Here is a 72,089-nt window from a genome sequence, read left to right as displayed (position 1 = left end):
TACTCTGCATTCCTACACTCCAGTGTCAAGGTCAGTCCCACCCCCTCATTCATGGGTTGATGATCAGGCCCTAGGCAAGCTTAGTCAAGGTTTGCCCCAGATGGGCTTGGGTTCACGCTTGCAGCACCCCACTCCTGGACCGTATTCCCCAGTTGCCCCATTTTCGGAGCCAGGGACTATCTACGGGAATTACCAGTCCCCAAAGCCCAGCCAGGGCTATGATCTGCTTACAGGGTCCCCAGTCCCGCATGCCTACCCATCCCATGTTCAAGACCCTTGTGTTGGGGGTAATGCCGCCCACACCCAGCCTTTGATATCTCCCATGCCTGGCGGTTACGCTAGCATACCTATGCCCTACCCTACCATGATGACTCCTTATCAACAGCAGGGGCCCTTCACCTACCCTGGGGGATGAGAGGGGTAGCGTAGTGCACATTCAACCCCAGTTAGGTGAACCAGAACGACAGGACTAGCTCCAGCGTCTCGCACCACGTACCAGGTCCCCCAGTACTCTTGTAGAGTGGAGCAGTCGATGGGCTTCAGTAGAAACGCACCCCAGTACAAGGATTTGCGGTACGATGGAAATTCTAGCTGGAAGTCCTTCCTGCACAAGTTCATTCGCCAGGCCCGCAGCCAACAGTGGACTGAGATGGAACAACAAGATCAGTTCTGCTTCTCCAGTGACTACTACACCCTGTTGATGGAAACAGACCGCGATCTCTCTTTGGCTGACATCATTGGGCGGTTTGAGAAACGTTTTGGGTCATCTGCACCAGGTTTCACGCATCAATTGAACTTTCAGTCAGCATCACAGGATGTGGGCGAGTCATTGCGACATTGGGCTGACAGGGTGCTTACCCTGGCCACCCGTCTGTGCTGTCTGTACATGTACATGTATATGCCATCCCACGGTTGTGCTATGGTGCTGAGGACAGTGACGCAGGACTGGACGCCTAGCCCAAGACAGTTGAGGAAGCAGTCGACCGAATGCAGTACTATCAGCATTCACGGCAGATGAAGTCATCCAAGCCCATGAGGGATGTGAGGCAGGTAGCTCAAGTTGAAGCTCCCAATCCTAAGGCCAAGTAAAATTAATTAGTAGATTATCATTCCCGCCCGCCCCTCGAAAATCGCCCCGCCCCGATTTTTTTCATTTTTCAAAATTACGATTTCCGGATATTTTTATGTCCGGTCCGGTATCGTAAACGTACTTTGTTTCACTTTGCCTTTTAGAAACCCAAATACACATGTAATTATGATTTATAAAGCCTTTTCTCAATGAGAGAAGGCATTTTCGAGGTCAAGAATACCATGGCGAAAAATAAAATCCTCCCACCCGCCCCATTTTTTGTGAAGTTTGAATGATAATCTACTAATTAATTTTACTTGGCCTAACAGGAGCTCAAGGAAATGCGCCAGCGCCTTGAGGAGTTGGAGAAGGAAATCCGAGGGCGGACCCTCTCTCGGAGACCTTTATCGCCATTATCGAACGGCAACCGAAAGCCAGCAGTCTGCTTCAAATGTGGGGCCATGGGACATTTTAAGCGGGAATGACGGGGGAAAACTGAGGCGAACCAGGGCCAGGGGACCGAGGTCAAGCCAAGGTACGGTCAAGACGCACAACCGTATTCATCAGAACCAAGGGGGCGGGGAGCCAAGACCCACCAGCCACAGTTTAGTGCAGGGCCTATACAGGGGGAGGTCAGGAAGTTGACACCGGAGTGCTCCCCAGTTAGGCCAGGGCCGTGCGATGCTCGCACGGGGACAAGTCGGTTTGCAGGAGGACACAGGCAGGCGCCCTCCTGCATGCGCCGCTCCAGGAAGGACACACTCCTAGTGCGGTTCAAGGAGGAGGAGGAGGAGGAAGAAGAATCCGAGGACTGGGTCATAGGGTGGGAGGACAAATTCGAGCCCTCTCCCAGGGATATGTTGTCGGGATTCAGGCTCCCTGAGGATATCGTGGTGCCGGAACTGCCCGGGTTCGGGGCAGGGAGATGGGGGAGGATTCGGAGAACTTGCCGGATCTGGAGCCCTTGCCCATTCGGAGGAGCAGGTAGGCGCAGACCCCGCGTCCAAGCCTAGCGAGTACCCGGAGCCAGTTAGGGCGCAGGTTCAGCCCAAGGAGGAATGTGGGCTGGGGGTGGTCAGTGGCCAAGCGGAGAACGGGACTGTGGATATGCCATTCCGGCATGCTGGAGAATCCCACGAAGACTCGCCTGTGCCAATAGGGCAGATACGCCCAACCACCGGATTCTTGGTCCAAATGGTAGTCCAGGCAGTGGTAGACACTGGGGCGGAGGTGAGTGTGTTGTCCACCCGGGTCTACGAGGAGCTGGACCCCAAGCCTCACATCAAGCAGCATGTGACCTTGGTCCAGGCAGGGGGAAATGCCAGGATGAGGGGCTTCATCATTGGCCTTGTGGCAGTTCGCCTTTGAGACACGGAACATAATGTCGACCTGTATGTGCCCCCCCCCCCCCCCCGCCCCCCCCTGCAGGACCAAATGCTGCTAGGTATGGAGTTTCTCCATCAGCAGAAGGCTCATTTAGACCTGGAGCATGGCATCATGACCTTGGGAGAGGAGAAGGTCCCTATGACGTTCCGACGCCCAGGAAGGGGACAGCAGGCCCAGGTTTCAGTAACGAAGTATATCCGGGTCCCAGCTGCTTCAGTCGTCCTATATCCTTGTCGTTTGGATAAGGAGTTGGAAGACTACGTAGTTAGCCCTCAGATCAAGCAGACCTCGGGCGTATTATCGGTGCCGCACGCTTATGCTAGGGAGAGAACGTTGGTGACCAGCATTGCCAATGCCTCAGATGAGGAAGTGTCTATTTCCGGAGGCAGTGCGATCGGATCAGCCTTGGAGGCCGAACCATGGGTGCTGGCAGCTGACTTGGTCGTTGAGAATGTGAACAGTGTGGACCCCCACACTGAGGCAGGGACTAAGCTCAGCTCATATACAGCAAAAGTTAATGTTGCCCCCTTAGCTTGCCCTGGAACTTGGGTCAACTTCCAAGGAGACCATATTGGATGGTGGGGGAGATTTCCCCCTTGAGCCGACCAACATTGCTGAGGAAATTAATGTGGTTGAAACTTCAGCTGTTGGCCTTACTCATTGTGTGCCATGTGAAGGTGTTCAGGATGGTTACAACGGCCCTGTTAGCGAGGCGTCATGGAACTATGTCTCCTGAGAACTTCTCGGGTTCCCAGGATGGACTCAACATCAAGGGGCCGACTTTGACTTCGAGACGGATCTTGTGGGACATGACTCATTCAGGACCCAAGTCCGACAGTTCAGAGGCATCAGGTTGCCTTGGTCCCCACCTGTATTTAGAGCTGGTAGGAGAATCTATAGAACCTTTTCAGTGATGGATGTGCGACCCAGGGCTTGCCCTGGCCCACACCGGTTGGGATTAGATTAGTCCCAGTCAGTTTTCTCCGGGGCATTTACCCGGACCTTTCCTGCTGGAACCCTTTCCGGCGTCCTCGGATAGTTCATCCGAGGGGGCGTGTCACGCCCACCTTGACCATTGGTTGGACCCGTTTCTCCGTCCTTCAGAGGAAACGGGGGGGGGGGGGGGGGGGTAGTATCTGGGGAGTCTTCCCCAGTACGACTTGTTTATCCCCGGATTGCAGAGGATCAACATCCGGAAGCACGAGGAGATTTCTCGCGGTTATGGTATATGCCAGACATACAACAAGACCTACCCGAAGCTAGAGATCGACAGCAGACAGAGGAGTTAAGTCCGCGGGACCCATGTTTTATGTAGATATACAGTAATAAATACTATAGATACTTTACTACTATCCCCCATTGCTTTAAATACTTTAGGCCTTTGTATTGAATCTTATGTGATTGATTTTTTATTGTTGAACTGGAGAATGTTTCACTCATAAGGAGACGTCATTGGACTTTTGCGAGAAGGGCTGACCTTCACAATCAACGGCTGACTTGGACATTTAAACCTGTGTATTGTATGGAAGCACGACATCGTTAAATAGATGTAATATCGACTTGTTAGCATTATACAGGGAATTCTACTTCCTCGCTCTTGAGCTAGCTTGTTTTCTTTCTTTCTTTTTTTGGGGGGGGGGGGGGGGTGATTTTTCTTGATCAAGGAAAAGCAAAGGCGAGCGTGTTCAAACCACTGCACGTTACAAAATCGTGGCAAGGTAGTGACTGATGTTTGGTGGGAGACCTGCTTCAGATAGAGTATCTCTGGGACTTTGTGTCCATGTACGGACGGGGTTTCGTCCGGGGACGATGGCGGTTGTCGTCGTGAAGGACGGATGCCTTTGCCGAAGAGGTGCCAAAAAATCAGAGAAGATCAATGCTAAGCTTCGGAACGAAGCTTTCCTGAGCGTAGGAAGTGTAGCGAACAGTTTGTAAGGAATTTCTACTGCTTGGCTAGAGAGCCACATGTAGTGTTTCTAGTGATATGGTAGTATTTCTCTAAGCAACGGTGAGCGTATTCAGATCACTGTACGTTTACAATATTATCATAGTACGCCTGTTAGGTTTTAAACCACCTAACTTCATTTACCTGAACTTCATTTTCTGACAATTATCAAAAAATAAAAACCATTTCATTTTTGCATGCATACATACATTGCAGGTGTAAAATCCTAACTCGCACAGAAAAATACGCCAGTTTCGAGATACGAACTCTTCTGTGTAGGAGGTGCATTTAGTGGAACTTTGAATGACGAAGTGGGACAGAGTGGACCTATAGTCAACGAGGTAGACGATGAAATGTATTAAAGGCGGCTTATCTTTTGATATGTAAATGTGGGAAATACAAAATACTATCGAAAGAAATGTTTTACTAAAGTGGAAACATAAAAACAATGTCGTATTTGCAAGAAATATCTTAGTTATGGTACTTGTGACCAACGAAATAACGTGATATGATAAGAATTCTATGTATTTAATTACTCCCTAAATACTTATAACTTACTTAGTTTGTGTATCAGTCGAATTCGGGTGATCAAACAGCATATGAGAAACTTACAGAGTACATTCACTTACGCAGTGATGAATATTGGTCCCACTCCCGCGTGTAAACAAATTGTTTCGCGCCTCACTATGTACATGTACGAGAGTTCTCCAAAGGGAAATAACTCTGGTGTATCTCGAAACCGGCGTATTGATTCATGTTCAAACTTTACAAAAAGTCATCGAAACATGATAAATCGAATGTACATGTAAGTTTATTATGCAAGAGCTTTGCGTTTTCTTTTATCATGAAAATATATGAAGTTGTTAAACAGGATTATTTAATCAAACACACGCAGATACAACGCAGTGCATGCTAAGCGTACCGACAATTCGGAAATATATGTACATCGATCTGTAGCTCTCTTAGAAAATATTTCGTCATACCAGAGAGCTACAGATCCACCCCTTATAAGAACCTTCGATTTACGGCGCAGGTCGCTGTATTCTTGCATCATAATATCAAAAAATTCCTAGCATATTTCCCCAGTATATTTTTGTTCAAACATTTATCAAATCCCCATGTGAACCGAAAACTTGCAACTTCAAATAATTTCGTTTTTAAAGATAGCCATGTTATGCTTTAACTTTGATCAATTTTTGCTCCATCCTTAAGGCTCTGGGGGTGCAGGATTGATTGAATATTGTTTAACGTCCCTCTCGAGAATATTTCACTCATACGGAGACGTCACCACTGCCGGTGAAGGGCTGCAAAATTTAGGCCTATACTCGGCGCTTATGACCTTTCAGCAGGAGGGATCTTTATCGTGCCACACCTGCTGTGACACGGGACATCGGTTTTTGCGGTCTCATCCTAAGGACCGACCTATTTAGTCGCCTTCTACGACAAGCAAGGGGGTACTGGACCTATTCTAACCTGGATCCCCACGGGAGCGGAGGTGCAGTTGGAATATATGGCGATTTTAGGTCACATAGACTTTACTGTTCCAGAAAACGTACGAGTATGGAAATGAACCGGTGTTGTAGCATAGACTTTCCCTTCGGAAAAACGGGCTCGGGATAGATCTTACCCCATAGGGGGAAAAGCGCCCCAGCATTTAATTTCCCCCTATGTACAAAGTCAGTATAGAATTTTCCCCCTCCTGTTTCCGGGTTTCATCGACTGGAATCTTTTTCTTCTCATGTAGAAGCTTTTGAATAAATATAGAATGAAGCAAACCCAATTGAAGATGATAATAATCAATGAAATTTGTTAAAATTTGGAAAAAGCATACTGTCATTTAGGGGGAAATTCTATACTGGGGCTGTTTTTCCTAGGGGGAAAATTGGGCCCGGATTAATTCTTCCTAGGGGAAAATTCTATCCCGGGCCCGTTTTTCCGGGGGGAAAGTCTATGCTACAACACCGGGACAACTCGGTACTCTTTGGACAACTAACATTTATGTACAATGCATCGGTTCTTCACTTATTCATGTATGTACAGATATGTCACGAAAAGGTTTCCGTATATTATGCTTGTGTCAAAGTCAGCCGTTGACTGAAAAAATCAGCCCTTCTCGCAAAAGTCCATTACTGCCGGTGAAGGACTGCAAATTTTAGACCTATGCTCGGCGCTTACGGCCTTTGAGCAGGGAGGGGTCTTTATCGTGCCACACCTGCCGTGACACGGGACCTAGGTTTTTGCGATCTCATCCGAAAGACCTCTCGGACGACAAGCAAGGGGAAGTGAGGACCTATTCTAACCCGGATCCCATATATTTTTACGCTATATACTTAAATATAATTCATTTTTACTCTAAAAGCACTTTGGACCTAAACTCTATTATGGAAAACAACTATCTGTACACTTCGCACCCTATGAGATCACAACGAAAAAGTACGTCACGACGTACATCTTACAATTCATGTCTACATGTTGTCGTTATATTGACTGCCGTTATCAAGTGATAAGCCGTATACGTGAATTTTTTTCTTGTCAGATAGTATATTATTTCAATTTCGTATCAAATCACTCTACATTTTTATATTTGTGCGAAGATCATAATTCACATTGTGACCTTGAAATCGCCCCTCTATTTTCTCCCGATCCCGATCATCACTACGTTATGTAAGGAAATCTAATTTACATTATGATTGCGAGCAGAGTGTAAAGGGGGTGACGATATACGGTGTATGGTGGTGTATAAAGTGTATATATATTTATATTCCTGTAACCAAAGGAAGAGTTAGGACACACTTCTGACACCTAAAGAAACCCCCCTTTCCGCATTTGATTATGTCTGGAATACTCTTGAAAATGAAAAAAGAGTATCCTGCATTAGATGCATTTTAAACTTCCCTTTATCGGAGCACTTGGTCTCTCTATAGATCTGGTTTTTACTATATCAACTATCTTTTTTCTTTTTTAAAAGCATTATAACATTTGTCGAAATGCGCATCTGGTGCATCAAAATTGGTACCGTATAAGTTTTACATTATGACCCCTGGGTCGAGGCCTCTGGTGGTGGACTGTTAGTCCCCGAGGGTCTCTACAGCTCAGTAGCTAAGTACTTCGTTACTAGCTTGAAAATACGGATGTATATTTAATTGCTGTTATAAAATTTAGAAATTCATTTCAAAATTAAGGATCATCTCCCTCATGCATAGCTCTTATCCTTGGACGAATTTGGCTCCACTTTCTTGGCACGCTGTTTTTGGCTATATTTAGCTCTAAAACTTCATAGTTATTTCGGATTTCAAACATTTCGGTTGAGCATCACTGAAGAGACATTATTTGTCGAAATGCGCATCTGGTGCATCAAAATTGGTACCCTATAAGTTTTACATGGAAACAAGTCATACAGTTTGAACGCAGTCACACAAGTTCACTCTTCTTTTTTAGAGGTTCCAGGGTTTTGATGGCTCGTTGACCTCATTGCAAAAGTCATTACTTCGATTTCTAGTGGCTGTCAGTCACTTATACAGGGGCCTAACTGTCCACATTTGTAACAGGGTACATGGGGAAATCTAGCGATCAGTGCTCCATTTCACTGGAGATATACAAGAGATTGTTATTTTTCGATGCTGCGAGTTTGGTTGGATCTAGTTCCTCCACCTTTTCCCCCCAAGGATAGCCATGTGCTTGGCGACCTTCTATTCAATTCAATGATTCTGTTGCCAATACTGAGGTGATATAGATAATGAAAAACTTTTTTTCTTTGGGTCTTGAGGGTATTCCCAGCTCTCTCCTCAGGCTAGTTCGGGGAATAAATAGATTTCTGACAGGGGAATGCATGGTCTGAACCATTTTCACTGGTGAGTATCTAATGTCAGCTATGCAGACCTCTCATACGTTGGATAGTCAAATGCTGTCTGACGTATTTCATACCAATTGTTAGGCCGTTCTTGGCACACTGATTTTGACTATGGATAACTCCGTTTACCTGATCAGGATATAGGGCTCTAGACGGATGTGACTGGTCACCAGGGGATGCTTACTCCTCCTAGGCACCTGATCGCACCTCTGGTGTGTCAGGATCTGTGTTTGCCCAACTATCTATTTTGTATTGCTTATGGGGGTTATGAGATTGATCATTGTTCGTTAAATTCGCCTTTCATGTATTAGGCTGTAATAACCCATAAGGATACTCTTGTGGAGACTGTCGCTTGTTAAACACGCTTTTTATACTTTTTACGACGCCTCTTTTTTCTTTTCTTTCCTTTACCCCCTTGGACGGCTCCGGCTATGGCACTAACAACCATAGGGAGGAGAATGGAAAATATTCCATGTCCTTTCTGACGCCTGACTCCGTGATGATACTTCATCGTAACACGACTTTTCTCTTCAATACACTTTTCGGAAATGAAGTTTCACTAGTGTTCTACCATTTAAAAAGGGCATGGGGGTCCCCAGAGAGGTCATGATGTGAATGTCGATGGTATCGAAATGTTTTTTACTCAGTTTCAAATATTCGGCCCTGATGGGTTCCCATTTGGCTTGTTGTCCGTCCACCAGGTGAAACGTACTAGGAACCACCCTTAATAATTTCAATTCGTTGGACCCCACCACTTGAGGGTTCACGACATCGCAATACACGTACATGGATTTCAGATTTTCGTAGACATCCGTGGTATTGTTCCCCAAGTAAGTCACGTTGATCCATTTGGTTAGGGTTTCGTTCGGAAGGATGAGTTTCTGACTATCCATACCGAGCTTGTAAGCTAAGGATGTGGGGAAGCGAACGCACAAGGGGATTTTTATTTTTAGTGTTTTCCCTTTAAACTGATACATGATTCGCTCGTATTTTTCGAAATTAACTAATTTCATGAAACTCTCTTCTTTGGGGGTTACCCATCGTTTGCCATATCTTTTTCATACTTCCTGCCAGTCCTTCGTTGATTTCGTCGATTAAAGCCGCGGAATGAACGTAAGCTCCGGGTCTAAAGTGAATTCGGACGATAGCCATCTTGCTATCGATGATTTGAGTCCAGGGGGTATTGGGCCATTCGACCAGTACGGGACACTGCCTCAAAGAAGCAGCTTGACTTTTTCCAGTCGCAATCGTCCCCATTTGAAAATATCCGGATTTTTGACGTGTTTAAGGTACTCTTCTGGGACGAGGATATCGAAATAAGCCTCTTCCACTGTGATGTTTTTCAAGGCATTGTGAAACATCATTTCGGTTAAACCGACTTCCCAATCCCCGTCCGTCAAATCCAGGGATTGGGGTAATAAGATTTTAAATTGTGCGGCCGTATTGTTCGAAAAGGATTCCTTAGACCCATGACCAAGTTCTTCAGATTCAGTAAATATATGTTGATTGCAACGTTTGAGACTTCTTGCAATAAGGTCCTATAATTTTGAACCCAGGTGCATTAGATGCTGCATGTGGAAGCTTTTTAAATGTTAAAATCGTTTAAATAGACCCCTTGGCATTTTGGATGCATGTGTAGTCCAGTCTCGGTGTAAAGGTGGTCACCACGCTTTTGGGCCGCTTTATGAATTCCTTTGCTTCCCTAGGAATTGATTACCAACAAAATCATGGAAAGAAAATCAGATGAAAAATATCAATGTATGATGTATGCAACTAAAGGCGTACTATGCTTTTTTCTTGAACAGTTATATCCTTTCTAAAAAGTTATATTTGAGAAACGAAAAGGCAGGTAGATATATTGTAGATACAGAGATACATTTGACTGCCTTCTGGCATAGCAACGCATTATCTGTATACATTTATGGCATATATAGAACATAGAACAAATACAATTTGTCACTACACTAGGTCGAATGCTGTCAGATATAAAACTTATACGGTACCAATTTTGATGCACCAGATGCGCATTTCGATAAATAATGTCTCTTCAGTGATGCTCATCCGAAATGTTTGAAATCCGAAATAACAATGAAGTTTTAGAGCTATTATAGGGAAAAACAGTGTGCCAAAAAAAGTGGAGTCAAATTCGTCCAAGGATAAGAGCTATGCGTGAGGGAGATGATCCTTAATTAATGTTTTATACCAATGGTTAGGTTGTTCTTTGCATACTAATTTTGAAGGATTTTTCCGTGTACTTGATCAAGATACAGGGTCCACGACGAGTATGACCCGTTCAACAGAGGATTCGTATTCCCCCTATGCACCTGGTGTGTCCAGGGATCCGTGTTTGCCCTGCTCTCAATTGTGTATTCCATCTAAGATTTTGGAGACTGACCACTTCTCGTTATCCTCACTTCTATTTACGCATGATGTTCCAGGCACTTATTTTTATAAGATTGGGGTTTTGTTTTATATCCATCATTCATCTGCGGCAATGAATACACATGTGTTGCAAACTTTTCAGTACCACCTATTCGTGTAATCATAATTGCCAAATATGGTCAAAGGTTTCTTTGGCTGTTCCATTCAAAGTAAGGAATGGGTCATGCAACCATATATTTCAGTATTTAAATCTAGTTTATATTTTTAAAATTAATAAGAATAAATATAAATGTGGGTTATGAATTTTTCTGCAATGCAATTGAGAACCAATTTCGGATACGTCGATTGTCTCTAGGAAAATAAGATGAAATTGAGAAAGCATTGTGTTCCAAGGAACGTGTCGCCGATGGGTACTGGGATGGATGAATGGAATCGTGATGTGTAGTCCCGTGGGGATCCGGGTTAGAATAGGTCCTCAGTACCCCTTGCTTGTCGTAAGAGGCGACTAAATGGGGCGGTCTTTCGGATGAGACCGCTAAAACCGAGGTCCCGTGTCACAGCAGGTGTGGCACGATAATGATCCCTCCCTCCTCTACGGCCATAAGTACCGAGCATAGGCCTAAATTTTGCAGCCCTTCACCGGCAATGTTGACGTTTCCATATGAGTGAAATAGTCTCGAGTGGGACGTTAAGCAATATTCAATCAATCAATCGAATGACTCTCCAACAAAGAATACATGCTATCGATATTTTCAGTCTTTATTTGTACATCTTGCAATTACAAAATTCAACAGATCATAAAGTTGCCACTGGTTGTTTCGGGAAAGAGATCGTCAAATACAGTACAACTACACCACTGGTGTATCGTACAAAGAAAAATAGTTTACAAAACAGCTCTGGTCCTGTCGATCAGATTTACACATTGTGTAAAGTAACAACAGTCAACATTGGCATAGATTCAGATTTCTTTATCATATCACTGTACATAAACTTAAATAGTTAAAAACGGTATATACATCTTTTAAAAAATATGCATATATAAAATGTAAGTACATAAATATAAAATTAAATCTCATGTGTCATTATATTGCGTATCTGGTATAAATTATCAGTATTCAACCTGCATAAATATACACCATGTTGATGATGAATAAAAACAAAAATTAAAAATAAATTATCTGAAATTGATAAATTTCATAAATAACTCATCATCTGATGGAGTATAAATCACAACAAAAATCTTTTAAAATGAATTGCAGGTTTTGGTTTGATCTACAATTCTTGATCACCATTGTCTATTAAGCTGCCACATGTATTTTCCAAAGCACTAAATTCAGTATCCAAATCTAATGTACTAAGGCTGTACAGGTGTGGGTTTTGTTCTAAAAGTTGATCTGTGATGATGCTTTGACTCTGATAGGGAGGTGACTCAATAGAAGGAATGAAGGTAGAATCTACATCCTGTAAATGAAATGGATAATTTTAGAGTAATCATTCATATTTTTTGTAACAGGAAAGTATAGGTTCCTGATGAGAATCGAACCCCGGACCTCTGACACAATAGTTTGGTGTTCTACCGGTTGAGCTAAAAGGTTATATATTAGCCAGAGCCAGTACGAAAACCCAAAGGTAAACAATTAAATTTTAAAAATCCAAAGTTTACATTATTTATTAATTTAGATATTTTAGAAGCAACGTCAAATATCTAAATTCATAATGTAAACCTTGTATTTGTTATGGACAATATGGAATACAAATGAAAAAGACAATATTGCAGCATTTCACATATCATTTACTAATGGCAAAACATAATTTATATTCTCAATGTAAGGTATTTGAACATCACATTGCATTTGACGAACCTGAGGAAAGGTATCACAGTCAACAGTCCCATCAATAGTAGTGTAACTGAGAAGAGATGTACTATCCACAGGTGATATTTCTACAGGGATGTTGAAAACCGGATCTTTGGTAACGGGCGGATTTATCCAGTAATCAGATGAAGATTCATTCTGATAGGAGTTATGCAATAGCGATGTAATGTCTGGAAACTGAATGTTCATTATAAAGTTAATACAAAGTCACTCCAACAAATAAACATCAGGTACATCATATTTCAACGAATTATAAAATAGATAACTTTGTATGATATATGTACAATGCATTTATACGATAGAAACGATTTCAAGAATTAATCAAAGGCCTCGTGGGCCTCAGAGTTGAGTCCCCTGCGATTTCCAACAAGGGGTGGGGGTATATACATTACCGTCTTATAAGCTTTAATTCTGAATCTTTAAAGTATGGTAAAACATGCGTATTATGCTTAACTAGATATCTATGGAAAGGCAACGTCACAAACTAGGAACAGGACACATCGGCTAGAGGAATTTACCCGTAAAAACTTCAAAAACTGTGTGAACATAAAAGTTCAGATCAAAGGTCACAATCCATGGTACCCAGCACATCTACATGAGTAGCTGCAGAACTGTACGTAGCTCTCTGAAAAAATATTTTGACATAACAAAATATTTTTTCAGAGAGCTGCAGCTACTACATAAGATTATCAGTTATCAGTACTTGTATGTCGAATATCAAAAGCCTATAGCCAAAGACAAAACAGAGCCCGGACACAATTTGTAGCAGACATTGATACAGATTTTTCTCTTGAAGTCTTCAAATATATTGATCGCCTCTTCCTTCATTTTGTTTACGTGAAGTATTCCCGCAAAAATGTACCATGTGCATATGTAAATGATGTTAACTCGTTCGTTGTTTATTTATTTAAACAAAGCAAATATAGAATTTGTTGATTCATTTCAGATATATTTTAGTCAGAATTCTGTTAGAATAATGGATTTACATGTGGAATAACACTGCTAATGTGAGTGTAAGGAACGATAACTCTGGGTAGAGATTGAACAATGTAGCAATTGACTGTAGTTAATGAATTTCAATATTTAGGTATTAAATTCCCTAGAAAGGGTTCTTTTAAACATAACAAAGACAGACTTGTACAACAAGCAAGAAAAGCCATGTTCTATGTATTACTTAAATCTAGAAAATTATGCTTACCTATAGATATACTATTACAATTGTTTGATTCAATGATTGCTCCCATCTTGATGTATGGAGCAGAAGTATGGGGTTATGAAGATAATAGCATCATTGAAAGATTGCATCTTAAATTTTGTAAGTATATACTTAAAGTTAAAAATTGTACACCAACCTGTATGATATATGGGTAACTTGGTAGAATACCTATGTCTATTCCTATTAGTGCAAGAGTGATTGGTTTTTGGGAACGCATTATAAATGGTAAACATGAAAAGATCTCCTATACTTTGTACAACATATTATACAAGTTAGATAGAGGGAAAGTGTATCATTCAAAATGGTTAAACTGTATAAAAGATATCTTAATCAGGACTGGTAATATCCAGATTTGGAACGATCAGCATGTTGATGTTAACTTTCATTTATCAAAAGGTTAAACAGCCTATGTACAACTCTTTTGTTGAAACCTAGAAAGATGAAATATATAACTCATCCAAATGTTCTAATTATAGGATGTACAAGACATCTTTTGGTTTTGAAAATTATTTAACTACACTACCACAAGATTTACTGTATAATTTTTGTTGCCATAAATTGCCAATTGAATCTGGTAGGTTTTTAAGTATTGATAGTTCTAAACAACTATATACTCTTTGTAACAAACTAGAACTAGGCGATGAATTCCATTATCTGTTGAGCTTGTAAAACCTTAGTCCCTGTTGTGGCCCCAACCTACCCCTGGAGGCCATGATTTTTACAAACTTGAATCTGCATTATCTCAGAAAGTTTTCATGTAAATGTCAACTTCTTTGGCCCAATGGTTCTTGAGTATATTTTTAAAGATTTTCTCTATATATTTCTATTTAAAACTCTGGTCCCCATTGTGGCCCCCAACCTATCCCCGGAGGCCATGATTTGAACAAATTTGAATCTGCACTATGTCAGGAAGCTTTTATGTAAATCTCGGCTCTTCTGGCCCATTGGTTCTTGAGAAGATTTCTAAAGATTTTCTCTATTTATTCCCATGTAAAACTTTGATCCCCTATTGTGACCCCAACCTACTCCCGAAGGCCATGATTTGAACAAACTTAAATTTACACTTTGTCAGGAAGCTTTCTTGTAAATCTTAGCTCTTCTGCCTCATTGGTTCTTGAGAAGAAGATTTTTAAAGATTTTCCCTATATATTTCTATGTAAAACTTTGATCCCCTATTCTGGTCCCATCCTACTCCTGGGGGCCATGATTTGAACAAACTTGAATCTGCACTATTTTATGTAAATGTCAGCTCCTCTGGCCCAATGGTTCTTAAGAAAAAGATTTTTAAATGACCCTACCCTAATTTTGCATTTATGTGATTATCTCCTCTTTGAAAGGGGCATGGCCCTTCATTTGAACAATTTGAAAGCCCTTCACCAAAGGATACTTTTAGCCAAGTTTGGTTGAAATTGACCCAGTGGTTCTGGAGAAGAAGATGAAAATGTGCAAAGTTTACAATGACGCCAACAGACAATGGACAAATTTTGATCAGAAAAGCTCAGGTGAGCTAAAAAGTCAGTGCCAACATCTGATTACTGTATGTATTATAATGTCTTTATTATTATACCCCCTGCAACAAGTTGTGGGGGAGTATACTGGAATCGGGTTGTCCATCTGTCTGTCCATCCGTCCGTCTGTAGACGAAATGGTTTCCGGGCTCTAAAGCATTATCCTTTCCACCTACCGTCACCATATCATATATATGGACTACCCATGGGATGAAGATGTTCCCTATCGATTTTGGGGTCAAAAGGTCAAGCACACTGGACATCAAAGTAGCAATATGGTTTCCGGGCTCTAAAGCATTATCCTTTCCACCTACAGTCACCATATCATACATATGGACTACCCATGGGATGAAGATGTTCCCTATCGATTTTGGGGTCAAAAGGTCAAAGGTCACGCGCACTGGACATGGAAGTTGCAATATGGTTCGGTTTGTCATGCCATTTGTTTTTTACACTCAGAAAAGAGGTAGTTTATACCTATTACGAACACCCTTTGGGAGATTGGGGTAAACGGGGGGTATTCTTAGTGAGCATAGCTCACAGTACCTCTTGTTTTCACTGCAATTGTTTTTGTATTGGGGTTTTGTTTGTGCTTTTTATTAGAAAACGAGTAGGCTCACTGGGAATTGTGAGGAAATCTCCAAAAGTCTTTAATGCCAAACATATTTCATTCAGTTTTAAAACTACCTTAAAATCACAGGCATTCGACATTTTAAATATCTATAATAGAAAAACTGTCTTCCTATAAACAAACTATTCTGTGTACACTTCTGGTCTATCAAGGAATTAAGCAAATAAGTTGGAGGTAAAATAATGCCCCAAATTGCATAACTGTTTTCAAGTGAATTTTTAATTTGACTTTTGATTGTGTTTAATACACTTTTATAGCTTCCCATTTTACGGGTCTGTAAATATACATATATATTCAGGTTTGTAACGGGGTGCAAATTTTATTAAACCCTTAGATTTTGTTTTCAATATTTTATAGATCAAATCTCTGGACAGCCAAGCCCCCCCCCCCCCCCTCTTTTTCAAACCAACATAATTATTTTCTGTCATGTGCTTTCTAATGAATCAACCTTCCTAGATATCTTTGATGATTTCATTGTTTCTGATGATCAATTCTGCCTGTTTTCCTGACGAATGTTTGTAGTCATACTTTACAATGGATCTTGTCTCATATTGAATACTTTAATAAATCTTTTTTTCTGTCTAATTACCAAATCGTCCAAAACTCCCTGTGAATGTGGTGGGGACTCCAGCTGTACAAAAAAAATTCAATTGTTAAGACACCACACAAAATCAACTTTAAAATGCAATTTTGTAGCATTTCCATTTTAAAACACATGACTCAATCCTTTAAAAGTATAAAATATATTGCAATATCATTTGAACAGCTTGCTTTAAATATCTTGTATTGCATATAAAATGCTGTATGAAAGGTGAATATAATGAACAGTGATCAATTTCATAACTCCTATAAGGTATACACAATAGAGATTTGGGAAAACATGGACATCTGGATATACCAGAGGTGGGATCAGGTGCCTTGGAGGAGTAAGCATCCCTTGTCGACCGGTCACAACTGCCGTGAGCCCTATATCTTGATCAGGTAAACGGATATAACCATAGTCAAAATTAGTGTGCCAAGAACGGCCTAACAATCTGTATGAAACAAGAGGTACTGTGAGCAATGCTCACTAAGAATACCCCCCCCCCCCCCCCCCCCCCCCCCCCCCCGCTTACCCCAATCTCCCAAAGGGTGTTGGTAATAGGTATAAACTACCTCTTTTCTGAGTGTAAAAAACAAATGGCATGACAAACCGAACCATATTGCTACTTCGATGTCCAGTGCATGCGACCTTTGACCCCAAAATCGATAGGGAACATCTTCATCCCATGGGTAGTCCATATGTAAGATATGGTGATGGTAGGTGGAAAGGATAACGCTTTAGAGCCCGGAAACCATATTGCTACTTCGATGTCCAGTGTGCTTGACCTTTTGACCCCAAAATCAATAGGGAACATCTTCATCCCATGGGTAGTCCATATATATGATATGGTGACTGTAGGTGGAAAGGATAACGCTTTAGAGCCAGGAAACCATATTGCTACTTCGATGTCCAGTGCGCTTGACCTTTGACCTTTTGACCCCAAAATCGATAGGGAACATCTTCATCCCATGGGTAGTCCATATATATGATATGGTGACGGTAGGTGGAAAGGATAATGCTTTAGAGCCCGGAAACCATTGCGTCTACAGACGGACGGACGGACAGACGGACAACCCGATTCCAGTATACCCCCCCCCCCCCCCCCCGCAACTTGTTGCGGGGGGTATAACAAGTCAGACAGCATTTGACCCATTGATAGGTTGTATTGGGAAACTAGATTGTTATCACGACCATAGAATTTGCGAAATGCTGACTTAAACAGGACTGTTGAAAACCCTGCACCATCGACTTGTATGTCAGTAGCCTACCTCAATTTAAAAACTTATCACGATGGAGAAGCTGAAATCATCCCGTTTGTCATAAAGTTGGGTTGTTAGTTTGCCGTTAATATCTATTTTCAAATATACATGTACTTCTTTTTCAGAATGAAACTAAATAGTTTGACGTGACAATACACATAACTTTGATCCCATTGGAATGACAAATGACTCCAGTTCATCATATAATTGTACATCTTTACTTAATGATCATTCCGCAGGACCTTATATTTTGACCTTGACCTGGTGACAAAACCTTGGTTCACAGCTTCCTTAAAGTACTATTTTGCATCTTCATGCACCCTATGACCTGATCAGAACAACATCATTCCAAGAGGGGGATATAATAGGCAGACAGCTGGACAGCTGTGCCAAAACAAATATGCTTCTTACCATTCTGATGGATATAAAATAATAGAGATTTTGTACCTGACTTTGAGTGTAGAACTCGTTCGTGTGATGCGTTTCTCCTTGAAATCCCCATGTAGAATTGTTCTGCTCGACACCATTATTTTCAGTGATCTAGTTAAAGCAAATTTGTTACATTATTGCATTACACGCTTTGTTTTCACGATATATAACATGTTACATACATGTAGTAGTTTAAAGTTACAAACGAGGAAAGCAACAGACACTTGTACACGAGATATTTATTGCTTACAGTTGATAGTCTTTCAGAGCCGTGGGGCTCTACATCCTTCCCCACGAACTGAGCAACAATCTTTCCATTTTTCTTTCCCCCTCTTGATTTTCCCTTTAACATGTATTAAAGATGATTAATTAACAATACTTTTTGTATTTACTCTACACATTTTGAAAATTCAATTTGCACTTGAATTTTTCAAAATTACTCCAATATGTATACATGTACATTAATTATAAATCAAATGATAATTTACCTTTGACATCACCTTTCCCTTTCCTGCAAATCTACACGCAGACAGACCTTTTCTTTTTTTCATTTGCTTTATCTGACAATCAAAAAGAAAAAAACGGTGATTTCTCACATTTTAACAGTATTATATATGCACAAATTAATGGGATATATTAATATTTTCATTTCAATAAATAATTATCATATATTCGTTATCGTCTGATCACCTAAGTCTTCAGAGAAGGGAAGTTATATGACCAATACCTTGTAAGCTGCCTCTTGGTTATCAATGGACAAGCTTCTTTTCTTGCCAGTTGGTAGCTACAATGAAGGGAAAGTAAACATTTTACCTTGGAAAAAAAAAAGTTAAATATCAAAATGTGGTGATCCTGTCTAGAAAGTGGTGTTAAATCTCATGATTCAAGCATTATGTAATATCAATGTGTTTGTTTCTCATATGTATATTTTATTTGTATTATACTTTTCTGTATAGAGTATGCTTACAATTAATTTACCTTTTCTTCGGTTGTTTGTTCCACTGCATTAATTAAATCATTAATGGCATCAAGGACGTTGTTTAGCCCAGCAGGAGAGGGCAAAGACCCTTGTCTTGCCAGCTCCGTACCTCTTCGTAGAACATCAATCAGAAAGCTCTCATTCATAGTTTTCAAAATTTCCTCGCTATGCTTCATCACCTTTGACTTAGAGATGTAATTTTCTAGGGTCTCCTTTAATTTGTCTGCCTCTGCACTTTTCCTGCGCATCTTGGGATGACTTAGACGTTTGTAACAGTTAATCACGTCTAATATGTGGTTTGGAATTTTCCGGACCTTTTCCTCTATGAGTTTTATAAGTTTATCAAATATCTGGGGCCCTCCCTTTTGGACATTACAAATGTTTTCAAACTTGATATCCATATCAAATGAGCTCCATCCAGGTGGATCTTTTTCATATAAATGTGTTGGCGGGTTTTCATTACTCGCCTCGTACATCAGTTTCACAAGGTCAGATTGTATACAGCGAGTAAATTTTCGTATCACCTCTGATCTGGCCGGTGTTTCTTGGTATGGTCCAGGATTGGGTTCAACATCACCACAGATTATAAGCAGCAAAGAAGGGGCTGTCAATGCAAAGTAAAACATACAAAGATGTTTGTATTATAAAGGTATAAAAACAATGGAAGTGTGGAGGAGATTTCCCCCGTGCTACTTTCGTGCCACTTACAAAGAAATTGACTCCAGCTTATTTTTTGTAATGTCCACAATACTACGAAGAAAAATTGTTCTTATATATTATATACAACTAAAACCAGCAATACTCAGTATCCCAAGTATATATCTATACGAGGTCCAATAAATAAAATAAGGATAATTAATATAAAGCACTAAAATGACTTACAGTATTATTGTCTTTGGTCATTTATGTGTGTTTGTGTGCAAAGTGCATTTAATGATTTTTTTTTTCTCTTTATAAATGTATCTTTTATGTTTCTTTTTAATTGAGAGAAAAAATACACTGAAGTACCATAAATTGACAAAACTTTAATGTAAATATTGTTCATATAAGTGTAACCGTTTACAAATTATTGGCTAATTGTAACTTACCCATTCTGGAGAGTTCCATTCTTAGAACTTTTTAATCTGAACAAAAGAAACCAATAGTACATGTATTGGAATTGTGACGATGGATTCGCAATGTGGCAGATCATAAAATAAAGAACTGCAAAGTGAATCATCCCCTCGCAACTGGACATATCAAAAGACAAATTATTACAGCGTTCATCCAAACAACCACCATCGTGTTGTATTATCCAATTTTAAACTCCATTGCAAGGGGATAAAAAGGCAAATCAAAATATGCAGAATATTTGACGATACTTACACAGAAAGTCTCTGCTTTGTTTTCAGTTACATGTAGATTTCATGGTGAACACTTATTTTAGAAGTCTAGGTCTGGTTCCATGTGCATATATAATGGTTCAAAGTCCATTTATTCATCATAGCATCACAGTGAAGACCTGGTAATTAAAAAAAAAAAATAGAGAATTTTGTCAATATGTTTTAGATTTCTGATATTCTCAAGAGCAATCTAACCTAAAAAAAAAAAAGTTTTATGATAATGAAGTGATAGAGAATGTGAAATAGTTTAAATAATTGTTTCAACCATGCACAGACTTTTCTGTGCCGTAAATCTAAGGTTTTTATGAGGAGTGGATCTGTAACTCTCTGGTCTGTCCAAATATTTTCCTAGAGAGCTATACACATCTGCAGCTAGCGCTTGTTGAAAGCTTTGATAGCTTCTGATGTTAGAGCATGAAATGAAATAGGAGGATTTAGTGTACTGTACACACTGTATACATGTAGGGATAGTTATATGTATAAAGTATTCAGACAACCATTGCTTGAATTTTGCTTCGTAGTCATTCAAATATCTATATAAAGAATTTACAGTTGCATCTCCAAAGTTAAGAACTATTATAGTATGTACACTTCTGATGCTAAAGAGTTATACATATGCACAATATATGCACAGGCACATGAAGTGTGAATAGTGTGTATAGAATAAATCTTATGTAGATACCCCCCCCCCCCCCTGCCCAATGAAAAAATAAATACAAGAGGCCCATGGGCCACATCGCTCACCTGAGTCACCTTGGCCCATATCTGAAGACTTTCCATATATATTTGCATGTAAAACCTTAGTCCCTATTATGGCCCAAACTACCCTTTGCAAACTTGAATCTACACTATGTCAGAAAGCTTTCATGTAAATGTCAACTTCTTTGGCCCAATGGTTCTTGAGAAGAAGATTTTTAAAACTTTTTCCTATATTTGTATGCAAAACTTTGACACCCCCCCCCCCCAACTTGTGGCCCCATCCTACCCCCCGGGGGCCATGATTTGAACAAACTTGAATCTGCACTATGTCAGAAAGTTTTCTTGTAAATATCAGCTTTTCTGACTCAGTGGTTATTGAGAAGATTTTAACTATATATTTGTATGTAAAACTTTGATCCCCCTTGTGGCCCCATCCTACCCCCGGGGGCCATGATTTGAACAAACTTGAATCTGCACTATGTCAGAAAGTTTTCATGTAAAAATCAGCTTTTCTGGCTCAGTGGTTCTTGAGAAGAAAATTTTTGCTATATATTTGTATGTAAAACTTTGATCCCCTATTGTGGCCCCATCCAACCCCAGGGGCCCATGATTTAAACAAACTTGAATCTGCATTATGTCAGGAAGCTTTCATGAAAATCTCAGCTTTTCTGGCTTAGTGGTTCTTGAGAAGAAGATTTTTAAAGTTTTTCCCTATATATTTGTATGTAAAACTTTGATCCCCCTATTGTGGCCCCATCCTACCACCGGAGGCCATGATTTGAACAAACTTGAATCTGCAATATGTCAGGAAGCTTTCAGGTAAATTTCAGCTCTTCTGGCCCAGTGGTTCTTGAGGAGAAGATTTTTAAATGACCCCACCCTATTTTTGTGATTATCTCCCCTTTGAAAGGGACATGGCCCTTCATTTGAACAAACTTGAAAGCCCTTCACCCAAGGATGCTTTTGGCCATGCATGTTTGGTTGAAATTGTCCCAGTGGTTCTGGAGAAGAAGTCGAAAATGTGAAAAGTTTAACAGACAGACGACGGACAAAAAGCGATCAGAAAAGCTCACTTGAGCTTTCAGCTCAGGTGAGCTAATAAAACCATGCAATAATTTATACAAAATATGTGATTTCCCTGCCAATCACTTTTGTAAGTCGTTTTATATAGTCAGTTTCTACTTTCTGTAAACTAATGAGATGACTGCTTGTGAGATACTTATATATGTATTAGTATCTTACAAGTGGTCATCTCAGAAGCTTATGTACATTTATTTTTAGATTTCTTCAATTTTGGTCCTTCTATTAGAAAATGGGATGAGACTTTTTATACAAATATATCACCTACAGTCAACTAAGGTGGCAATCAACCTATCTCAAGTGTTTGATATTCAGAAAGGATACAGACAAGGAGAACCTATATCGCCTTATACCTTTCTAATATGTGTAGAAATTTCAGCAATACCAACAAGAGGTACTGTGAGCAATGCTCACTAAGAATACCCCCCGCTTACCCCAATCTCCCAAAGGGTGTTCGTAATAGGTATAAATTACCTCTTTTCTGAGTGTAAAAAACAAATGGCATGACAAACCGAACCATATTGCTACTTCGATGTCCAGTGCGCATGACCTTTGACCTTTTGACCCCAAAATCGATAGGGAACATCTTCATCCCATGGGTAGTCCATATGTATGATATGGTGACTGTAGGTGGAAAGGATGCAAGGTGAAGATAACGAACAGTGATCAATCTCATAACTCCTACAAGCAATACAAATTAGATAGTTGGGCAAACACGGACCCCTGGACACACCAGAGGTGGGATCAGGTGCCTAGGAGGAGTAAGCATCCCCTGTTGACCGGTCACACCTGCCGTGAGCCCCATATCCTGATCAGGTAAACGGAGTTATCCGCAGTCAAAATCAGTGTGATAACGCTTTAGAGGCCGGAAACCATATTGCTACTTCGATGTCCAGTGCGCTTGACCTTTGACCTTTTGACCCCAAAATCAATAGGGAACATCTTCATCCCATGGGTAGTCCATATATATGATATGGTGACGGTAGGTGGAAAGGATAACGCTTTAGAACCCGGAAACCATATTGCTACTTCGATGTCCAGTGCGCTTGACCTTTGACCTTTTGACCCCAAAATCGATAGGGAACATCTTCATCCCATGGGTTGTCCATATGTATGATATGGTGACGGTAGGTGGGAAGGATAACGCTTTAGAGCCCGGAAACCATATTGCTACTTCGATGTCCAGTGCGCTTGACTTTTGACCTTTTGACCCCAAAATCAATAGGGAACACCTTCATCCCATGAGTTAAGTCCATATGTATGATATGGTGACGGTAGGTGAAAAGGATAAGGCTTTAGAGCCCGGAAACCATATTGCTACTTCGATGTCCAGTGCACTTGACCTTTGGACCCCAAAATCAATAGGGAACATCTTCATCCCATGGGTAGTCCTTATGTATGATATGGTGACGGTAGGTGGAAAGGATAATGCTTTAGAGCCCGGAAACTATTGCGTCTACAGACGGACGGACGGACGGACAGACAGACAGACGGACAACCCGATTCCAGTATACACCCCCCCCCACACACACACAACTTGTTGTGGGGGGTATAATAAGAAAAAATTAAAACATTAAAGGCATTACTATAAGGTATAGTATTGAGGAAAAATATTCTCAAGTTGCTGATGACACCTCAATTATTCTCAATGGAAGTGATTAATTTAAAGCATATCCGAAACTCTATAGTCATTATAGAGATTTTCAGAAATGTCTGGCTTATTTATCAATTTTTCTAAAACTCACACTTAAATGCATATCAATTGGCTCATAAAAATACAGTATGATATGTTTTTATTACCCATCAGTAGTCTCAATTGGGGAACTTCTAAATTCACCTTGTTAGGAATAATTTTTTATGTTAAATTACACAAAATGCCTAGGCTAAATTATGATCGAAAGTTTAAAAGCAAAATCAAATCCATTCTAAATCAGTGGAGGGAAAGACATTTAACCCCTATAGGCAAGATAACAGTTATCAGAACATGAGTTGTATCCCCTTTAAATCATGTTTTAATGTATATATCCCATCTGTGTTGCATGTATATTGTAAAGAATTAGAAAAAAAACTTTTCTTTTTATTTGTATCGAATGGTTCACTCGTAAATAAAGATGTCCTCATTAAGAAATATTCACTGTTTGTTATCTTCACCCTTCATGAGGATGGTGGTCTAAAGATGATTAATTTATAAAGTCTTTCATGTACTGTACCTTCAATGAAAGTAGACGTCTCCATATGAGTGAAAAGTTCACGAGAGGATAATGTTCAACAATACATACAATGAATGAATCAATGAAATTATTCTGTCTACAAACAAGGGGTTGAATAACTTAATACCTGACTTTGAACTAATCAAGTTCATACTAGTAAAGTATCCTTTGTGGTTGAAAATGTCAAGTTACTTTTGAAATCCATAAAAAATCATTTTTGAATAAGTTATATGTTCTGACTGACCTTATAAACTTTACAAAATGACCTCGAGTGACCTTCGTCTGAAAGCCTTTTGCCTGTTACTTATTTGTGTGATATATCATGATCAATACCTGTTCAAAAACTGTTGAATAAAGGAACTTTTTCCTTATATAAATAAGGAATATATTGAGTAACCTTGACCTATCCAAAATGACCTTGAGTGACCTTTGACTGAAAGCCACTATACTATATGATCAATGCCTGTTCAAAACCAGTGTTGAAATAAGGAACTTTTCCCTTAAATATGAGGTCTATGTTCTGAGTGACCTTGACCATTCTTAGATAACCTTGAGTGACCTTAAAGAATCATGGGTGACCTTTGTCTGAAAGCCATTTGCCCATTACTTATTTGTGTGATATATGATAAATACCTTAAAAATCTGTTGATTTTTCCATCTATACTTGTACATGTTCTGAGTGACCTTTCCCTTTCCAAAATGACCTTGGTCCAAAAGTCCTCTGTTCCAAGGAATATTTGTGATCAATTATGATCAATTTCTGATGAAAGCTAGGTTTAGTTTTACTTTTAGGTTACTTTTATATTAACAAGAGGCTCATGGAACACATCGCTCACCCAAGTTACATTGGCCCACAATTTAAAGAATTTTCTTATATATTCGCATGTAAAACTTTAATCCCCTATTGTATCCCTAACCTACTCTCTGGGGCCATGATTTTTATAATCTTGAATCTGCACTATGTAAGGAAGCTTTCATATTAATTTGTACTTTCCTGGCTCAGTGGTTCTTGAGAAGAAGATTTTTAAAGATTTCCCCATTATATTTCTATGTAAAACTTTGATCCCCTATTGTGGCCCCATACTACCCCCTGGAACCATGACTTTAACAAACTTGAATCTGCACTATGTCAGGATGCTTTCATGTAAATTTCAGGTCTTCTGGCCCAGTGGTTCTTGAGAAGATTTTTAAATGACCCTACCCTATTTTTGCATTTTTGTGATTATCTCCCCTTTGAGGGGGATGGCTTTTCATTTGAACAAAATTCAAAGCCCTTCACCCAATAATGCTTTTTACCAACTTTAGTTGAAATTGGCCCAGTGGTTCTGGAGAAGAAGTCGAAAATGTAAAAAGTTTACAGACAGACAGACAACATACAACAGGTGATCAGAAAAGCTCAGGTGAGCTTTCAGCTCAGGCGTGAGTTAAAAACTGCTGAAAAAAGGAAGTTTTACATGTTCCGAGAGACCTTGGCCTTCCTAAAATTACCTTGAAACACATTGGTCCACAAGTCCTTGTGTGATCAATTTCTGATAATAATAATAATAATGATTGGTTTTATATAGCGCCTTATCCAGTGTATGCTGCTCAAAGCGCTTTACAATAATCAATGTACATTATTACCCCGGCAGACCTTATATCAATCTAGAACTTTCTCAGCCTCCTAAGGAAGCATACAGTGCAAGCTGCCATTTCAAGCGCTAGAGTACTAACATTCTAACATCTTTCACTGTCTATAGCTAGGTACCCCTTTTACATTTGGGTGGAGTGAGGAAATTCATGTAAAGTGCCTTTCCCAAGGACACAACGTCAGCCCTGCCGCGACCAGGACTCGAACCCACGACCTTTCGGTTGAGAGTCTGACGGCCTAACCACTAGGCCACCGACGCCATATGAAAGGTTTATGAGATATGAGCTCTGAGACGGATGGACAGATATGATAGTGAATATAATTATGCTCCCCCCGAAATTTTTCGGGGAGCATAAAAATGGACAAGTTGCTGTCATGAATTTCTTTATGTTTTAAAGTGACAGTTATAGTAGCATTATCGAAAATATGTAAACTATTTTTAGATGATAGATATTGTAACAGCCCCTTAAATCAATGTACTGAAATTTTTTGAATTAATGTCAAGCACTGAAAAATTTGTTTGTTTATTGGAAAGATATATATATAACGAATTTGTCTCAATAGTCCGTTCTCCATGCTTTTGTACATATGATATTCACCTGTGTTTTTTTTAAGCTAACATTTACCTCTGACCTGTACAATATTCATTTGTAATTCATAAACATGCATGCATGATGCACCTGATCATGTATCATTGTATATGGTTTATTAAGTAAATATATGGTTTAAGTAAATAAACTGAACTGCATGGAACATTATATAATATACTGATAGTATAGTTCGAGATCTTTTCTTTCATTTCATGAATCTCATGGTTCATTCTCACCTTTCAATTTTAATCTTTTATTTACAAAAAAGTAATTAGAGGACATCATATACAATCATGCAGCTGTTGTGAATATAATTCTAAAACTGGTGCAGTTCATTCTCAGATTAACGGTATACCTGGGGGTGTTGGTTGTGAGATAGTACATGTGTGAATCATTAAAATCAGTGTGTAATACTGCAGATATTCAGTCAATATAATGATCACAGCTGAAAATGAATATACGCCCCACCATCAACAGTAATTTAACAATGAAATGTCAGCATGAATGCAATTAATGTTAAAATTTCAAATTGGTAAATTTCAATTTCATATCTTACTATTCTATTTAATTTTAAAGTTGAAAATATAATTGAATCATAATTATGCTGAATCAATGTAGATTTGTCTGCTGCTGGGCTGTGATCCCTCCTATACATGGACACCCCCCCCCCCCCCTTTTCCCCATTATGATCACTTTTCCATTAAGATATGTCATACCTTGACATATTATTTCTTCAGTTACAAAATTGAAAAGCTAGCCCTGTGAATCATTGAATAAGCCACTTAATTGCCTTGAATTTTACATGAATCCAAATTTCACTCCGAGTTTGTCTGATACATGTAGATATTCCAGAGTAATCATCATAGACTTTAAAACATTTATTTTATGATCCATGCAGCCCTACTTTAGAGGCTCCTTGATTTTGGAGAGCTAGGCCCTATCTCTTACAATATATACATTCAGATGATATCGGTCTACCTGCTCATGTAGGACTGAAGAGGATATATATATACCATGATATTTGTATGAAAGTATAGATATACCTATCCCAGCTATAATTGATTCTGACATTTTTTTTCGGAATATAAGAAATGAATGGTCAGTATATTTAAAATAAGTCCACCATGTGATGAAGCCAGGAAATAGGGTTCAAGTTTTCATATAAAAACTTGATACATTGTATGTAATGATATATTTTTCTTTTCTTTGGAATTAAAAAAATATGAAGTAAAATGTTCTGCTCTTTGTATTCTTGTGAAATTGACAAATAAAATCCCCCAAAATAATACAAAAAACTGTTCACTTGATCAGCATACACTGAATAACTATAAATAATCTCACTGATTCTAAAGTGATTGTAGTTTATTATTGAAGAAGAATGACAGGTCCTGTTATAGCTTTGTAATCCCAGCGCATCTGAGTGTTTCATTTCTCTTAATTCCTATGGATGTACTGTAAACCAGCTTTTATTCGCGTGCGAGAAAATTTCATGAAATTCGTGAGAAACTCATTGTCGAGAATATTTCTCATTGTGAACCAGTCGTTGAATGTTTGTCATATATATAGGCTTGATTTGTGAAAATTACTCTTGAACCAGTTTACCACAAGTGAATCGCCAAATATAAAGTAGCCATGAATAAACATTCGTTTACAGTATATTGCAGGTAATGAAGTGCTTCACACTTTCTGGGACAGCAAAGTAAGGTGTGAAAAAAATTTAAATGAACAGGACTATATGGTCCACACGTCCAGACCAGGTTTTCTGAGATAACTTTCTGTTTCAGTGCATTAGAGCATGACTAGTCCTGTAACTATACCACTTCATCATCTCCTATATGGAAAGTGGAGTGGACCAAAAACTGTTGGCTAGCTGCATAGATGCCACTTCACTTTTTGGACGTTTCAATGTATATAAATCTTAGTTTCAATTACAAGTATATTTATATATTTCAAAGAAACAATTAGAACATGATCAGAACTGATGATTACATGTTAAACACATATCATTGATTTGGAAAACAAGTGCAAATGCACTTTATCAATTCCTCTCTCATTATTATAAGTTAACAATTATAAGATACATTTATGAATTAATGAGATTTCCCGATATGAAAAGGAGTCGGCAGTAATTATATATGTAAACATTCGGAATCAATATACAAAAAATCAAATCTCACCTAATCTTCACATCCCTGGGCAGTGGATCTATAATTTACAATTATAGTACACAAGGCAGATGTTAAGCCCAGTTGTCATCCACATCCAGAAAACCTGGAAGAATTCCTACGATACGAGACAGTTTCATAGCGCGATATGGCTTAAGACAAACACTACGTACAGGAAATCCCCATCATTTATAAATAAATAAGGAACGATAACTCTGATTACCAAAACAAATGGGGTGGGTGTAAATGTAGTCCGGGATATATGTCCCGCGATGTCCGATATTGATGTTTGCCGATTTATCGTTATATGTTAGTTTTTCTTCAATTATCTTACTGAGTGTGTTTTAAGACGATCACCAAGAGTCTTCATTGTGAATTTGCTGTGTGGAAATTGCCTAATTATCTAATAAATGGCTTTTATTTTTTCTTCAATCACAGTTTCCCCATAATAAAGTAATTCAAGAAATCAAAATATTTTGTCATTTATTTCACCAGGAGTGAAAGAAATTATTGCTTCTTTTATCGTTTAGTACATTTTTCTAAACAAGATACCACGATCTACCTTAAATTTGAAAATTTTATGGCGGTCGCCCGCTCGGACACTTCGGTTTCCTCCCACATATATGACCCCTTAGCGCAAACATCCGTGCATCAAAAAGGACCCCATTGGAAATAAGCTTTCGAGCTTTCATGGGTTATCCTTGGTATTTATGTATGTATGTATGTTTATATGTATGTATATATGCCGAATAAATATTTATTTATAGTTCGCGCCGGCTGCGCCCCCTTAAATCCGCCACTGATTACCACTTCATGCATCATCTTCTTCTTTTGAATATTTTTGTTGTTATTTGATTTTAACTCAATAACAAGAGATGTTTGTATTATTATCTATATACCCTCATAATACAACCACATGCTTCCCTTGTCTGTATACCCTCATAATACAACGACATGCTTCCATTCCTCATAATACAACCCCATGCTTCCATTGTGTGTATACCCTCATAATACAACAACATGTTTCCATTCTCTGTATACCCTCATAATACAACCACATGCTTCCATTCTCTGTATACCCACATGATACAACCACATAATACAACCACATGCTTCCACTGTCTATATGTACCCTCATAATACCACCACATGTTTTCATTGTCTATATACCCTCATAATACAACAACATGCTTCCCTTGTCTGTATACCCACATAATACAACCACATGCTTCCATTGTCTATATACTCTCATAATACAACCACATGCTTCCATTCTATGTACACCCTCATAATACAACCACATGCTTCAATTGTCTATATACCCTCATAATACAACCCCATGCTTCCATTGTCTGTATACCCTCATAATACAACAACATATGCTTCCCTTGTCTGTATACTCACATAATACAACCACATCTTTTCATTGTCTATACACTCTCATAATACAACCACATGTTTCCATTGTCTAAATACCCACATAATACAACCACATGTTTTAATTATTTATATACCCTCATAATACAACCACATGCTTCCCTTGTCTGTATACTCACATAATACAACCACATGTTTCCATTGTCTATATACCCTCATAATACAACCACATGCTTCCCTTGTCTGTATACCCACATAATACAACCACATGCTTCCATTGTCTATATACTCTCATAATACAACCACATGATAAAACCACATGTTTCCCTTGTCTGTATACCCTCATAATACAACCACATGCTTCCATTGTCTGTATACCCTCACAATACAAACACATGCTTCCATTGTCTATATACCCTCATAATACAACCACATGCTTCCATTGTATGTATACCCTCATAATACAACCACATGCTTCCATTCTCTGTATACCCTCATAATACAACCCCATGATTCCATTCTCTGTATTAACCTCATAATACAACCACATGCTTCCATTGTGTGAATATTCTCATAATACAAGCCTATGCTTCCATTGTCTGTATACCCTCATAATACAAACACATGGTTCCATTCTCTGTATACCCTCATAATACAACCCCATGATTCCATTCTCTGTATAACCTCATAATGTAAAACTTATACGGTACCAATTTTGATGCACCAGATGCGCATTTCGACAAATAATGTCTCTTCAGTGATGCTCAACCGAAATGTTTGAAATCCGAAATAACTATGAAGTTTTAGATCTAAATATAGCCAAAAACAGCGTGCCAAACAAGTGGAGCCAAATTCGTCCAAGGATAAGAGCTATGCATGAGGGAGATAATCCTTAATTTTGAAATGAATTTCTAAATTTTATAACAGCAATTAAATATACATCCGTATTTTCAAGCTAGTAACGAAGTACTTAGCTACTGGGCTGTAGAGACCATTGGGGACTAACAGTCCACCAGAAGAAGCCTACTCTCATAATACAACCACATGCTTCCATTCTCTGTATACCCACATAATACAACGCCATGCTTCCATTGTGTGTATACCCTCATAATACAACCATATGCTTCCATTCTCTGTATACCCTCATAATACAACCACATGATACAACCACATGCTTCCATTCTCTGTATACCCTCATAATACAACCACATATTTTCATTGTCTATATACCCTCATAATACAACCACATGTTTTCATTGTCTATACCCTCTCATAATACAACCACATGCTTCCATTGTCTATATACCCACATAATACAACCACATGTTTTCATTGTCTGTATACCCTCATAATACATCCACATCCTTCCATTGTCTATATACTCTCATAATACAACCACATGCATCCATTCTCTCTATACCCATATAATACAACCCTATGCTTCCATTGTCTGTATACCCTCATAATTAATACAACCACATGCTTCCATTGTGTGTATACTCACATAATACAACCAGATGTTTTCATTGTCTATATACCCTCATAATAAAACCACATGCTTCCATTGTCTATATACCCTCATAATACAACCCCATGCTTCCATTGTTTGTATACCCTCATAATACAACAACATGCTTCAATTGTGTGTATACCCTCATAATACAACTCCATTCTTCCATTATCTGTATACCCTCATAATACAACCACATGCTTCCATTGTTTGTATACCCTCATAATACAACCACATGCTTCCATTGTCTATATACCCTCATAATACAACCACATGTTTCCATTGTCTGTATACCCTTATAATACAACCACATGGTTCCCTTGTCTATATACCCACATAATACAACCACATGATACAACCTCATGCTTCCATTGTCTGTATACCCTCATAATACAACCACATGCTTCCATTGTCTATATACCCTCATAATACAACCACATGTTTCCATTGTCTGTATACCCTTATAATACAACCACATGGTTCCCTTGTCTACATACCCACATAATACAACCACATGATACAACCTCATGCTTCCATTGTCTGTATACCCTCATAATACAACAACATGCTTCCCTTGTCTGTATACTCACATAATACAACCACATCTTTTCATTGTCTATACACTCTCATAATACAACCACATGTTTCCATTGTCTATATACCCTCATAATACAACCACATGTTTCCATTGTCTGTATACCCTTATAATACAACCACATGTTTCCATTGTCTATATACCCTCATAATACAACCACATGTTTCCATTGTCTGTATACCCTTATAATACAACCACATGCTTCCCTTGTCTGTATACCCTCATAATACAACCACATACGTTCATTCTCTGTTTACCCACATGATACAACCACATCCTTCCATTGTCTGTATACCCTCCTAATAAAACCCCATGCTTCCATTGTCTGTATACCCTCAAAATACAAGCCCATGCTTCCATTGTCTGTATACCCTCATAATACAAGAACATGCTTCCATCGTATGTATAGCCTCATAATACAACAACATGCTTCCATTGTCTATATACTCTCATAATACAAGCCCATGCTTCCATACAACCACATGATACAACCCCATGCTTCCATTGTCTATATACCCTCATAATACAACCACATGCTTCCATTGTCTGTATACTCTCATAATACAACCACATGATTTCATTCTCTGTATACCCTTATAATACAACCACATGATACAACCCCATGCTTCCATTGTCTATATACCCTCATAATACAACCACATGCTTCCATTGTCTGTATACCCTCATAATACAACAACATGCTTCCCTTGTCTGTATACTCACATAATACAACCACATGCTTCCATTCTCTGTATATCCTCATAAAACAACCACATACTGAATATTTTAAACATGTTGTATATTGTATGCAGGAAAAGATTTTTAGCTCACCTGAGCTAAAAGCTCAAGTGGGCTTTTCTGATCACCCGTATTCCGGCGTCCGTCCGTCCGTCTGTAAACTTTTAACATTTTTAACTTCTTCTCAAAAACCACTGGGCCAATTTCAACCAAAGTTGGCACAAAGCATCCTTAGGTAAAGGGAATTCTAAATTGTAAAAATAAAGGGCCAGGCCACCTTCCAAGGGGAGATAATCAAGAAAAGGTAAAAATAGGGTAGGGTAATTAAAAAATCTTCTTCTCAAGAACCACTGGGCTAGAAAAGATGAAATTTATAGATAAGCTTTATTAGGTAGTGCAGATTCTAAATTGTTAAAATCATGGCCCCCGGGGGTCGGATGGGGCCACAATAGGGGATCAAAGTTTTACATACAAATATATAGGAAAAATCTTTAAAAATCTTCTTCTCAAGAACCACTGAGCCAGAAAAGCTGAGATTTATATGAAAGCTTCCTGATATAGTACAGATTCTAAATTGTTAAAATCCTGGCCCCCGGGGGTCGGATGGGGCCACAATAGGGGATCAAAGTTTTATATACAAATATATAGGGAAAGTCAGAAAAGCTGAGATTTATATGAAAGCTTCCTGATATAGTGCAGATTCTAAATTGTTAAAATCCTGGCCTCCGGGGGTCGGATGGGGCCACAATAGGGGATCAAAGTTTTACATACAAATATATAGGGAAAATCTTTAAAAATCTTCTTCTCAAGAACCACTAAGCCAGAAAAGCTGATATTTACATGAAAGCTTTCTGACATAGTGCAGATTCAAGTTTGTTCAAATCATGGCCCCTGGGGGTTGGATGGGGCTACAAGGGGGGATCAAAGTTTTACATACAAATATATAGGGACATTCTTTAAGAATCTTCTTCTCAAGAACCACTGAGCCAGAAAAGCTGATATTCACATGAAAAGCTTCCTAACATAGAGCAGAGTTAAGTTTGTTCAAATCATGGCCCCCTGTTGTAGGATGGGGCCACAATAGGGGATCAAAGTTTTACATACAAATATATAGGAATTTTTTTTAAAAAATCTTCTCAAGAACCACTGAGCCAGGAAAGCTGATATTTACATGAAAGCTTTCTGATATAGTGCAGATTCAAGTTTGTTCAAATCATGGCCCCTCGGGGTAGGATGGGGCCACAAGGGGGGATCAAAGTTTTACATACAAATATATAGGAAAAATCTTCAAATATCTTCTTCTCGTGAACCATTGGGCCAAAGAAGTTCACATTTACATGAAAGCTTTCTGACATAGTGTGGATTCAAGTTTGCAAAAACTATGGCCTCCAGGGGTAGGTTGGGGCCATAATAAGGACTACGGTTTTACATGCAAATATATATAGAAAGTCTTCTGATATGGACCAAGGTGACTCAGGTGAGCGATGTGGCCCATGGGCCTCTTGTTATTATTCTTATTTTTTTTTTTTTTTTTTTTTTGCTTTGCACTGGACCAGCTGTTGAGAATACATGGTAAAGGTTTGGCACATTATAGATAAAAGATTTCAACATATTACGACTAGCATATGTACTTTGTGTTCAGGAAAGTCGTAAATCAGGGGATATGAGGTGCATTGTAAAGAATATTGCTTGATCCACATCTGTATGATTAAAACTTGAAAGTATACACATCTAATCAATTCTGAAATTGATGTAAGGTAAGTATTTCTAAAATGCTCTAATCTTCTATTTTTCATGTCGGAAATTAACGATTAGGACTAAATTGATAATCTGAGAAATATGGAGGGGTGTGTTTAATTAAAGTTTAACATTCAAACGACTTTTCCCTTTTAAAATACAATCGTAAACTTGTTATGGTATAGATGTATTTCATCGCTGGCCTAGTTGGAAAAGATGCATTTGTGAAACACTTTGCCCTAGAAGTCTTATTTTGCAAAACAACCTTGAATGTCATTTAACATTGACCTTGATACAAATTGACTTGTCCTGTCTGTTATGAAGTCTTCATCCTTTTCAAAGTTATAGATAAACCCAACATTACGACTAAGATCAGATGCGATAAAAGATGCTGTAATTTTTATAAGATTCTCTGTATATTTTGATCAAGAGTGTTTTGTAGGGTTCCAACAACTGATATTGTAATAACTTCGCCCCAGTCAAACTGGCAGTAGAATTCAGTACTCATAGTCTACTCTAACAACTGATTGTAATAACTTCGCCCGAGTCAAACTGGCAGTAGAATTCATTACTCATAGTCTACTCTAGATCTAGATATATTTGTTACTGTTGTTGATTTTTCATGTCACAGAATACAGTAATTTAGTAATATAGTAACCTACAAGAGCAAAGTATAAGGACAAAACGGACGAATCAGAAGTGATTGCAGTATAGGAAGATTGGAAGGAGAAATGTAGCTAGCAAGGCCAGCTGTCTCGCTTCGACCAATTGTAAGCTGCATGGCTTTAGATAGCAAATTAAACAATAGAAACTGTCATTAAAGACCCCGAAATAATACCGTAAGGTTTCTTCACGGATCACTGGATGTGGGCGGAGCTCATCCATGGTCATTGTTATATTTACCTGGCCAAAAGATCAGGGTGTTATGTATACTTTTGATATACACAGGACATGTCTCAGGGTGTTACCTATACTTTTGATATACACAGGACATGTCTCAGGGGCGTCTACAGAGTTGTTGTGGTGATAGTGGTTGTATCTCTAGATATAATGGGAGCTGACACACAGTCTACGCCTATCACCCCCCCCCCCCCCTCTCTCTCTCTCTCTCTTACTCTCATTCATTGGCAAACAAACATATTTACATTGACCTAAATTAAATGAAACACACCACAAAAACGTATTTAGAAGATTTACAATAATACAAGGAGCCGTTCATAGTAAAAAGGGCCCTTAAAGACCGAGAAAATAAGTACCGCCTTCAAATTTACCTGGCCTGTGAACCTTTGTCAATCAGGAGAAATTGAGCTTCAAATTGGATGCTAGAAATTGATGGACATCTTTGTGTATATCTTATATCTATCTTATCAGGCGAACGAGGCGCCCGTGCAATCTTTTGATGCTTACCGCGTAATCCAACTGGAGAGGGAATTTTCATGTAGAGATAGTCATACAATAATAGAAGTAAATTTTGCATACAATTACATCAATTATAATGGAATATAATAGGTTATGCTTAGGAATGGGTACGATTGATAATAATTATTATGGATTGTTAGAATATAATTTACACAGACATCGATTTTATGCTAAACAGATTAATTATGAGTAAATACATCGTACGCTAATGAAATTTTGCTTACACTCAGTTGGAAATTTATAAGCGTAATTTTCCCTCCAAACATGGCGACAAACGTGCATGTAACTGCAATCTAATTCAAATTAGATGTTAGATCCGCTCGCGTGTTCGAATACATATGTAGGCGAGTACGCGAGCGGATCTAACATCTAATTCTAATTAGATTGATGTAACTATCAACTTATCGGAAGAAACGTTAGCCGCTATAAGGGCTCTTTCTTGCGTATAATGGTTGGAATTGGGATCCAGAGGAAGAATGAATTCTTCGTCTGGACCAGTTATCGAAGGAACTGTCGGAAAATCCAAATGTCCTTACTGTTTCTGTAGGTCATGCGTTATGGACAACATCGCCGGATACTGGGTATCTGACGGAGGCAGTCAAATGGATACAAGAAAACTTAGATTAAAAAATAATCTGCCTAAGTTTTCAATGGCTAACGTTCTCATTTATATAAGATAGATTTATCGAGCTTTAATTTTTACATGTTTGATTCATTAGATTTAATTATCAACGTTTCGATTAACCTGCACAAGAAAAATATGACTACCATGAATTTTTCAATCTTACAAAAACGTACAGGTAATGCAGGTAACACAGATAACATCCTGTGTATTTGGGGCGGTATATACAAGTACAAGTAGCACGGTTTCCTCGGGCTCGGGTCTTCACACCTGCCTTTAGCTTCGCACCGCCCAGGTAAAGTTTGGGGGCGTTAACTTAAAGGAAAATTGACCGATTGAAAACCTCGGCCTTTAAGTATATTGGCGCTAAAGTGTGAACTATAGAGAACATCCCTCAAGATATTAGAGCAATCTTGATTGTCATTGAAATATTACAGTCAATTAAAGATGACAACTAACTCGTGATTGGTAATCATGATCTTTTTCTTTACACGTATGCAAAAAATGACGTTACGTTTTTTCATCATGACGTTTTTTGAAAAAAACATTGTTGGTTAAGATAAGATCCTTTTTTGCTAGAAACGGCTCCAAGCAACATAAAGAAGCTAATCATGTCTGAGGATGGGGGGTTCTTTTTTGGTGGTTTAGCGTGTTAATGCTTTTTAAAAAGTTCATTGAATTTGTTTATAAATTGTTTCTTGGTTCTGGTTTTTTTTTTCTTCAAATAAATAATTACATTTGTATATACATATTTGCCAGTTATGTCCTATCCATCACAGTTACAGCTGCAAAGCGCAGTACAAGGAAGGCTTAACCGAAAACACTTGCACCGACCTCGACAGTCAAGTTTGTAGCCTTTTGTAAGTTGCTGACAAGATTCTGCAATAGGAGGTAACTTTGTCCATACAACTTCCCATATGTTATCCTTTAGTTTCCATCCCCAGTCAGCAGGGCTAATGTCTTCCATTCTGCAGATTAATACCTATCCCTGTATGCAGCTTACTTGATATACAGCTCTGCTAGTGTGTTCTATCAAAGCTGCTCCTGTAGGTGGGATGACATCGAACGATCTTTGTTTTCTTGCAAACAGATCGAATCTGGTGTCGTTGACTCTTCCTACTGGACTTGATCTATTATACAGAGCAACCATAAACATCTCTATAATATCAAGATCATTGTTGTCGATGACTGTAGGGTGTTTACTAAAGTTTGTAAATACACTGGATATCTCCAGACGCTCCAACCTTTTCCCCCCTGTACCTTTAAACGCAGATATATTGTCACAGCCCGTAAAGGCATCGAAAAAAGCATCCTTAATATGAATAAGAATCTCGTGTTCTTGCCCTGTCCGAACTTAATCCATAATTTGCTTACAGCTGCATCACCAAGCTGCACTGACACTTCTAGCACTCTGCTATATGGAATACTAAGGCCATGGTCATGAAGCATTTCGATAAGCTGACCCCCCCCCCCCCCTTGTTTTCGAATACACAGACATTCCAAGAAATACTGGAAATGGTATTTCGCGATCTTTAGAATGTCGGTGTATTTTTTGTTTCCTCCTCTTGATTGGCATTACATTTATACTGCAGCAGCTATGACATGGACAAATCAGTTTAGGAGGTACCAATTTGAGTTGTGATTTGATATCCACACCGTGTTCAATCATGCACACAAGCTGGAGAAGGAGAGATGGAATAGAATTTTCAACACAGTTATCATCGAAAGTTCCATCAATAGTTGATTTGTGATCCATCAGGATCTGTGCTGCTTTTGAGACACTAATTGCTTCGGAATAACCAAATTTAAAGGCCTGTGACAATGCTATTCCAATGTCTGTTTGAATGCTAACAGTACATCTCTTACCTTTATATGGGCTTCGAGTTCAGGAATTTCTGCTAACAATTGTTCTTTTAGTCTAGTTGATTTAACAGTGGGTTTGTTATTCCCAGTTGTTGCAATCGTTGGCAGTAAAGGTTTACTAAGTCTGCCAACCGAAAGACTATTGGTCCTTATACCTATACCTAAGCACTTGATCCCACCTCTGGTATATCCAAGGGTCCGTGTTAGCCCAACTTTCTATTTTGTCTTGCTTATAGGAGTTATGAGATTGGTCACTGTTATCTTCACCTTTCCTTCCATGTTCGTTTTAGTCTCAATGACACATGTCAGCAGCTCTGAGAAAACTAGAGGATAAGCTTCCTTTTCTGACGCTGTTTTATCACCTTGATTTGCTCGTCTTGCCAAATAATTTCTTTTTCGATTGTAGAGAGCTGTCAAAAAGGAACTGTGATATTTCAACTCCTGTGCAATAACATCCCCTCTACTTAGTATCGCAAGCAATTTGCCATCATTCAAATCGAGCACACTCGATATGCCTTTTGTCTAATTGCATTGTCATTGCACATCTCAGCTCAGAATTTGGATTATCTTTCTCAAAAAGAAAACCTGCTTTATTTTCTATGCTTATTCTTCTACTCTTTGAAGGGATCTGAGATTGACTCTTTGTAACACCTGACCTTTTCCCTGCCCTCTCAAGTTTGCTGTTGCTGAACATTAATCTACAACTTCGATGGTATTTTGAATCATGCATTCGCAAGGTTTTTTCGATCCCTTCTCCATCATCTAATCTTTTGGGATTCAGTATGATTGGCATCTGGTTTATTTCCTTAAACAGAGGAGCATTCCTAGTTATCATACCGCGATGGTGGTGAACTCAACTCTTCACCTTTATCTGACCGACAAAGGCAACATTTGCTCCAGTCTGTAATAGGCGAAAATGTCAGAGGTGATATGTCTGACATTTCTTATACTAGCTCGTATTTCAATAAAGTCAGGTTTATTCGCTATAATTTTCTCAGATAATTTAAGGCCGAAGGTTTATCCATTTACCACCTCATATTATATACAAGTAAAGCACATTATTGTATAGGATACAACTAGAACCGACCTAAATTTTGTAGCTCTACCTCTCGCCCATCATTTAAGTCCCGTGCAATCTGTACACCATCCGGATAATTTAACCCCATTACCCTTGGATCGGCTCTCCCGAGCTGTCACATCCTGTCAATTCAGGTGCGGCTATCTCACATTAAACTGTATACCTTTATACGATATATAGTTAAAGGGGCTTGCTTGAGAGCATTTGGGTCACTGATACGCTTTTATTACATATTAGCTGACACTGAACCCCATGCCGAGTTACACCAGTGTGCCCTATAATTGTGGTTTAACATCCACTCATTTAAACAGTAAAAACAACAAGCTTGTCTATTAATAGTGTTCTTGTTAGTGAAAAGAATGAATGCTTCAGTTAGTAACGATGTAGTGATGCTACCTAAAGCTCATGAAGCTAATCATTAGAAACTGTTTTATCCGCCATATTGGAAAATGGCCGCCATTCTGGAAGTTTCGGTTGGCCAACGTGCTTTTTCAAAAGTTTGGGTGCTAGGAAACTTTGCATGCAAAAGGTGCTTGTATCATAAATTTGAAAGATTTTTTTCATATACAGAAATAAAGTGCTGGCTTTATATAAATAAAGCAGTCCGAATAATCCCGCTGTTTGACCAAGAATGGGAAATGGGATATAAATAAAGGTCCCAAACACTGTGGAAACAACTTTAATGTTAAATTACGGATCTGATCACCAACCCAAGCGTCATAAGCACAACCCCCCCCCCCCCCCCCCCCCCTTTGCAATTACTACTAGTATGACATTGTAAAAAGACACTGTAAATAGGTGTCAATAAGGAAGATTTGGTGCACACAAGCATGAACGTCGCTTTATGCTTTTTTCTCGGCAGGCTGCAACTTTCTTCCTAGTGTGTAGTAAGTTCTTCATTACCGTCTTCCTTGGAAGACGGTATACAGAGTTTAAGTGTTTTACAGTCTTCGGACTTTGCACTTCCTCTCTTTTTTCATTGGTAGAAAGTGCATGAAGTGAAAATTTTCAATTATTTCATTGGTTGAAATGCTCTTCAATGCAAGGGAGATAATTTTCTGGTGTTCTAATTTTCGCACGACTTAACAATTTTTCAAGATTTTCAATCTTTAAAAAAATCGACAAAACGAACAAAAGAAAACTGCAATTCATGAAATTGACACATTACTTTTTTAAAAGCAACTAATACAAAGCATTTCTATGGTTACTTCATTTACAGCAATGTTTTCATTGTTGCATACAAACAGAAAAACTCGCGTTTTTTGTTTTCAATGCTTGTGTTTTGGGAATTGTCTATTCGGTAGGGCTAATCCCTATAAAACAGTTTTAATGATACCTTAAGCTAAGAATTACATAAGAATAAATAAGGCTTAACTTCAAAATGAGGATCACTGGGTTTTTTTAAAGCATGTACAGTGTACATTTGGATAATGTAGTAAGTTTTTCATGTACAAGTTTTTTAAACTGCTGTATAATTTTGGACAATTACAATTAAAATACTGACATGTCATATTACGTTTTATGTCACATTATTAAAATATGTTGCAAGTAGACATTTAAAATAATTTTGGTTATCAGTGATTACAATGCAACCATTTTTGTTTGTATTATCAGCGGCATTTGAAAACTTTGCTAACGAAGGAGTAGGACAGTAACATTTCATATGCTGAAGACAAAGTAGTCTGAGTAATAAATGTTGAATTTCTTTGTATGATAGTGATAAAGATTTGTCTCAAGTACAGGTCACTACAGGAACAGTTACATTTAGATTATGTTGTAAGTTTTTCATGCACAAATTAAAAAAAAATTGCTGTCTAATCTTGGACAATTACAATATTCACTTGTCATTTTAGTTTATATGTCATATTATTAAAATAAGTTGCAAGTAGACATTTAGAATAATTTTAATTGACAATCAGTGATTCCAATGCAACCATTTTTGTTTGTATTTTCAGTGGCATTTGAAAACTTTGCTAATCTTAAGAAGGAATAGGATAGTAACATTTCATTACATATTATGTTGCTTAAAATTACTCCTGCTGTAAGTTTAAACTGTCTTTATCAGGTAAACTTAAAGTTTTTGTTTTTTTCAACACATCTGTTCTAAAACTATCCTATTCCTTCAGAATATTTTTTTTCCTTACAATTGCTCAAATTTGAATAACAATTATTAATCTTTTCCATCAAACTCTATGTATTTTATGATATAATTTTTGGCAAAACTATTACAATATTCTCAGGTCTTTATCCTGGTTAATTTCTAAAGCAGTTGTACTGTACAATATGCAAGAAAAAGTTTTATGCAAATTTGAGCAATTTAAATCTTTTTAGTTTGTTTTGTTTCATAACTTTGTTAAAAAATAAATATTTTGATATACACACTGAAAATCTCAGTTTCATTTGATATAGAGGCTTTAATCAGTGCTAATACAGGGAACAGTGATTTTGATTTCCAGTACATATACCCTTCATATAAATACAAACTTTTACAATGGGAGTCAGGACACAGCTTTGTAGGCATGATGTCCGTGAGATTATTTTAGCTCAATTCAATAATGAAGACAAGGGACATAATTCAACTTCGCTCTATAGAGTTGCTGCTAAAGACGGCAAGCTTTTTTAAAAAGCTTTACTTGTTTACATTTTACTGATGAACCATTTTGTTTTAAAAATATTTACCAAGCTACTGTCTACAAGTATGGCTGATTTAAGATACCCACATGATGAAAGTTCAAAATAATTGAAAACATAAATATACATTTCAATACATAAAATATTTATTGCATGAAACAATCTGCATGTTAATCTACTCTATGGAAATCAATGCCAGTGTATCGTCTTACAAACATCTATTATTTGATTGTAGTCTGGTGATACGCGATGTGTAACGAAACCTAAAAGGTCCAAAATTTGATTGTTAAATCAACGTGACCTTTCACTGAAACTTCTTGAGCTCATCCATTCCCGGAAAGTACCAGTACGTTCCCTTAACGTTCTTGGACAGCTTCATGATGTCATCGCAGTTGCTGTCGTCTCGTGCTCCCACCATGCGGTCCAACATGTATTCGTGGTTCTGTGGGGAGGCTGCGTATCCAATGAAAAAAAGACCTGCGTCAGAGCTCAGTGTTCCGAATGGCATGGACTGGCGGACAATCTCTACTGGCTTAGCCTGCTGCCAGCCATTACCTGAAATAAGATGCAAAAATTAAGCAGATGAAAAGAGCAATAGATATATCTAATGCATGTGGTGTATGTCACCCTTTGGATGGACTATAGCTTTATCCTACACACATTGGATAAAGGTAAGCTTAGATGACTTAACCATGTGTAAAGTTCAATCAATGATGTAGACAGAGGAAGAAATTCAACTGTAATTACTATGAGATAAATAAAACATTTTAAGCCTCACAAATATATATACTATTTCAACTCGCTGGACTACTATACACACTTCCCCCTCTCTTTATCTCTCTCTCTCTTATATAGCCAAGTATATGACTTACTTCCAACAAATCCTGTTATTATATAGAGAATTATCTTTTTATTTACCACTCCATTGAGAATTGCAAAACTAAAGATTAAAAACACAAACTTGGTGATGAAAATGTCTGAAGATCAAACAACTTTATGAGACATTCCATCTGTTTGAATTAATTGCGTTTTGTAGGTCAGTAGACTGACAATTACCTCCAGTCATCCTGGCTACATGTGACGTGATTGATTTACGACTCAGTTCAGTACTGTCTGGACGAGATCTGCCTACCCATGATTCCAAAGTCTTGTCTGAAAATCAGAAAACTACGATAATAAGTTATTGTTCTAGAAAATATAATGCACATAACATTAAACAAATCAACATTATCAAAAATTTGAAATTACAACAAATATGCAACATGAATTTAAGATTCCGAGAATTTTTTATAATAATCAAACGTAAAGACTGCTTTCGGGCCTACATTTTTTTCTTCAAGAGATATAGTCACAAATGACATGCTACATATGAAAATTAAAATTGAAAGTGCACATGCAGTCCAATGCAAGGAATGTCAGAATATATTTGTGACATATTGAAGAATTATTGAGTGGACAGGCTTTTAATGGACAGAACTTTTGGATGGACAGACTAATGGATGGGAAATAATTTGATGAAAAAATCAAACTGTTCCAGTGTTCGAAATTAACCATAGACCGATTCTATGTCATATGACACCAGTCTATGCCAATTGTAATTGGGACAGACCAAATTGTCTACGCTGATTTTCTAGGTTTAAAGCAATAGTTATCCCAAAAGTCGACGTCTGATAAACGTTATGATGAAAGGAGTACATTGTTATGGAAATGGAAAGAAAATATGCTTTCTAAGTACATTAGAAGTAAATAACAGTGTTTTAAATTTGTGTTATTTTTTTTTCAAGGTTGCGGTTTATGTCAATTCGATGAGGTCTATGTCATTTTGTTTTGGCATAGACCCTTGGTCTATACCAAGTCTTAAACCAATTTTGAACACTGCTGTTCATGATTTGAAATGAATATTTGAACACAAAAACTAGTCTATTGCGACTGTGGCTACAGAATACAAGACCTACTGAAATGTGCTATAATTAAGGGAATATACATGTACCATGTTCTATACAACAGATACTTTCTTGAATCAAACTTTAAAATTCTGCACTCACCCTTTTCTCTGTCAATCACTGGCAGATTATGTATCCATTTTTGGGTAATCTAAATGCAGAAGAAAAAGTGTACACAAGTGATACTGACGATATAATTCACTCAATCTCAGTCACTTGGATTAACTGATCACATTTCTGCTTTGATCAACCTCAGTTCACTGGTTTAATTATTCTTGGTATTGACCACATGATTGCCTTGATCAATCTTAGAGTTCTATATCTACCTTTATTCTTTAAAAGTATATTTGAAGCCAAGTGATGTAATTGCCTGCGATACTGACCACATAACTGCCTCCAGTTTCCTTCTCTACAGCAATATTTTGTCTGGATTCATCATCTGCAGCATTCTCTGTCCCTGTCAAACACATAATGTGATTGAAAACAATGCCTACAGCTACATCACAGGCACAGGGTATGTACACAGACACAAGGAATATGTACAGACACAAAGTATGTACACAGGCCAGGATATGTTCAGGCACAAGGTATGTACACAGGCCAGGATATGTACAGACAGAGGGTATGTACACAGGCCAGGATATGTATAGACACAAGGTATGTACACAGGCCAGGGTATGTACACAGGTCAGGGTATGTACAAGCACAAGGTATGTACACAGGCCAGGGTATGTACAGACAGAGGGTATGTACACAGGTCAGGATATGTACAGACACAAGGTATGTACACAGGCCAGGATATGTACAGACAGAGGGTATGTACACAGGCCAGGATATGTACAGACACAAGGTATGTACACAGATACAATGTACATTTACTTATTTTACATGTAGATTATTCAATGATTTAGCGCAGTCCGTGCTGATGTACTACTTGGCGTAACCATGATTTGGCACTTCTTCTATGTATGATAACGGACATTAGAGATATTCATAGTTTAAAGACCCAACTTTAAGTTAACATCCCCAAATTGTTAGCCGTCTGTCAATCAAACATTGAACAATAGATCTCAGGTGGAGTGACATCTGCAGAAACTGTGGTCTATAGCTACCCCAGAGAGGTGTTTTGATAACAATAACAGCCAGTACCTACAGGCATTCTTTAGATCTTGAGGAAGCCCTGTATCCTAGAGTTTTGATAGCATTGACCTCTCCACAATTGCTATGTTCTCATAATTCAATTGTTTTTAAAAAGACCCCTGAACAATGCAATTTTAATATAATTCTAATCCCCCCCTCTATATACATGTATTATAAATTACACAATCAGAAATCAAACAATAATTTGCCCATTAATTTCTAAAACTTGTAACTTATTGAAATAATTTATATTATCAATTTATGATAGCTCTATATTTATAAAAGAAAAAATTCATTGAGCCAATGACTGAGAGTAAAGGAGAGAAAGAGGGGGTGGTGTAGACTGTGTGTCATCTAGCTATAGGGATACAACCATTATACAAACACTATGACCACAGAAACACTGCAGACGGCTCTGAGACCCTTCCTGTGTACCTCAAAAGTATACACAGCACCCTGATCACTTGGCCAGGTAAATTCCAGGTAAATAACAATGACCATAGATGAGCTCTGCCCACATCCAGTGATCAGTGAAGAAACCATACAGTATTTTATTTGGGTCTTTAATGCAACTATTAATAAGCACTTTTAATTCAACACCAAAGCTGCTAAAATTTGAATTCCGCTAAATTAAGTACACATACAGTATGCCCATACACATACACAGGCCACATATACAGAGCACATACACAGGGAGAGGACACATACACAGGACACATACACAGAGTACATACACAGAGCACATACACAGGGCACATACACACACACAAGGCAAATACACAGGGCATACACACATGGCACATAGTATTACACAGGCACAGGACATATATATACACATGGCACATAGTATTACCAGCGATTTTTATCTACCCACTGGTACTGGTACCGGTACCAATTCAATTGGGAAAAATAGCGTCAAAGTCGAACAAATTGGGAATTTTTCCCCAATGTATCAGCAAATGATTTCAACTAAAAGAAAAGAAAAAAGAGAACAAAACAAGTAGTCATCTCTCTACAAACTTTATTTGCTGTTGTGAGACATAAGGAATCGTTGTAGGCTCGTTTTAGAATTGTCGTAGCACTACAAAACACGCACACTGCCATGATCTGTACTTTCGATTTAATACCGGAAGTGAACATTTTAGTTAACTCATACAGCGTTTCAGACTAAGTAAATTACGATGTCAGCGGTCTATTTTTTGGCAAGTAAATTGGGAATTTTTAGTCTCAAAATTGGGAAAAATCAATGGTTTTTGGCATTGGGAATGGTACCGTTTATCGGTACCAGTTATAAAGAAAAAAAAACCGATGATTACACAGGCACAGGGTACATACACAGGCACAGGGCACACACACAAGGCACAGGGCACATACAGAGGTTTCTGTTTAAGCAGTTGGTACCTTAATACATATACAGTTAGAATACTGGACAAAATAATCACTTGCTGGCAGCCTTTTCTTGGCCTACCGTATTTGAAAATTTTAATTACCTGTATATATAATTCATTGTACATGTAGAGATAAAAACCTTGTAGCCTGTTTCACAACAAAACAGTCTAACAACCAAGACCAATATCTTATACTGGTAAAAATTACAGTATTTCCATTTGTGCATAAAATTTTGTTAAAGACAGATGTATCTTTAGATTTGAAATAAATGTGCACGTGAAAGAAAGTGTCGCATGAAATAAATTACAGAAGGTATTGGTTAAATGGGGCCCTACATGTACATCTCTTCTGTCTTGCAACTTTTGATCACCATGCACATACCGTCAATAAAGCCAGACAAATCACGGCCATTCTTGTACACAAAACTGTAGATATCTTCAAAAGACTCAACACTGTTGGCTGGCATGTTCTTCATTACAACTTGGGCCAGCTCGAAGAGTTTACTTGGCGTGTTACATTTGGCATGAATAAATATGTCTCCACCTACAAAACAGAGAACTATGACTCGACCCTTTACACAGGAATATCTGAATCTCCTGAGAAGTTATCACTCACCCAAGAAAGCAAAGGCTTCTTGTGCACGGTAATGTACTAAATTCATTTGAAAATTACTGCAGTTATGGAGTGTCACTTTATCTCATATTGCTGAGTTAAAGGTTTTTGTTCAAGAGATTAACCTTACCAGAGCTGGGCATATCCCCCAGGTTTCCTTTGCGATGGGGGTAGTTGAAATCTTGCTTCACTTTTCCTCCAACCTGTAACAGGAAATAAACAACCCAATGTCTTGTGCTGCTTTATAATATTTTATCCTAATCACTCATATGAAATGAAGCAAATTAAATAAAATTTATCTGGGGGTCATACAAGCCGAAACTCTGTGCCTCTGTACATATTGGCACTAAACTTCCAATGAAATATATATCCTGTTTGACCCGCAGAAAACCAACAACAGCAGCCAAATACATATGTACCAATTTTGATGGGGAGGTTACTGATGGCCTATGCTCTGCATGGAGCAAAGGACCTATGTAAGTAAGTAACTTCTAGAAAGACAATGTTCAACTAAACAAGGACCCAAGTAAAACAGGTCCTTGTCAATCAAGGCAGATTCATTTGGTACATTAAATACAAAAACCATGTGAATCCGAACAGATTGCTCCATTTACCACTCCAGTAACATACACCGTACAAACAGAGACTTTTTGATTCAGGTTTTCTGGAGATATGTTTAGATTATAAATCTTGTATCTATTGTACTGTACTGCAGTGTGATTTACCATCAATAAACAATTGCCATCGCCCCACCTGTTTGTAGAAGTTGGGACCGAATCCCACTCCAGCCCAGATCTCGTCCTCTTCGTCTCTCATCTTAGGGTCAGTCACCTGATCCACATACTTCTGTAGTTTGGCCACCGCTTTGGCGACCTCCTTGGAATTCGCCTCTGGTTTCACGTAAATCCACAGATACAGTGCGTGGTTCTTGCCTTGAGAGAAAACCTACAAAAATATGTGCTTGTGTACAACATAATTTTTTTTAGTTCCCCTTTACATTAAGTGACCATTAAACTAAAATGATCCAACCCAGAAATTCTATTGCCAATCCTCTCTAGATCTTTTCCACCAAGTTTACAGGTTACCAATATATTAAAAATACTCACCGAGATGATATAGCACCATTTAATAAAGGTATAATAAATCTAGTGAGTCAGCACTTGGGAAAAGTGATCTCTCACTGAATGCTAATATTTACAATTTTTACCAACGAATGAAAGATCTATCTTACCTATACCTACTCACCCATACATGAAGCTGGTGAGTCACAAATGGCAAAAACAATATTTCAATTTTAATAGCTATACCTTTATCATGAAAATTTCCATCTCAGTGATGGGTATATTGAATTCAAAGTAGATCTAGTTGTTTAAAAAATAATTGCAGGTGTTGATATACCGGCTTCGACATAAACAAAAAAACTCCTAAATGCTGACATACTGTTTTAAACATGTTAAAGTTTAAACTGTGGTATATAGTAAGGGTGTTGTGCATGTAAGATAAATATTTTACAAATTGAACTGTTTTGATAAATAAAGAGCAGATAACTACACATTTTACAATGAAATAAAATAGTAATTTTTTGTCAATGAATCAATTCTTATGCGTAAGCAGTGTATCTAAATAAAAACTAGGATTCTCCTGATATGCTCCTACAATACTATACAATTATTGCTGATTTTGAGGTCAATACGATAATTTAGGCACCTGAGGAGTACAATATTCACCGAGCCCAAAGGGCGAGGTGAATATTGTACTTCGAAGGTGGCTAAGTCATCGTATTGACCTCAAAATCAGCAATAATTGTTTTATTATATGATTAAATGATTAAAAAACCCTTCAAGATTGTTAATGTGACGACCGGAAAATAAACCTGCTGAAATCTTAGCCGAACCCAGTGAGAAATGCGGAATTTCATTGGACGGCAAAAATAAGTATAATCGATCGCGTCAAATTGGAAGTTCCCGACCTATTTTTGGTCCTATGTGGAAAAAATAATTCCTTATGTTCACCTGGAAGGTCACGTGCAGGTAAACATAACGTAGTATGATTTCTACATTGTTGGATCTCAGCCAATTAGAGAGCTAGGAATTATTCAATCATATAATAAAATATATTACAACATGAAATATAACCATTTGTACACAAGCAAGATCTAGCTTTTAGGAAATTTTATCTGATTTAAATCACTTCTTTTCATTATTGCATGATTTTTTATTTCAACATACACTTGATTTAGATTTTATTTTTTAAAAAAACTTACTGATGGCTGGCTCTCGACAGCACCTGCTGCATGTAGAGAAGGAACCCATAACTGTGCCATACTCTCTTCAGACTTCATGTATTTATAGACCCCATATCCCGCCAGGGCGGAGCCTAGCACCAGTGGTGCCAAGGATCTGCCCACTTGACCCGCTGGTCTTGTGGAAACATTGCGACCTGTAATTTTGAAGTAATTTATTTTATTACGTATGTACATGTATACACAAACTGAAATTGCTGATTGAAGATGGGATCATAATTTGGTTGATATGGCTACTGTGTATTTATCATATAAACTAGCTGCAATTTTTAACAAAATTCACTTGCAACTTCTACATGTACAAATATATCCATGTAAATTGGTTGCCAAAGGTTTCGACCCTTCTTTACTTTTGACCTTATAAAGAGGTTTTGGTCTTTTTCTACTTGGCACTTAAATTCTAAAGGTTCCGGCTCATTTTTTGGTTTTTTTATGTCAAATTCACATTTTACCTTAGAACATTCCATAACTATTTTGTCATTCCTTTTAAGATTTTTTTCTTGCATATTTTCTTGCTTCTCCATAATAAGTACATCTTATATAATACATGCATACACTCCCTGAAATGTTCTATTTTCCCAGTTGAACGGTGAACGCACACAGAGCGAACGGTGAACGAAATTTAGTTGAGCGCACGGTGAATGCAAAGTGAACGGTGAGCGCACGGTGAACGCAAAATGGTCTTTTCATTCGGTATATTTCGGATTTTTTCCTTGGATTGTACTTACTTTATAATCAGGTATAGAATATATATATGAATACATCTGTTTGTTTATTTTTGTGCAAATACTGGATGTACTTCTCATGAAATTATGATCGTAAATTTCACATCAATGCACGTAACAATGATGGACAAACAAAAGAAAATTTCACATGTTCATTGTTTACAGTATTGCATATTCTGTACAGATACATGCATACATGAAAACTAGAAACATAAATTTTATAATATTTAGAATTCTTGACGTTTTCATAAATCATGAATATTGGTGCGTCATCTCGGTATGCTACATGTAATTATATATTTTGACTTAAGATGCATAATATTTAATTTCTTAATACAAGAGTATAAATGAGTCTAGTAATTATAGTGCCAAGAATTTACAGATGGACATGCATGACTTCAGAGTTTACAAATGCGGTCGTTTGGATTACACGCAGTTAAAAAAACATCCCCGAAAGGAGTCGAGATAAATGCATTGAACAACCAGCACGGGTAGAACATGTACATCATGTACTTCGTGTTGACACCTGAAGGCTTCGAAATAGTATAAAAGGTTTATTCCCACGTAGATTTTGCGTAATTCACTTTACTGTAAATACAGATATAATATATCGAACTGAGGAAATAATCTCCCAGAATTAATGTACGTATGTACAAAATAAATAGTGTGACCATGAATTTACATTTAGATTGTGCAATATTTGTATATTTTTGATGCGGATAATATAGGGTTATTGAACTTATATTGGTGAATATTGGCACGAGTTGGCTGTGAAAATGCACGAGCTTGCAAGTGTATTTTGACAGCCAACGAGTGCCAATATACACCAATATAAGTTCAATAACCCTTTTATTATATAGCTAAAGTATTTAGTTGTTAAGTTATATCCCCTTTCACTCAAACTACTCCAAAATAGATGAGAATTCATCAATATTGGCAGTGTGCAATAACAGCTTGCATTTCTTAACTGTTTAATATTTAACCCGTCATTAATGCATGAAGCAAACTGATTTTGTAAATGGGGACATCATAATTTATGTACAGTAAAACATTTTGCTTAAGTAAATTTATATCAAATACCGGCTCTGTCAGATTCGGAGGACCGTCATCTGCCATTTTGGCTTGTTTACGTCGTTACGGTAACGTCAATATTGAACACTCATACTCGGAATGTTTCGGGCGCATACAATTTACGCAGTGCAAAGTTAGCGTCAGGATATTGAACGCTAACATTTTCTAGATTTTACGCAGATTTTATATTAGACTATTTATTAGCTATATAATAAAAACTGTTTATTGCACTGAACTATACGTATATCATATGTGGGGCAGAAATATACGAGAAATATTTCCTCTTTATATTAGAGACAAACGTTTTAAAACTTTTAAATTTGGGGAAAGGAGTAAATATATTTATTGACAATGTCTCTCATAAAGATAGACGTAAAATAATAAGAAATATTTGTCAAATCAATTTGACCACGAATGTGCATTGAAATGTACAGTGTAGCATATTTTTTTTAGGTATGAGCGAGAGAGAGAGAGAGAGAGAGAGAGAGAGAGAGAGAGAGAGAGGTGTTAAGAAAAATGATAAACTTATATAGAATTCTTGTCAAGCGAGACAAATTAAAATATAATAAATTGTGTTTTCTCCATACTTGAAAATGTTAAAATGATAATTCGGGTGGGGGCGAGGTATTTATTAACTGAAACTGCTTCATTTTCGTACACGTACCAGCGCTCGTTGCTTGTTTTTCGCTATAAGCACATGTATAAGGGTTAAATTCATAACTGAAGGCTCTTGTATTTTTCTCTCATTCAGAACTTCTCCCACTTTTTACCCAAACAATAATTGTGTTTGTAATGATAATAACAATGATTTATTCTATTCTTTGATATTGATGAGTGATCCGCAGTTTTCCCTGAATTTTTGCAGTTGATAATCTTGATATTTGTACTTTATAAATTAAATTTCTGATATAATAAGAAGTTTACTTTCACTCTTATGCACAAGTTCCATTTTCATTTTTGCCTTGCTATGGAAATTCGATCCTTTGACTGTGGTATTCCGAATGACAGTGAACGGTGAACGCATGGTGAGCAAAAAACTGTAAATGGAGAGCGCACAGTGAGCGAACGGTGAACAAACGGAGAGCAAATGGTGAACGCACGGAGAACGAACGGAAAAATGGTAAAGTAGAACGTTTCAGGGACTGTAATCCCATCATTGAGATTTCTCCTCTGCCGTGCATCGTCTATATGAAAAAAATCCATAGCAAAATGTGAATTTTTGAGGTTTTAGACAGAAAAATGCATACTGGTACTGCACAGACAACAGTATGTCATACCATACTTGTAAGTATATTTTTAGCAACAGTGATCAACATACTCAATAGCTACATGTATATGTATCTTCATTTAATAATGTTTCCTGTCTAAAATGTATTTTGAATGGTTTTAGGCCAAAAATAAAAATATGTTTGTTTCCCCTCGCCCCGACCGGGTCAAAAGTTTTTTTGCCCAAAAATTGCGATGTTTTTTTTTTTTTTATTTCCGTAAAAAAATCGTGTCCGCTCCGTGTCGGTTCTAGACGTTACTTCTGCTTTTTTCGGAAGTTACCGGGATTTATCCATACTTGAAAAAATGGGTGACAGAATAGCGTTGTCGTCTACTGTAAAGATAAAATACAAACACACATCTAAAGTTGTGCCCATAATAGTCAACAGACTCTACAGTTTCTCCAAACACTGTACATGGAATGAGGTTTTGAATGATTTGACAGCGGACGGCGACCATAACATAGACAAGTTGGACGAAGTAACTGTCACCGTGTCGGACAAACTTGCCAACGGTGTAACTTTTGAGCCAGATTTTGAAGAACAGATACAAGTGGTTCACAACTTTGATAAAAAATTGAAATATGTACAATTTGACGTGATAAGAGACTTAGAACCAAATAACAATGTACCAAAAGGTCAAAATCCTCCTACATGTCCTACAGCTTTCGATGTTTTGATGAGAAAGTCCAGCACACTGACAAAGCTCCCTCAAAAGATTGATGAAGCCTCTCCCAGATTTACAGGTAATTTATATGCATTATTATATTTCTATCAAGTAGGTTTGAGATGGTGTATGGCTCATGTCTTAAAGTTATAAATGAGTCTGTCCCACACCATTTCATTTCTTTCTTCAATGTTCCCAAACTTTTGGTCTGGGGAAATTTATGGTAGGGGGTGTAAAAACGGTAAATTCCTAGGGGAAGTGCTGCCCAAATTTTTTTCAACATTGGACTTTGTCATTTTTTCACATTTTAAAGGGTCGCAGCTATACATTTGTGAGGGGGTGGACAGGGGTGTCTCCAATTCCCTCGAGATTTAAGAGCCTTGAAGCACACAACAGATAAATATGACTACACTTGCGGGGCAATTTTAGCACCAGAAGGTTTGTATATTTATTGACAATATTGTGATTAAATGACACTAAATAAGACTGGCATTTCTGACAGAACCAAAGCACAAGTATGTTCATTTGTTTATCATCATGATGATCAATATCATAAACAATGGATACATGAACTAAGATGAATATTCACTGTTCAAATCTTTTTAATCAAATGACAAAATGTCAGAAGAACAGAAATTGGATTTGTGTGTTTGTCCACATTCAATCTGTATCCTTGCATTGTTCAAAAATTTAAATGCTTTTTGTAGGCCTTATATACATGTGCAGGATAAAACATGTTTGCATCTACCATGCATATTCCCCTTTTTCACTCTCCAAAAGGACATTCAGTATTAAATGCACAATCTGTGGAAATTATGTTTTTGACAGCCTTTATATTTACAGTCATTGAATGATAACATCTTTATAATATTTGTATCATTGAAGTAATGGAAGTAGGGATGAATCTTTGAATTTAACCTTGGGTAATCTGAAAAAGAAAATAAAGAGCACAAAAACATTAAAATCAATTTTTTTCTCTGACAAGTGGTTTTTTTTGGTCACTTTCAGGGGATGTTCTACACGGAAAAGTTTTCACAAGACTCCAGCTTGCATGTACCAGTCACATTGAATTTGCATACTACAGCTCGGATGTTGGCCGCAAAGACATATGTGCATATTGTGTTGCAACAGAGATCCAAAAGGACAAGGACTTGTGCAAAAACTTTAAAGTTGTGCTGCCAGTTTGTGACTTGTGTCGTTCAAAAAAATTGGAAGTCCCAAAGAGAAATCCAATTAAGAAATAGTTAATTCTAGTCTGACAATCAGTTAATTCTAGTCTGATATTCATCCTCTCTAAGTCATTCTTTTTAACATGTTGTTTATGATTTTTGTTTCTACTTGTTTCTAGTCAAGAATAAATGTTTTTTGTTTATTTTCATTTATTTCTTTAAATAATGTTTTTTAAAGAAATGTCGGAGTAAAGAAAACAGAAATTACACATCCAGAGCATTCATATTAGCATACAGATTCAACGCCAGCAAGCCATTCCAGGATTTTAATACATAAAACATTGAAGCTCAACCAATCCTCAACATAGTAGTATAAATGTTCTCTTCTCCAGATGTTAAGGATTGAAGACAATCAGTGCCCTGTTTGACAGATCTGCTTTTTTTCCGACAATACATATAAAATTATATGAATTTAAAAAAAAAAAAAAATATCACCTGCCTGCCTGGTCAGTTTCAAAAACTAGACCCGGGGGAGGGGAAACAAACATTCTTTTAATTGTGGCCTTATATGTGTAGATATTGATCATCACCATGATTGTGATAATCTTTGTGCTGCTTATCTTCTGAATAGGAAACTAAATTTGAACTAGAACTGCCCAGAATTGAAAAAAAAAACCAACAACTTCACGCTGGCTTTTTCATGAAGAAAAATTGTCCAATCAAGATAAAAATATCAGGTGCATATTTTTATATGCTCAATAAAAAGTGTAAAAAATTTCAAGAAAATCCATGCACTAATCTCTCAAAATGTCCAGACAAAATCATATACATGTCCACAGACTGATTCTAATCCCCCCCCCCCTAATTTTGTTTGTGGGAGGTATAAAAAACATGTTGTTTTATTGGTACATGTGTATCAAAACACGGAGAGATCATTTCTGGACCCTACTAGTAAAACGATTCACAGATACACTATGTTCTATGCATATACTTTTTGATTTTTAACTTAATCCTCATCACAAGAAGCGAAGTCCCAGCAGAGTGGAATAGCAGCTATATAGGCTTAATAGGGAGGACTGTTCTCGAACAATTAACTAATTAATTAATTGACACAAGTGTGCACTATTCAACCATGCTGGTTCAACAGAAAATGAAGAAAATATGGGGGGGGGGGGGGGGGGGGATTTGGCTGTCTGTAACAATGCAAATGTGCTGCAGCATGAAGTATTTAGTCGAGAGTTCAACATGAAAACTTGTTCATAACATATAATATATATATTGTATGTATCATATATTCATAATGAATCTTATATAATTGTTAAAAATTGTAAATCATGTCCCCTGCTGGCTCTAGAATGGTGAACTAATTTATCTATAACTTCTGTATCAAACTTTGATATTGTCAAAATCTTTAGCAATCTGAAGATCTAGAGAATTTTGTGAGGGTCACGCCCCTTCCTTCAGCTAAAAAAATTGGATCCACCCCAGACCGGTTTACAGGAACGATATACATGTACCCAAAGTGTTTCCTGGTTTCTACTTTCACTTTAATACTGTGTCACAGGCTGCAATTACATGAATAACATGGGGCAATATATCTTATAATTTCAGTATCTATGCAAGTTAAAATAACCGAATCCCAGCTATTACACTAATATTATCTCATTTAGTGATTCACTCTTCCGTGACAAGAGATTACATAAACTACGTTACACAACTTGTTTTGAACGAATCCACTAAAAACTTAATATCATCTGGATAGCAAGAGCTGAGAATTAAAAAAAACCCAACGAACATGAAGCAGACCTCTAAATGCCCGTAAATGTATGTTCTATTTCATGTATATAGTCCGGTGTGCTGCTCAGTCTACGAAGTTCGACAACTCTTATCAGAGGCCATGCTAGAAACTTCTCTTGAGGTGAAATGTTAAAAATGTAAATACTTACTAAATAAAGGCCTTGCACGGCTAAAGAGTCGGGCAGTTCCTCTCAAAGCTGACATTCTGGGAATATCAATGAACAATGGCAAGTGTCACTCCAAGAGACAATATATTGCTATGCGTACTACCCGGCTGTCGACTTCAGTACTGTCCTCGAAAATTATTTAACACGAAGTCACATGACTTAGTTCCTGTAGGCGGATCTAGATTTTAATGTCTTCTTTCGTAATCTTTGAAATAACAGACTCTATTATTTTCTGTCATGCTGTAATTCATTTAATTCATTATCATTAACAGCGTTTATAATTCTATTGTCTTTAAATTATGTTTTCATCATTTTTAAAACCGCAAGGTCCGTAGGATTCGTACTTATTTAGGCGAAAGGGGGGGGGGGTACGTTGGGAAAAATTTCACTGACTTTCTATAAGCATTAAAGTAGGGCTATTCCTATAGACCTGTATTGCATATATAGTTTTAGAATATCTGTATTCCAGATCTACATATGTATTTAGATAAATGAGCTATATACGAGATCGCGAGTGAGAGAGAGAATAGTGTAACGTGTAGCGATTACTCATCCACGAGCTGATGACGCGCTCACCGTTGCTTAACTTGCGTGATCAAGAGAGACTTTACCACAAAGCTAGCTCACTAACCCTCATATACTGTCCGCTACACTCCCCGCACTCAGGGAAGCTTCGTCCCGAAGCTTATCGTAAACACTCGCTTCCCGACGACTACCACCGTCATCCCAGGACGAAACCACGTCCGTACCCAGAACATCAAAGAGACCTTACCTGGAGAAGGCCTTCCACTAAACACCAGAGTCACTACGCTGCCACCATTAGTGGTTTTGTAACGTGTAGCGGTCACCCATCCAAGAGCCGATAACACTCGCTGTTGCTCAACTTGGGTGATCAAGAGAGACTTTATCACACCAGTAGAAAGGCTAGCTCAATAGTGATGCAGTATAAGTTCCCTCTTATACTGTCCGCTACAATATATTATAGTATCATATTACCAAATCAGGGTTCAGATGGGTAGAAACATTTAACATATATAAATTATAATTATTGATATCAGTAAAGACAGAGAATAGTAATTCTTCGAGTTAATACACTGTCGTTGGATTTCAAGTTTCATATCTCAGAACTTTGATATGTAAATATGTGCTTTATCCCCAATGCAATATATAATATGCTTGATAAGCTAACAAGTGGCAGCAAGAGTCTGTGCTAAAGGATATAAAACAGAAATCCACTTCAGACTCATGTAGAATATGCAGATACATAATATATAGATTAAATGTTGAATCGCATGTGTAAAATATATTAAACAGCAATGGACAGCAAGGACAGTATATTAAGAATTGTGTCACTTAGTCCATTTCTGCCCAATGCAGAGTATATATAACAACATGCACGTTTCGACAGTTTGACAGAATAGGGCAACGAATTCAATGAGAGTCAATATAGGTTAAACTGATCGTAAGTCGAGCATCTTTACTGTTCTACGTATTGGCATCACCGAACTTTGTATGTTATATAAATCAAGAGGTATATCGAAAACCCTAGTTAAACTTTTGTTTAATCTGTTTTCATTTTGGCAATCACCTACCGGTGAATAAAACAATGGGACTTCGATGGGCAATTCTCTCCCTTCGTGATGATGCATTCCCACAGCAAATAAATTTTTCATACTATGTTCTGCATTCTAAATTGAATTTCAAAATTAGTTTAATATTTAGTGATCAATTAATACTCATAATTCAATCTTTTTAGCAACTTTAAAATGCAGGTGTATTAATGTATTGGATCTACTTATTATATTGATTTTGTAAGTAATAGAATTGTTGACGGAGGGGGATAATGCATCATAATGAATTAAATAGAAAAAAAGTTATATATATATTTAAATGTTTAATGATTAAAAATTAATTGAAAGTTGTTGGGGGGGGGGGGGGTGTGTGATTAGAATTTCAGAAAATCTTTAGACAAAAATCAAAACCCGCTAATTTTTCCAATCAATATTGGTGTTCGACTTCTGATCACTTTATCTAATTTCATAAATGACCTTAGGACAACTTATAATCCGAGATTCCTCTGACTCTTACCCCCGCTTTTATATTTGACATGTGCGGGGGAGAGTCAGAGCGGACTCCATATTGAAAAGTGGGAATTCAGCGACACCAGCTGGTGTCGCTGCTTTACCTACCTCTTACAACTTTATTTCGCGGACCCATCTTCCAAGAGGCGAGGATTCAGTTATCGGAAGATTATTCTACAAATACATCATGATTAATACGATGCTATCGCCGTTTAAACGATGGAATTTTGTGTTTACATGTGCTGACGTCATGCGCAAAGAAATCAAATGGCGAGGCGGCGACCTAATTCAAGTGATGCTCCATTTGTCGGTGTTAGGGCCGTTTAAACGGCGATAGCATCGTATTAATCATGATCTATTTATAGATTTATCTTCCGTTAACTGAATTCTCACGTCTTGGAAGATAGATCCGCGAAATAAAGTTGTAAGAGGTAGGTAAAGCAGCGACACCAGCTGGTGTTGCTGAATTCCCACTTTTCAATATGGAGTCCGCTCTGACTCTCCCCCGCACATGTCAAATATAAAAGCGGGGGTAAGAGTCAGAGGAATCTCGGATTAGACAACTTAGTACTTTTCTGTGAAAATCAGGCCCTTGAAATATAAAAATATTGCACTTAAAGATAAACACTTTTACATATTTATCATTTAAAATGTTCTTGGGTTCGCTAGCTAACTGTATTATATACCATTGAAAAGTTATTGATAATCCAAATCACAACGAAAATCGTAATGATTTACTTTCAAATCTTGCCGCCGTTCGACCTTGTTTACGATGAGAGGAAACAAAGAAGGATAACTCTAATTTATTAGCGTGACCAAAGAACAAGAGAAACCAAAGAGTTGAGGGAGTCCTTTATTAGTTTGGAATGTAGCCAGTAAGACATCGAAAATTGTAGCAATGTACATCTGAACACAATCACACCTAACATATGCCTGATACATCAACAAGAGACAGCAAGAATCGATGTTAAAGGATATACTGTAATATCATGGGTTTAAACTATTTGTACACGATAAGGTTGGAGGGTGGGTTTTTATATATGTTTGTAATAATTGCACACACATACATGGATGATGATCCCATGTGTATGTGTATGTACATTAGTGTCTAGTAGTGTAACATCCCGTTATCATGCTTGGTATTGATGATATAAGCTGTTTTGGTGTTCTATTTTAATTTTAGCGTATTACTCGTTCATTGCTACTTTCGATATTGTTGACATGTGTATGTTGATCGATTTATATTGCATGCATTGTTTAAAATTTAAGGTATTCCGTAAAGCTACAGTCTAAGACAGATGTATTGATGTAAATTATATCGATAACTTAAGTGAAATCAAGTATTACGATTGTAAATCACGTAACTTACTTCTACTAGGCTATCACATGTTGAAAGTTACCCGCCTGCCATCTTGCTTACGAAGGAATGCATCACGTGATATTTTGTCTATAGATACACCACCTTGTAGTGAACAAGTAGCATTGTCCGATTGTTTAGATATTTGAATTTTGTATTTCTACTTCATTTGTTTTATATGATGTACTTCAATTGCAACAGAAGTGATCAAACTACTTTGAACTTATTGTGATGGCGTAATGTACGATTTACGTATTGTTGTTCTGTATTCCTACGCATAGGATAGTGGTTTGTCCGTTTTATTATGAAGAATTATTTTGACTTATGTTTGTATGCCATCATATTTGATTATAATTCGCTGTACAGAAATAGGACAATTTGACATTATGTACTTTTCTATATCTGAAGTTTTTATGTCTATGATTTAAATTAGTCCGGAGATGCTCTAGTATATATTGATTGTTTCGGTCACATGACCAATTTTAGAAAGTATATAAAGCGGGAAGTTTGCCAGTTTCATCACCCTGATCTGTATCGATTACATCGTTCATTTCAAAGAGTCAAAACATTGAAAATTCATTAGGTATGCAAATGTAGAAATTATACTAAATATATAGTTTTAGAGCTCTCCACCACAATCCACAATGATGTTTGTTAGGAGTTTATTATTTTAATCCGACAAGGCAGTATTTCTATATGTTGTGTCCAGCAGATAAATTCATACAACGAAATACCTAGTTATCATTCAAGTCTTTGATAATGAAGGAGCGAGGCGATGTAAAATAACCATGTAGTCCAGAGAATAAATATATTTTGTTCGCACAGAGTGTCAAAAGGCTTTCAATACCAAACAGAAATCCAAATCTGTCTCATGTAGAATAAACAGATACATCATGTATAGAGATAAATATAAAGTTTAAATATCGAACTGTATGTGTAAATTACACTAAACTACAATGAACAGCAAGAGACAGTGCTAAAGGATAGTTTATCATTAGTTATATGTTAATTTATCCACTTCTGCCAGATACAGATCGAATAACACCATGCACAGTCCAACAACATAACATATACTACTTAGATGAATTAATTTAAAGTAGATGAAAGTCATTATCCATAAGTGACTGTGACATTGTTTAACTACATATGACATAAATCTACATAATTTACACTACATATCAATATCCCCACAGTTTATCAGCCATAAAATTTATTCATTTATAGGCATATTGTTAAAAAGATGACATCTCCGTGAAATTGTGGACAGAAGATTAATTCTTGATAGGTAATGGCATGAACACCAAAGGAAATAAAGTCGCCTATCCCAGTTTTGTAATTCAGTGTCAAGCCAAAATGAAAAATATCTTTGTTTACCCAAATCACCGTGGCCAAACCTCATTTGGATAGAACCATTCCTACGCAGGATATTCATTCATTCATTCATTTTATTCGCTCAAACCACAATGGAAATGGTACATGAGGTACAATACAGAAATTTCACGTATCAGTACAAGTAACGTCAGAGGAATGTATATAGGTATGCATATGTACAAACATTTGGAGTTATGTGTTAGGAGAACAGACTAATTCGTATATCTTTAAAATAAACATGCACAGGTTTTTAAGGTTTTTAACATTATTCGTTGACATGATTTCATAAAATTTCATTTTATTTGGTCTCATACAATATGTTCTGTGTAGATATTCTTTTCTTATACCGGATAAAGCAATGTACTCTAATTCAAAATGATATTCATCTGCAATTTTTGTTTCACTACATAAAACACATAATCTTTGGTTATATGGTAAACTAAACCATCGGCCAGTCTCTACTGGGAGGCAATGGTTCGTGGTACGAAATTTCAAAAAAGATGCTACTGAGTTTCTTCGGTAGATTTTCAAGATAAGTTTCCAGACCAAAACTTGTTTTAAAAATTCTGTACATTGTAACCTTGGAAGAGCTAAAACATCACTTGACCAAGTCTGGATAAATTGATCCATAAAGACTTTGTTATACAGCTTTTGTTACAACCATGCTGTTAACGCGGAGTACAACCAACCCTTACGGCGATTTACCATGGGGAGTGTAGATGTCCGTGAGGAGGGGTTAGAAAGTGGCCCATATTTTTCTTTATACAGATAATTCTTATGAATTATATAGCCTATCAGGTGACGCAATGAAATCTGGTTGAATAATATATAGCATTCGGTCAGATCCCCTACCACTTGCTCAAACACTCCAACACAGTTAGAAAATCTCGTATAAATTGGTCTCAGCCGTTCGTTTTCTTCAGTTTTAGAAAACAGAAAACCCTTCTTAAATTCAATTAAATCAGGGAAAAGACAATACCATTACAAATGTATACCATAAACGTCAGGAAGGAAACTTTACAATTAAGACGATTATTAATGATAATTAAAATCTAACGTTGGATACAACCATTCTATGAATGTATAGCGTAGGATACAACCATTCCTAATATATTGAGAAATTTCATCGATGCATGTTTTTAATGTCTTTTCTTATGATATCTGGCGTTTTCATTATGTTTTTAAAATTCGATTATTGAACTTCATTGTTTATTACAAGATATATGATGTAAATTATAATTGTTCCAAAGAGAAGAAAAATTTCAAGAGTGTTTTATAGGACTACATTCCATGTCACCATTTTCAATAACATGTAAACCACAGGGGCCAAGCTCGTTGTGTTATTACCACAAATATGAATTAATTCTTCTATCAGTAGGGTCCCATAGGGATTCATATTAGAATAGATCCTCAGTACCCATTGCTTGTCGTTAAATGAAAGGTTAAGATAACGAACAGTGATCAATCTTGTAACCCCTATAAGCAATACAAAATAGAGAGTTGGGGAAACATGGACCCTTGGACACACCAGAGGTGGGATCAGGTGCCTAGGAGGAGTAAGCATTCCCTGTAGACCGGTCACACCTGCCGTGAGCCCTATATCTTGATCAAGTAAATGGAGTCATCCGTAGTCAAAATCAGTGTGCCACGAACGGTCTAACAATCGACATGAAACACGTCAGACAACATTTGACCCAACGATAGTTTGTATTGGCAAATTAGATCGTTAAAACTGATCATGCGCAAAACAAGCTCTTGCGTATCGGATCATTTGAAAAATATAAACACCATATGCAGGTGTTAATGGAATATTGCTACATAAATATGGGAAGTTGACGATGGAGAAGCTGAAATCATCCCGTCTGTCATAAAGTTTAGTTCCTAGTTTGCCGTTTATTTTTAAAAAAATATTTAAGTATGAAGTAGAAGCGGATGACTGTGGTGTCTGTATATCGAGTTCACATGAGTATATCGAATCGACATATGAATGAAAATATTATTGTTAATAGGTAAAACGTCTTGATATATCGAAATGTCGCATTGAAGGCCACAGCAAAAGATTTTTTCTTCTCACGTAGAAGTTTTTAAATAAATTAGTATGCTTTGTATGAATATAAACACAGGTCAGCCAACAAAGTAGCGCAATTCGTGACAATGGGAATTCCAAAAGACTGTTGGAAGACCTGATCACCAAAGACTACCGAGGAACTCCAGCATATTTGTAATTTGAACTTCAGAGTACTTGCGCGTGGAATCGGAGTGGTGTTTAGCGAAATAATATTTTTGGATGATTGATCACTAGATATGAATATTTCCGTTTTCCATTTCTGCCGAAGAAGCAACTGTCTATGATTTCAAAAAGTCTAAAATCTTTAATTCATCGTAAGGAATGGTCGTGTAAAGTGTTGAAAAATCATACATTTTGATGTTGATCTGAAAAAAGCTTTGCGATTTCAAGTTTACTAAAAGTTTTTTTTTTTAGAATCCACATTTGATTTACACTACTTCTGGTATATATAGTGGCACAGTACGTTTAAAACTAAGGCATGTAACATGTTTTATACCGATTGTTAGGCTGTTCTTGGTACACTGATTTTGACTACAGTGACCAATCTCATAACTCCCATCAGGAATACGAAATAGATAGTTGGGTAAACACTGACCCATGGCTATACCAGAAATAGGAACAGGTGCCTAGGAGGAGTAACCATCCCCTGTCGAAATAAATTTCGCAACATGTATAATATATACTTGTAATCATTGATCACTTTGTAAACACCAAATCATACACCAACTAGATGGGGTGGGGTGGGGTGGGGGGCTGTCAATCCATTTTCAGAGATGAAATAAAGCCATGCAAAGTCCGATATTTTCTGACAATGAATATCAAAGATTAAGAATCAACTCAACATGCATATCCTGTACTTCACACATTTGTTGGTGCCATATCAAATTCTTGCCCTATGGAGCAGTTTCCTAGTTAACCTAGAATTGTGAAGAAAATTCATTTATTTTAGACAAATTAATTTGGGTTCAATTGTAATGTTTCATTAAAGTATGTTAACAAGCTTTAAGTATATAATTACGTTAAAGAAATCATAATGGATTTTTCTTTTGAATTCAAATTGTAAGGAGTAAACCATGGGCTATATGTTGAATATTCAATTTATAATATAATTCATAGATTTTGAATCATAAACAAATACATAAGTGTGTGAAATGGGAATCATTTACATCTTTGAATTTAGGAAATGTCTTTAAACCGCCGTATAAGATAACAGAAAATACGGATCTGCCTACATGATTTCCTGCCTTCACCAGCAGTTATACAAAACAAGTTCACACTTCATCAAGATTGGCAGGTGAAGATAACGAACAGTGATCAATCTCGTAACTCCTATAAGCAATACAAAATAGAGAGTTGGGCAAACACGGACCCCTGGATATACCAGATGTGGGATCAGGTTCCTAGCAGGAGTAGGAATCCCCTGTCGACCGGTCACACATGTCGTGAGCCCTATATCTTGACCAGGTAAACGGAGTTGTCCGTAGTCAAAATCAGTTTGCCAAGAACGGTCTTAATAATCGACATGAAACACGTCGGATAGCATTTGACCCAATGATAGGTTGTATTGGCAAACTATTAAAAGAGCATGGTATTCAAATATCCTGCTATTGTAAATATGTTTGACAATAGTATCATTCTGGTGTGTCCAGAGGTCCGTGTTTACCTAACTATCTATTATGTACTGCTTATGGGATTGATGAGATTTATCACTGTTCGTTATCTTCATCTTTCATGTAAATGTTAACTAGTCGTCGGTTTCTTTAGATGCGCATCTGGTCAGGTGCATCAAAATTGGTACCGTATAAGTTTTACATTATGACCGCTGGGTCGAGGTCTCTGCTGGTGGACTGTTAGTCCCCGAGGGTCTCTACAGCCCAGTAACTAAGTACTTCGTTACTAGCTTGAAAATACGGATGTATATTTAATTGCTGGGATAAAATTTTTGAGTTTCATTTCAAAATTAAGGATGATATCCCCCTCATGCATAGCTCTGATCCTTGAAGGAATTTGGCTCCAGTTTTTTTTAGCACTCTAGTTTTCCTTTTAGCTCTTACAAGTTTTTTGTCATTTCGAATTTCCAAAATTTCGGCTTGAGCATCACTGAAGAGACATTATTTGTCGAAATGTGCATCTGGTGCATCAAAATTGGTACCGTATAAGTTTTACATGAGGAAAAAGATATCTTTAGTATATCAGCAATTCTTCATCATTAGTTTTTATCAATATTTTCGACAACCAAAACAATTACATATGCCTGAAATTACATGTGCAAACCAACGTATATACTTTATTAACTTATGATTTCACGCTGAACACAACTCTACATCAGGTTCCAATAAACAGAACATGTTAATTAATTGTTATCTCTAGTGTAATATTTCTATTGAAATCTGGTTTCTTTTCGCGTGTGATTCAATATTTTGAAAATTTATTTTGGTGTTTACAAATCAATTAACAGCTCTTCTTCTTTGCAAGTACTCAAATGAACACAAAATTTATTATATCAGGCATGTAGCAACAATGGGTTTGCTCCCTTTTATTATTACATGCAAAGTTGGTTATTTTTACGTACAAAGTCTGATCTATAGATAGGCTGGTCTTTTTTTTTTTATATAGAAAAACTAGAACTGTCGTGAATTGTAGTTGAAATATAAAATTTAACTGATGGGTTATACTGAAAGATCAACCCCCACAATTTAAGATTTAGAGCTTTAGATTTTTTATTTTGCTTATCAAGAATTTTCAAGCAGTATTGTGAAGTCAAATTCTTCTACACCAAATTTTAAAACGATGCCAGGTGTCTGATTATATCACACGCTTTCATTGTGAGTTCGATTCTAGGTGTCTATTTAAAAAAAAAGAAATACATGTAAATGTCTTTCCCTTTTCCCCCTCTTCTCCAACCCTTCGAAGTGCACATTTTAAAAATAATTTCTCCATAAAGTCGAAGAAACTACACCTTGCTTTTATTATAGCTATGATAAAACTTCGCATAATAACGAATTGGTAACATAAGCTTTACTATACACTGTTACTACTGTTTATGTGACCACAATGGTAAGCGCGACCCTAACTTCCGATGTATTGGGGTAACTATAAAAATTCAGACCATTCTGATCAACAATAGTCCGGTTATGCGTTAACTTCAGAGTTCTTCATGTCACAAACCCAATGTCAGATACACCGCACACTGCCCAAAGAGGCTGCAATATTCAAGCCCTTAACGACTATGGTTTTGAACTCCGGCATAATATGTTTATGAGTGAGCACCGAAACGAGGCTTCCGTACGACGTTACAGCAGCAGTGACAGACCTTAGAAATTCACTGGTAAAGCTCGAAAAAGTTTTGTAACACTCATTTGTCCACATTAAAGCGGTGTCAATCCTCAAGAGTCTCTGATCGCACCTCTCATCATGAGCATGCAAGTGCCCTAAGCTTGCAATTAGTACCGACATCGAACCTTGTACTTAATTCCTTTTCTTTCAACAAAATTCGAGCAATTTTCTCTCAACAGGACTTATCTCTAACTCATTCTTTTAAAACTACACTGTTCACTTCACAAGAAACCTGTTAGATCAACAGTTGGTGGAAGCCACCATTAACGGATTTAGTTGACGTTTTTCCAGTTGCGTAAATCACTACGACCATCTCGACATGACATATAATGCATGTAGTCCAAAATAATAATCGTTGATTCAATTTAAATCATATCATATTTTATTATCTAAACTCACTGTTTCAAATTGCTTAAACGATAAGAATAACTTTATCATTTTTTTTCTTTGCATGAAGGTATATCTCGAAAAAAGGACGGAAACCTTTGCATCTTGAGCATAATGATGTAGTTTTCCGTTCTTTTTGTTTTCGTGGTATACCTATATTTAACGAAAAAATTAATAAATTCATTCCTTAAATCTAGTCAATCAAAATATAGTTAACCATAATCGGAGAATAGTGTATCTTATTCTGGTGCATCTATAGACACTTCTATAAATATGATATACACGTAAAAAAAATTCTAACCTTCTCACCCCCATCAAATTTATAGTTACATTTTTAAAATGGCGGGTATGACCGAACGACAGGGGATGCTTACTCCGCCTAGGCTCCTGATCCCACCTTTCTCGTGTGTCCAGGGGTCCGTGTTTGCCCAACTCTCTATTTTGTATTGCTTATAGGAGTTATGAGATTAATCACTGTTCGTTATCTTCACCTTTATATAGGAGTTATGAGATTAATCACTGTTCGTTATCTTCACCTTTATATAGGAGTTATGAGATTAATCACTGTTCGTTATCTTCACCTTTATATAGGAGTTATGAGATTAATCACTGTTCGTTATCTTCACCTTTATATAGGAGTTATGAGATTGATCACTGTTCGTTATCTTCACCTTTATATAGGAGTTACATGTATGAGATTAATCACTGTTCGTTATCTTCACCTTTATATAGGAGTTATGAGATTAATCACTGTTCGTTATCTTCACCTTTCACTTATAACATGTTAACGGATATATTAGCTTAGATCTGTATTAACAATTCATAGATGTATTGCAGTTTGTTCATGTTTCTTGGTTTTATCGATAAAGACTGAGATGCACAATGTAACATTTCTATTACACATTCAACATCCAAATGAAAACAAAATAATTTACGTATCTACCCAGTCTAAAATTTAGGGTTGAGTTAGGGGAAACAAAGGTTATTCTTAATAATAGTCCAAACTAACTTTTTTTTTATGAATCGAATTACATGCATGCAAGGTGAATATAACGAACAGTGATCAATCTCATAACTCCTACAAGCAATACAAAATAGATAGTTGGGCAAACACGGACCCCTGGACACACCAGAGGTGGGCATGTAATACCCGTTAACTCATAATGGATTGCTTTTATATCTTTCTTTAACTTAAAAATTATGCACACTCAACAAACTACTCAGGTTACATATACATTATCATCTTCACATAACAGATATAAAGCCACACAGAGAGGAGAGTACGAGAGAGGATAGAGAAACAGATTTTTCCAATGCTCCCAGTCTTTGTCAAATGAGTTACCACTGTTATAAGCAATACATTTGTTTGTGTCATGCATATCTTTGATGGAGGATATCAAAGCTTATCTTCAGCATTATCTTTATAAAAAAATAAAATAAACCGATTCCCGTTACTTTCACCATCAATACAGAGAGCTTTACTGTCTTTTATTTTCTTTGACAATGATTTAGCTCTAGCTTTTTGTTCTGAAAGAGAGAGACGATTCAATAACTGTATGAAATAAACTCACCGCATCAGCTAAATCATTTACAGTGTTACTAGACTCGGAATGGGATTGAATATCCGATATTTCAGGAGTTGTTTGAGAATAAACTTGTTGAGTTTGAAAATCGTAAATAAGGTTGCGTTGCATGTCATCGTGGTCAGACATTACGGCCTTAAAAGAACGTGAAATAGTAAAATAGGAAGGGTGAACATGCAACTGACAATACCAGGATTATAACCCGGGCCCCCTGAATATCTAGTCAGGTGCTCTATTAAATGATCTATCTGGTCTCTGGCTATCAAACCCGGCTGACCGCTACATTCCTCCCTCCTTGCAGAATCTTTTAGCTCCTGGCAAGACTATCACCTGCAAGTGATAGCATCTGCAAGTCCAGGGCTGGTCAATGTCACCAATGTAACAGGAAGGGTGAAAATTCAACGGATCAGACCAGGATTCGAACTTGGGCCATTTGAATCTCTAGCCAGGCACTCTACCAATTGAGGCATCTAGTCACCGGCGATCGAATCCGCTACATTCCTACCTCCTTCAAACTCACGGCATCAAATGTAACAGGAAGGGAGAACATGCAACATACCAGACGTCAGTAGCCTGCCTCGATTTAAAAACTGATCATACGTAGAACAAACTCTTGCGTGTTGCACCAGTTGAGACATATAAACACCATATGCAGGTGATAATGGAATATTGCTACATAAATATGGGAAGTTGGTCATAAAATTTAGTTGTTAGTTTGCCGTTGATATTCATTTTAAATAAAATATCTAGGTACAAGGCATATGTAAAGGACTCTGTGGTGTCTTTTATCTCCAGTTCACAGGGATATTTTGAATCGACATGTGAATGAAAATGATTATTGTTAAACGTCTTCGATATATTTAAAAGTTGAGTTGAAGGTCACAGCATGAGATATTTTCTTCTCATGTAGAAGCTTTAAATGTACATGCAATATTAGCTCTAAATTTGTAAATTTTATTTTGTTGTAAAAATGTGCTATTATGATAGCTTTATATGTAACTTTAACAATAAAATCAAAATCAAGTTTAAGATTTCATCAAAATAAAGATTTCGGATCTATTAAATATATAACATTATGTAGAAATCAATTTTTGTACGGGAAGACAATAATTTAAGTTTACTTCATTCCGAGCCTCTGTATATGTTTTCTAACACAAATATTCAAAACAAATTTTATAAACCTTATATTTTGTGTCATTGAAATAGTTATCACAATTTTGCAACAAAAATTTTCGACACCAAAATAAGAGCTAGCATTGCTTTAAGGTAGCTCCATCCTCATGCAAGGTGAAGACAACGAACAGTGATCAATCTCATAACTCCTATAAGCAATACAAAATAGATAGTTGGGCAAACACGGACCCCTGGACACACCAGAGGTGGGATCATATGCCTATGAGGAGTAAGCATCATGTGACTTATCAATATTAATGATTGAATGTAGAAAAATATTTCCACTCGATATTGTTAAATTTAATTAATAACCAAAGAAAATGTATATGTTGCCACCTTTTCAAAGATGTCAGGCATACAAAAACAGAAGTATATGTTAACATCAGAAAATCATACATTTTTGTTCTACAGAATAATAAACTTAAAGAGTGAAATATTCTCGAGAGGGACGTTAAACAATATTTAATCAATCAATCAACCAATGTTTTTACCCTCGATATATTTATACTTGATAGAAGTCAACGTGGTTAAAACAACAGACCTCCGAAGACTTTTTTTTTTTGCATTTTCCAGGCACTATGTACTATTGTATACAGGTGCGTGTATATATAGAACGCGTGTGAACACGCTAGCTGTATGTTATGAATATGTTTAGTGCGTTGTCAACACGTGTTAAACAAGTTGAGTAAGTTATAAAGTTGTCAGTCAGCAAACCTCCGTACACGTAATGTATACGTCCCATACAAATCTCAGAAATGCTAGAGGTTCATTGCCAATAGATGAGACATAAGTTATACCTACGCTACACAAATTTCCAGCCGTCGGTTAGGGGTGTGTCAACATATGAGGTACATGTATGTTAATGTAACGAGTGTGAACTTGTGCATTACTTACCTGCTGTATTCATCCAACTTATAACTAACTCATGAGTAATACACTGTACGTTGATGTACATGTACATTGAACATTTTATGCATGTACAAAATTTCGGTTCGCATTCAGGGTACGAAAACGTATACGCATATTTACTCGTGTTCGTAACTTGTGGAAAACATTTCTAATCTATACAATGTACGACAGAACTAATCTATACAATGTACGACAGAACTAATCTATACAATGTACGACAGAACTAATCTATACAATGTACGACAGAACTTGTGTTTATTTTTCATACGTCGGCATACGTTGATACAAAACGCAGTTCTACTGCGACAGCCGCATATACACTGTACAGTAAGTTTGCAACATCGTATTACACGAATAGGTAGCAACGCCTCACTGCAGGCAAATTTTGCGATTAACTGCTATTTATGGCACGACAAATTCACAAAAATGAGCTAAACATAGTTTCACAGTTGATAAACTAGGTTTATCGACTGTAAACTATAAACGATTCGTTAACTATAGTTTTCATCCGTAAAACTATATTTAACGGTTGTAAACTATAGTTTACAAATGCTAATCCAAGTTTATCTGTCTTTAAATAAACGTTAACAATAGATTTTGCTGATAAATACAGATTCACATTTGTAAACTATAATTTACATTCGTTAACTATAGTTCACAATTGTTAATCCTAGTTTCACAAATTGTTATACTATATTTATCAGACTTGTAAACCGTAGTTTACAATCATCAGATAAACTATGTTTTGCAATCGCTAATGATTGTTTTCATTGTTAATTATAGTTTACGCTTGTGAAACATAGATTATCTGTTAACTATGGTTTACAGATGTGAAATATAAATTAACGTCGTTAACTATAGTTTACGGTCCGTAAACTATAGTTTACAGTCGATAAACCTAGTTTATCAACTGTGAAACTATGTTTAACTCATTTTTGTGAATTTGGCGTGCCATAGCTATTACATGTATAGAAATAAGTTCTTGATAAAATAAAGCACTTTTAGCATGTAATTCATTACTGGAAATTTTGCTTTTTAGCGTGGAATCCTGGAATTTTGTGCAGATGGCTACGATACCTAAGTGGACATTGATGTATTGAGTGTATGTCTACGTAACTACGTTTATTATGGTCATCGAGG

The 72,089-nt window shown here is 37.1% G+C and overlaps 3 protein-coding genes and 2 long non-coding RNA genes across 13 annotated transcripts; 3 read left to right on the top strand and 2 right to left on the bottom strand.

Annotated features, from left to right (window-relative positions):
* Window positions 1–11,377: 11,377 nt before the first annotated feature.
* On the bottom strand, window positions 11,378–29,100 carry LOC130050362 (uncharacterized). 7 transcript variants are annotated; one of them, XM_056150229.1, is made up of 12 exons: window positions 28,880–29,063; window positions 20,477–20,612; window positions 20,200–20,235; window positions 19,820–19,861; window positions 19,111–19,715; window positions 18,860–18,916; window positions 18,621–18,692; window positions 18,383–18,475; window positions 18,151–18,243; window positions 16,451–16,492; window positions 12,495–12,683; window positions 11,378–12,093 (listed from the first exon to the last, which is right to left on the bottom strand). In XM_056150229.1, the coding sequence occupies exons 3-12, from the start codon at window positions 20,216–20,218 to the stop codon at window positions 11,905–11,907; spliced, it is 1,401 nt and encodes a 466-aa protein (XP_056006204.1). In that variant the 5' UTR covers window positions 20,219–20,235; window positions 20,477–20,612; window positions 28,880–29,063; the 3' UTR covers window positions 11,378–11,904. The 7 variants fall into 7 exon arrangements, with proteins under 7 accessions (XP_056006204.1, XP_056006206.1, XP_056006208.1 ...); XM_056150231.1 differs by lacking the exon at window positions 16,451–16,492 and having other exon boundaries at window positions 28,880–29,059; XM_056150233.1 differs by lacking the exon at window positions 18,383–18,475 and having other exon boundaries at window positions 28,880–29,059.
* An 11,520-nt stretch (window positions 29,101–40,620) lies between these two features.
* Window positions 40,621–42,706, top strand: LOC130050360 (uncharacterized). The gene is made up of 2 exons (XR_008798791.1): window positions 40,621–41,063; window positions 42,421–42,706. It is a non-coding gene; the product is annotated as an uncharacterized LOC130050360 (long non-coding RNA).
* LOC130050359 (dye-decolorizing peroxidase YfeX-like) lies at window positions 42,566–58,553 on the bottom strand. Its single transcript, XM_056150227.1, has 9 exons — window positions 56,667–58,553; window positions 49,785–49,960; window positions 48,275–48,466; window positions 47,652–47,724; window positions 47,291–47,452; window positions 44,764–44,837; window positions 44,483–44,531; window positions 43,494–43,589; window positions 42,566–42,992 (listed from the first exon to the last, which is right to left on the bottom strand). Exons 1-9 carry the CDS (start codon window positions 56,719–56,721, stop codon window positions 42,742–42,744), a joined length of 1,128 nt encoding a protein of 375 aa, XP_056006202.1. The 5' UTR covers window positions 56,722–58,553; the 3' UTR covers window positions 42,566–42,741.
* Window positions 44,801–60,853, top strand: LOC130050361 (uncharacterized). Its single transcript, XR_008798792.1, has 3 exons — window positions 44,801–44,894; window positions 47,908–52,903; window positions 60,144–60,853. It is a non-coding gene; the product is annotated as an uncharacterized LOC130050361 (long non-coding RNA).
* Window positions 53,186–54,929, top strand: LOC125657131 (uncharacterized). Of its 3 annotated transcripts, XR_008798790.1 has the most exons (3): window positions 53,186–53,630; window positions 53,865–53,989; window positions 54,560–54,929. XR_008798790.1 is itself a non-coding variant. In XM_056150228.1 (2 exons), exons 1-2 carry the CDS (start codon window positions 53,192–53,194, stop codon window positions 54,793–54,795), a joined length of 675 nt encoding a protein of 224 aa, XP_056006203.1. In that variant the 5' UTR covers window positions 53,186–53,191; the 3' UTR covers window positions 54,796–54,929. The 3 variants fall into 3 exon arrangements, 1 of the variants encoding a protein (XP_056006203.1); XR_007363196.2 differs by having other exon boundaries at window positions 53,186–53,989; XM_056150228.1 differs by lacking the exon at window positions 53,865–53,989.
* Window positions 60,854–72,089: the final 11,236 nt, after the last annotated feature.

The sequence above is a fragment of the Ostrea edulis genome, chromosome 9 (assembly GCF_947568905.1).
Source record: "Ostrea edulis chromosome 9, xbOstEdul1.1, whole genome shotgun sequence".
Taxonomy (NCBI): Eukaryota; Metazoa; Mollusca; class Bivalvia; order Ostreida; family Ostreidae; genus Ostrea; species Ostrea edulis.
This window is presented reverse-complemented; position numbering and strand designations above follow the sequence as displayed.

Coding starts and splice junctions, on each gene's coding strand:
- LOC125657131 (XM_056150228.1), top strand. CDS start 53,192: ATGGGTGACAGAATAGCGTTGTCGTCTACTGTAAAGATAAAATACAAA. Junction 53,631..54,559: donor AGCCTCTCCCAGATTTACAG/GTAATTTATATG, acceptor GGTCACTTTCAG/GGGATGTTCTACACGGAAAA.
- LOC130050359 (XM_056150227.1), bottom strand. CDS start 56,721: ATGTCAGCTTTGAGAGGAACTGCCCGACTCTTTAGCCGTGCAAGGCCT. Junction 44,838..47,290: donor TTTGTCTGGCTTTATTGACG/GTATGTGCATGG, acceptor TGTGTTTGACAG/GGACAGAGAATGCTGCAGAT. Junction 44,532..44,763: donor AAACTGGAGGCAGTTATGTG/GTCAGTATCGCA, acceptor TTCTGCATTTAG/ATTACCCAAAAATGGATACA.
- LOC130050362 (XM_056150229.1), bottom strand. Junction 18,244..18,382: donor GCTCTGAAAGACTATCAACT/GTAAGCAATAAA, acceptor TGCTTTAACTAG/ATCACTGAAAATAATGGTGT. Junction 16,493..18,150: donor AGTTCTACACTCAAAGTCAG/GTACAAAATCTC, acceptor TTTTTTGTACAG/CTGGAGTCCCCACCACATTC.